The 72089-nt window shown below is 37.2% G+C and overlaps 2 protein-coding genes across 4 annotated transcripts; one reads left to right on the plus strand and one right to left on the minus strand.

Moving 5' to 3' along the window:
• Positions 1–370: 370 nt before the first annotated feature.
• LOC112000515 (cysteine-rich receptor-like protein kinase 4) lies at positions 371–17544 on the minus strand. 3 transcript variants are annotated; one of them, XM_065765262.1, is made up of 9 exons: positions 17337–17543; positions 17040–17204; positions 15898–16935; positions 2320–2451; positions 2009–2172; positions 1486–1696; positions 1120–1357; positions 883–1033; positions 371–773 (listed from the first exon to the last, which is right to left on the minus strand). In XM_065765262.1, the coding sequence occupies exons 3-9, from the start codon at positions 16928–16930 to the stop codon at positions 456–458; spliced, it is 2247 nt and encodes a 748-aa protein (XP_065621334.1). In that variant the 5' UTR covers positions 16931–16935; positions 17040–17204; positions 17337–17543; the 3' UTR covers positions 371–455. The 3 variants fall into 3 exon arrangements, with proteins under 3 accessions (XP_065621334.1, XP_065621332.1, XP_065621333.1); XM_065765260.1 differs by having other exon boundaries at positions 15898–17204; positions 17337–17544; XM_065765261.1 differs by having other exon boundaries at positions 15898–17204; positions 17324–17544.
• Positions 17545–48175: 30631 nt separating this feature from the next.
• On the plus strand, positions 48176–48847 carry LOC112035870 (uncharacterized). Its single transcript, XM_024068702.1, has 2 exons — positions 48176–48350; positions 48438–48847. Exons 1-2 carry the CDS (start codon positions 48176–48178, stop codon positions 48845–48847), a joined length of 585 nt encoding a protein of 194 aa, XP_023924470.1.
• Positions 48848–72089: the final 23242 nt, after the last annotated feature.

Here is a 72089-nt window from a genome sequence, read left to right on the forward strand (position 1 = left end):
GACAACAACTTAGTAGTTTTTTTTTTTTTTTTTTGGAATTTAATAGAGTGGCAACTGAAAAGTTTTCATAACACTTGATTGGGGAGAGAGAGAATCATAGAGTTGAAGGAATTTGATTATTATCAGATTGGGTTTGATGGAATAATAAATGGAAAGTTGAAAAGTTAGGAAAATTAATTAAGAAATGGAGTTGTTGTTGTTGTTGTTGTTGGTTTTTTTTTTTTTTTATTTTTTTTTTATTTATAAATTTTTAGGGTGATAGAGTAATAATTGTGAAAATATTAATTTGCAAAAGGAAGGAAAAGAAAAAGAAAAAAAAGAAAGTTAGCAGGACCAATGATGTGGCCGTTAATGTGGTTCAACAAGAGTATAACAACAATAAATGCTATGCTTCAGCTTTTAGATATATATAGAATATAGATATGTGTGTGTTTGTTCCACAAAGACCTTCACATTCAACGGGCAACCACTTCAGTGATTGTTAAATCATCAACCAAACAAATTTCTAGCTGTAAAGCCTTTAATCTGGAGTCTTTTTCGTCGCCTTCATCTCTTTTCATTGAAAAAGCAGGCTTTTTGGGATTTGTCACAACTATAGTTTCATTTTTTAGCATTGAGGAAACTTCCAACATTGATGGCCTATCAATTGCGCTTTCCTGAACGCATAAAAGAGCTATTTGCATGCATCGAATTAGTTTACATGATGAAGTTGTATCATCTAGAGCTGGATCCATAAATTCCATGCCTTTACCGTCTTTCCATAGCTCATATGCCTGAAATATAGAATATTGACCATCATTTTGAAATGCGGAAATATATAATACACAAAAAAAGAAAACAAATTCAAGATTGGTTCTAGCAATGTTTGTTAAAGTAACTTACATACTCTAGGAGGTTTAGATTCTCATCCAAGCCATGATAACAAGTAGTCCTCTTACCGCTTATGATTTGTAGAAGTAGAACTCCAAAACTATAAACATCAGATTTAGTGGAGTATACACCTTTTTGGGCGTATTCAGGAGGAATATAACCACTACATTGTTGAAGTATCAAATAGCATTGTTAATTACTTAACAATAATTCATGGGCTATAAAACTTTACCAGGTAGAGGTACTTACTATGTTCCAACAATCCGATCTGTGTTTGCTTCGTGTTCATCTTTCTTGAAAATTCTAGCCATGCCAAAGTCTGAGATCTTCGGCTTCATCTCTTCATCTAGTAAAATGTTACTAGATTTTAAGTCTCGGTGAATTATTATCATTCTTGAGTATTCTTGGAGATATAGAAGCCCTTGAGTTACTCCTTCAATAATGTCAATACGTTTTTTCCAATCCAATAGGCCCCGTCTGATAGGGTCTATGACAAATTCCATATTATAACAATCAGTTATATAATCATATTGGGGCTAATAGAGCATTAAGATGTGAAAAATTTCATTTAACATATCTCAAATATTGTAATTGGAAGCAAAAAAGATATCAGACCAAAGAGGTAGAAGTCCAAGCTTTTATTTGGCATGTACTCGTAGATTAGCATTTGTTCATCACTTTCAATGCAAAATCCCAAAACTTGCACAAGATTTACATGTTGTAGTTTCGCAGTAAGCATAACCTCAGTCTTGAACTCCTCAAATCCTTGCGTAGATGTTTTTGAAAGTTTTTTCACTGCAATTTCTTTTCCATTTGGTAACACACCCTGATAAAATATACACACACTTATGATTGGTATTATTTAGCCAAAAAGACACTTTAAGACATTTTCTACCCATGCTGATAAGAGTATTGCTAGGACACAACATTTTTCATAACTCCAAACGTGACTTATAAAGTCTATAAATGGCACTACTTTTATTATATACAAATCACAACAAATTATATTAACAATTGTGAAAAATGTTGTGTCCCTAATCCTATTTGGCAATAAAATATGATATTGGAATTGTTTTATAGATAGATTCATGTTTTTGCTAATTGCTTGAGTGTAAAAGATGTAGTAGCAACAGTTTACCTTGTAAACGGGGCCATAACCTCCCTCTCCAAGTTTATTTTCAAATGAAAATTTATTTGTAGCTGCCTCAATGTCAGTTAAACTAAATACTTGCAGATTAGGAACACTGCTATTTGAATCTCCAGCAGCTGCTATGTTATTAGCTTTGGACTCTAATTTTTTTGCTATAACCACAATTCCAATATTGAAAAAATAAGATTAAAAAGAAGAGCAAAGCCTAAAAATATTAATTCTTAAATCATGGAAATAATAAGTAATCCTTCTAACCATAGATGGGAATTGTAACACATTTAGTCGAAAAAGAAAGTTACCCTTGGATCTAAGCTTTCTCATCCGTAAGTAACACACTAAAAGGCATAGTAGGAGACCAATGGTAGCAGTTGTAGTCAAAATGATCACTAATAAAGGCCACTTGGGTCGTCCATTATTTTCTTCCTCTTGAGCTGACAATGCAATTCATTAATATAACAAGAGATGAATATGTCATAGAAGATCTTGAAACAATTTAATTTAGATTTTGTCATTTTTTGACAACTTTAAAATGTGTTTGGAAATGTTGGAGAAGAGAGGAAGAGAAGAGAAATGAGAAGAAATGTGGTCAATTCGCTTTGGTCCACATATTTGCAATCCACCCAAATTGGGCAGATTTGAAGGGAGAGAATGGTTTTTAAAAAATGGGGCTCACAACGTAACATAATATAATATGAAGTTACATATTTGTCTATAAGTGCACTTGCACCAGTAGGTGTAAAATAGAAAAAGTGCATAATTTTACATATTTTTGCTCAAAATTTACTCACATCAGTCTATATATATTACTTTACATATCCAATATTGCTACAATAACTATGCAAATATACACGGTTAAGCTTTCTAAATGATTATATTATTTTATTTTCTCTCTCTTTCCCTACCCCTTTTTCCTTTACTTTCTCTTCAATCTAGCAACACCCTACCCTTTTCCTCATCTATCTTCTCTTGAATCCAACAACATGCTATGCAAATCTATATAAATCATCAAACTCATTCTAAATCTAGATCCAAATTCATCAAACCCATACACAAATTCATATAAATAATCAAACCCAAATTGCAAAAGAAGGAGGAAAAGAAGTAGCAACAACAAATCAACCCAAAATCACCACTTTTTCCGCCTAAAATCTTTGCTTTCTCTACCCAAAATCATTGCCCATAATCAAATCCAAATTGCAGAAGAAGAAAGAAGAAGGAGACTGAGAATGAGAAGAAAGAGAGGCCCATTTAGGGAAAATAGAGATAAGGAAAAGAAGAAGAAAGAGTCTATGTGTTCAGAGAAAAAAAGAGAGTGTTAGGTGGGGGTAGGTGTGAAATAATAAAAAAAGTGAGGAAAAATATTATTTAAATAAAAGAGTGTGTATAATAGATAAATTGATGTGGGTGTTTTTGTAAAGTACTTGTGCAAAATAGAAAAAAGTTGGTTCTAATGCTAAAATAGACGAAAAACTTTAGATGGATTGATGTGAATGCTCTAAATTTTATGCATTTTTTACATTTATATGAGCATAAAGTAAAAAACCATATATTTTCTTTTCATTTTCTTTCTTATTGCAAACCAAACAAAGGAAAAAGAAATATATTCTTCTCTTTTCTTTTCCCCTTCTCTCTCTATTTCCAAACATACACATGAGAATTGATTTCTTTTCTTTTCCTTCTCATTTCCTTGCTATTAGTAATTTCTTTTCTCTTCTCTTCCCTCATTTATAACCAAACAAAGCCTAATTGTTAAAGGAATGGTATCTCACATAGTTTAGTTATGAGTTTAAAACTTTAAATTTGGTACAATTGTGACCTTAAAAGAGGGGGTTTTACACCCTCCAATCCTAGCTTGCCACTTCAGTATTTTATAAATTAAAGAATAAGTAATGCCACACACAATCAATCCCCAACAACCCAAATCACAAATGTGCTCCTTTCATAGATTCATCTAACCCCTAAGCTCCACCCATCGCTGACTGTAGCCTCTAGCGTCCTTAGTACCAAGCTCAACCCATCATTAACCCCCATTCATCCCTTAACCTGAGTTAATGAGTTCTTCTAAAACACACACACACACACACACACACACTTTCTCTCTCTCTCTCTCTCTCAGTAAAAATTAAACCTCCATGGCCGGCCGAAGCTCTCTATGAGTTTTTACCACCGCCCACCAATCATCATTGCCATAGTCTCTCTCTCTCTCTCTCTCTCTCTCTTCCCAACTTTTTCCTTTTCACTCAACCCTCTCCCTTTCTCAAATTCATCCATCTCACTCTCACTTGATTTGGGTCTCTTTATATCTTTGCTTGATTCATCTCAGAGTGAGCACCAACACTCCATGGCGGTAATTTAGAGGTTCTAGGTGCTCATGTTTGGTGGATTTACAAATTGGTGGTCATGGTTGGGTGTTTTGAGAGGTTTTTGGTATTGGAAGACTCTGGCCATAATATGAAAGGTGCACAGAGCCTCTTAGGGGATTGTGAATTGGTGGTGATGAGCGGTAGCAAACCTTAGTGCCAAGGAGGCTAGTCGCTATTGTTGATGGGTAGTGCTTGGTGGCTGCCCAAATATGAGAGAGTACGTAGTGATTTGGTGGGTTGATGAGGATTGATTATGTATGGCACTACCTATTCTTTATTTTGTAAAATGCTGACGTGGCAAGCATGGATTAGAGGATGTAAAACCCCTCATTTTTGCAACAATTGAACTAAATTTAAACTCTTAGTTTATTAAAGCAACTTGTTAATTTAATCTTATCAATGTTAAAAAGAAATCATTTGTGCCATCTTTTGTGTTCCACTTTATACTCTATCAAATATGATATTTCACGTGTTTGATTTTTTACTTTGATTATTTTATAAGGAAAATAAAATAAATATATGGTAAGTTGTGATTGTTGAAGTATAAAGTTGAATACAATTAGGGTCATATTTTGTTGTAATTGGCTAATCCTTTGACAAAATGCACTTTACTTGTAATTGGGTAGATCTAAGATGGGTTTAGTACTTCGAGAAACATGTTGTTCAAGGCAATTATTAAAGACATAGAGATTGGTCTAAGGAACAAGTGAAGAAAAACTGTTCATTAAGTCTCGACAGATAGCTTGATAGATGCTTGCTATTGAGACTTAATGTGAAGCTTAATAGATAGCTCGATCTATCGAGAATTACGATTTCAGAATTTCTAGATTTGAAACTTGGTCTAGTCTTATATATTTGTTTAGGGTTTCTTTTCTCATAACTCTAGACATATATAAAGCTTATTTTAAAGGCTGTCACACATGGATATAAATACCAAGAGATTTATTTTCTCCGTGTGAAGCTAATGTGTTTATACGCCATAGGGTTTTGTAACTGAGTGCTTTCATATCTTCATTGTTGATGAAGTGAAGAACTTTGCAACCAACGACATTTGTTCAAGTTGTTAGAATTAGTCACGTACTTGGGATCCGTGCTAAGGGTTAGTCACAAATTGGAGGTTTATGCATCAAGGGAAAGAAGGCTACAATAAGATCAAGTCCAATTGAGTATTGGAGTGAAGGTTTAACTGTAGGTTGGTTTTTTGGGATAGGCTAGGGTAGTTGGTAAGATTCCTTATATTTGTAACCGCTTGATTATTGATTAGTGGTTTATTGGGAGAGGTGACCTTAAAATCACCCGGTGGAGTTTTTGCCTTATGAGGTTTTCCCTATTTGTCAACAAATCACTATGTTCAATTTATTTTCCGTTGCATTTAACTTTTTTTTTTTTTTTTTGGTGGTGATTTGTTGGTGCCTCCATGATTTGCATGCAATTGAACCTAATTAATCAACTTGGGTAATTAAATTAATTAACTGGGGTCAAGTTATCATAACCCAACAAATACAAAAAAATGGGACAAAGAATTTGAATTCGGTCAATATCGTATTGCATATGTCATGCCAATTAGCAACTGCCATTTTGTGGAATAGTTCTAGTACCAAATAAAATGTCACATTTTATATGGCAAACTGTGATTGACTGCTCATCACTTTAACATGGACCCGCCACTCATAGTTTGTCATGTGGTTGATTGTGGCTAAGTTATAGCCCTAGAATTTTTGTTTTGTTTCATGGTAATTGATGAAATACACAAAAAAATAGGTCTTGATGGCGTACCAAGTCATTAGAAAAAAAAAATCATTTAAGAAGCCGGTTGCTTTATGACTATGGAAGAAATTTTTACACCCTCTCGCTTATTTCTGAGCCCACCACAACCATACAGAGAAGGTTTGAAAATGTTGTGAACTATATCCAGTGCTCATAGACTTATTGCTAAACAAAAGGACAATAATTAGACCTCATGGCTGGCGCCTTTAGGTGCAATTTTATAACAAGTGGCTAGGAGGAGAGAACGATTTCAACATGATTATTTAAATGATGGGGAAGCCATCGAAATTGTTAGGTTCTAAGTATTTAGTCATAAATGTTTAGGTTCTAAATATGTTGTATGTTGACAAACTGAGAACAAAAACTTGTCTAGGATTAGATCTTAGTGTCTTTGAAGTGTTTTAGACATTGCGAAGTTAATACAAGTCAAGATTCAAGAACATACAAGATGTTGAAAGAAAAATTCAAAATATGTCTAGCTTGACCGATCAAGAGAAGCCTTCGATCGATCAAACTGCGAATTTGCAAAATTTTAAATAAAGCCCAATAGCCCACGAAACATTTAGGGTTTGAGTCCAACATTGCTAGGTCTAAAAGGAAAACCCTAAAACACGTTTTTCAAGTCTTGAGAGTTACTCTTGTGAGATTTATGAGGTTTTTTACCTTCCAACTCTATCAAGCACCTACTGGAGATCAAATCCATATTGCTACTACCAGTAGAGTACAATTGTAACCAAGCCTTCAGCTATCAAGTGTACTGAAGAGCAAGGCATGAACTGGTTGTTCATGTGAGAGCAGATCCAAATTAAAGAAGTTTGAGAAGTTCATAGCTCGGTTTGCTAACTGTGTTGGATTAACTACAAATTGGTATTGTTAACTATAAATCTCAATTTGATATAGAGGATTGTTCTCTTGGGATAGTTCCCCCCTAGGTTTTTTTTACCTTTAAACGAGTTATTTCATTGGTTTTCTTAGGTTATCATGTCATTATGTTATTTACTTTTTTGCTGTGCATGATATGTTTGATTATTGTTTAAACTAGGACTACATAATTAACCTAAGCAACTACTTGGCTAATCAATTAGGTTAAATATTTTGTGTTTTCTAGGGGTCCAAAACTTTACAAGTGGTATCAGAGCGGGTTAACTCTTGATTAGGCAGTCTTACCTGGAGTTGATCCTTGATCTCTGCTGTCATGGATCGTGGTCACTCATTAGTGACCCCTCCTTACTTTGATGGGAATAACTATGCATATTGAAAGGTGAGAATGAAAGCCTTCTTGAAATCTTAGGATGAGAAAGTTTGGTTATCTGTGGAAATTGGTTGGGAAAAACCTACCACTCTAGTGGCTCAATGGACTGATGCCCAAAAGGAAGTAGCTAGTTTTAGTAGCAAGGTAATGAATGTGATATTCAATGCTATTTCCCTAGAAGAATTCAAAAAGATATCTAATGTAGAGGTAGCACACATTGCATGGAATATCTTACAAATTGTGCATGAAGGAACTAAACCTGTGAAAATAAATAAATTGCAGCAGTTAACTTCTAGGATTGAGAGTATCAAAATGGCAGAAGATGAGACCTTTGATGGGTTTTACACTAAACTAAATGACATAGTAAACTCTGCTTTTAACTTAGGTGAAGTTTATGAGGAACCTAAGATAGTTAGAAAAATCTTAAGATTCTTAACTAAAGAATTTAGGCCCTAAGTCACTACCATTATTGAGAGCAAGGATGTGGACACAATCCCTGTGGATGAATTAGTTGGATCCCTTCAAACTTATGAGTCTGATTTACCTAAGACTAGCAAGTCTAAATATATGGCCTTGAAATCAATAGATGATGTTGATGAGAATGTGTTTGACAATGAGATTTCTTCTACTAAAATTGCTTGTCTTGCCAAGCAATTTTGGAACTTTTTGAAAAATAATAATAAAAGAGCCAAAAACAAAAACTTTGCTGACCATAAGAATGTGAAGAAGAATGAACAGCCTAAAGGTAATCCATCTGAAAAACCTAACTTTAACAAAGATAAGGTTGGTCAATCTTCAAGCAACTTTTTAAGCCAACAATGTTTTGGACGTCAAGGTTATGGACATGTTAAAGCTGAATATCCTAGATACTTGAGGTCTAAGGGTAAAGTTATGGTTATGAGTCAGATAGTGATCAAGAAGGAAAGTTCATGGCCTTCATTGCTACTGCTGTAGTAGTTGAATCTATTGAGTAAAATGTTGAGAGTCTTGATGAGGAACTCTCTAAGAATCCTGATTTGCAAGAAGCTTACAATAAGCTATGCAAGATTGTAGCAAAAGATGCCACGAATGTTGACCTTTCTTTGAAAAAGATTGACACTCTAGAACTTGAAAAGAAAAAACTTTTGGTCAAATAGTTTGATGCAAATGAATTGATTAATATTGTTAAGATTGAGAACATGACTTTGATTAAAAGGTACTAGAAACTGAATTGAATGTTTTTAGAGAACAACTTGGTAGGACTTCTAGTTCTAAGCTTGATAACATGTTGAGTGTTCAAAAATCATCATCTGATAAGACTAAATTAGGATATGTTGAGAGTGGTTCTTCTTCAATGTTGACTTGAACTAAGTTTGTTCCTCTAGTGTCTGTGCCTAAACTGGAAGTGTGGGTTAAAAAGGAAGAAATTCTAGCCTCTAGGAAAATCAGGGTAAATTTAAGTGACACCAAAACCTAAGTAGCATGCTCATCCTGTAGCTAAGAAATGACACAAGGCTTAATGGTTTTGCCATTTTTGTGGTGGAGCTGGGCATACTTGCCCTAATTGCTTCAAGTTACATGCTAGCAAGCAAGCAACTAAACAAAAAGTGTATATGCCAACAACACAAGATCCAATGACACTTATTCATGAGTTGGTAAAAGCTGTTAGCCTCTATTCCAATTCTAGAGTTGATTATCAATCTCATCTGTCTAAGAACTCCAATTTCCAGCCCACATCTAAGAAGATGTGAATGTAAAAGACTCATCATAAATGAGCCTGTTTGACATGGTCCTCGTGCTTTGTTTCTTGATTCTTTGGAAAAATTGTTTTGTTTAGTATTTATTTTTTGCATTTCATTCTAGGATTAAAAATTTTTTTTTTTTAAAAAAAAGCAATTGTATTGCACACCATTTAGTGTGTGATTAAGGTTGGCCAATGAAACTTTGTATTCATGACTGTGTACCTTATTTATCTTTGACAAGCTTTGTTTTTCACTTCACTAGTTTGTGATACTATATGCTTGATTGTGTGATTTGTATTTAGTCTTTAATCAAACAATCTTGATTTTAATGTCACATATTTTGATCGTAAGTACTAAAAAATCCTAGGAAAAAGGTATAAATAACTATCTCACTACTATTACTCACCAATTGTAAACACCTATGTGCAAATCATAAAAACCGTGCTTGGTAAGTGTAGCACTTGCACAACAAGAAAAAGGTGTTTGTAAATATAAGTGGTATTTTCTTTTCTTTCTCTTATATACCCATGCATGATATGCTAAATTGTGCTTGAAAGAGGGGGAAAAAAAAATAATGTGATCAAAAGAAAACGAAAAAGCAAAAAAAATCAAAACGCTTTTAAAATATGATTGCAAGCGTGTTTCTAAGAGATGTGAGAGTTATAAGATGTAACTTTGTAGGTGATAGTTGCTTTCAAACCAATGTGATTGATGATGCAGAAAATTTGAGTAAATTCTATCTACATATCACCAATTTAGTGTTTTATACACTTACTAGTTACACATATTACATGCAAATCATTGCTAAATCATGTACATGAGATTGTGTGTGTTGTCTAATCTGGCCATCTTTAATTGCATATGAAGTGATGTATAGTACAACTTTCTTGAATTTGAGTGGAATTTGATGAAAAATGGTTTAGAAGTTTTAAATCGAGTGATTTTCACTTCTTGTTTGATTTCAAGTTTGAGAACTTAAGTGTAAAATGATTTTGAAACTTTCAAGATGTGTTTATGTGTATTTCATGTCATAAAAACTGCTTTTGAATTGGTTTTTTTGCAAAATTTCTAAATTTTTCAAAATTTAAAAATTTTCACTGTTTTGATTGATCGAAATAGACTCTTGACCAATTGAAAATGTCCAGTCTTTAAGCCAAAACTATATGCTTGGTTTGATCGATCGATGCTCCATTCCTCTTGACCAATCAAAATTCAAAATTTTCAAATTTTAAAGGCTTTTGATACATTAGTTTTTGTCTTATCTCACCATTTTTCATCGACTCCTCCCGATCCCTCTTAGAACAATTATTATTTATTTTTATTTATTTATTTTTTTTTTTGTATTGAAAATTCCTAGTTTGCCTATTCGATTAATGCTCGATTCCTCTCGACCGATTGAAATTTTAAATTTTCAAATTTTAAAGGCTTTTGACAGATTAGTTTTTGTCTTGTCTCACTATTTTTCTTCGACTCGTCTTGATCTGTCTTAGAACATAATTTTTATTTTTTATTTTTATTCTTTATTTTGTCTTTTTCCAAGTCAAAGCTTTAAGGTTTTCTTCTACATAATTGGTAAGAATCTTTTACCTTTTTAAAAAGCAAATCAAATTACAACATAACATGCATGAATCATTCAAATTTCTTAAAATTTTTGGACTTAGAAAATTTGGGGTTTTTGATGTTTTTGGGTGTTTTGATTTGAAATAGTCATTGGGTTTTTGTCTATGCATGATATATACATGATTCCTATGCTTGAATTTCAAAATTTTCATGATTGTTGAAAATTTAAGCAATTAAGGTTCATGTGTTCTTGAGTAAATTGGGGATTTTGTTCAATTGGATAAAATTGGGTAAAATTGACCTTTGTAGTTGTTTGATTGAATGTTTATAACATGTTTTAAACCTGTTGTGATGATCAATTTGTGTTTTTTTTTTTTTTTTGTTGAAAAAGTAGGGTTTATGTTCTTCATAAATGGGGGATTTTTTTATAAAACTTGATTTTTTTGATCAATTTTCAAAATTCTTTGATTTTGAACACCTCAATGCATTAGTTTCATGCATCATATGAGTATGTGCATCATGCATCATGTAGATTTTCAAGATTGCATTCCTATATCCTGTTTATCTCTCTAATGCAGTTTGCCCTTGTGTTTTCTTGTGTTTTTGTTTTTGTTTCTACTCCTTAGAATTTAGACATGGCTTCTAGATTCTATGGGTTGGTTGCCCATTTGTACAAACTTAGTGTCTCCCCCTATAGCCATAATTAGAAAGTTCTACTCTAACCTATTTTTCCACTCTGCTATAACCAATGGTCACTTCTTGACTACTTGAATTAGGGGTGATGAGTATCAAATCACTAAGAAAGTAGTGGCTGATGCTCTCACAATTCCTTTTGTACATCACCTTACATATCCATACACTGATCGTCCCTCTCTTAGTGATGTAATGTCACTTTTGTGCGGCAAACAATGACATGGGAAGATAAGCCTCATCTTGAGTCAAGTGAACACATTGAGAAAAACTATCTTTTGTTTAGAATTTCATGTCATAGTATATTTCGTATCTCTCATATACATACAATTACTATTAATCATTGTATATTCTTGTATGCCCTTGTCATTGGTGCTTCCATATGTCTTCGTTCTCTTTTCATCCAAACCATTGTAGATGTCAACAAAAACACTTCAAAGAAATAAGATCTCTTCTTCCCTGTTTCAATCCTTAGAACATCTAGGATTTGTGTGTACCTCTTCGTCTGAGCTTGACCATTAGATAGCACCTATTGGAGCAACCTTTCTGTAGCAAAGTAGAGCTCAAAAGAAGACCCTAGTGACAAGCAAGGGAAAGGGAAAGCGACAAAAAGTGTATCCTCCCTAAGGATATGTACAAATTGATCCTTTTGTGGATCCTATTGTTGAGCCTAAAGATGGGGATGAGGATACTCCTACTGCTGGTACTTCTAGAGCAGCACTATCCCTCCGCTCCATGCTAGAGAGAGTACTAGAGACTCAGTTGTACACCACACCATGATAGAGACCTTTATAATGACTCAGGAAGCCCATGGATAGCTTTTGGAATCACTGATCATAGATGTTGCTACTTTGAGAGTTGAGTTCAATGAGTATAGGAGTTCTTTTCCTCCACCTCCACTCTCGGATGATTGAGATGATTGCCTTTGGCAATATGTAACAAAAAGGGGAAGTAGAATAGGTAGGGGGAGAGTTCTTGTACTTAGGGGGAGTATTTGTTTTTAGGTGGAGTTTGTTTAGTTTTGTTTAGCCTTTTCTTTATCATTTATTGTTTTTATTATTTTGTTGTGTATTAACATGTTTCATAAACTTGATGCTTTATGAGATATTTTGGTTTTCGTTGGTTTCCTTGTTACGTATTTGTTTTGTGATTCAAAGTTAGGTTTATACTGTATTTTCCACACGTCTTTATGGTTTGTTTTTAGTATTTCAGGAATTTTTAGGTTAATTCTTTCATGATGTTGCTGCCTATTATTACAACTTATAGATAGTAGATTGTAATTGAATTGTATTGGGCAAAATTCTTATAATTGGGTTAGTTCTTGAGTTGAGCAGTACATTTTATATATAAGTTTTTTCATTGATTACCAAAGGGAGAGATTGTTAGGTTCTAAATATTTAGTCATAAATGTTTAGGTTCTAAATGTGTTGTATGTTGGCAAACCGAGAACAAAAACTTGTCTAGGATTAGATCTTAGTGTCTTTGTAGTGTTTTAGACATTGCTCAAGTTGATACAAGTCAAGATTCAAGAACGTACATGCTGCAAAAAGAAGAATTCAAAATTTGTCAAGCTCGACTGATCGAGAGAAGCCTTTGATCGATCGAATTGCGAATTTGTAGAATTTTAAATAAAGCCCAACAACCTGTGAAATGTTTAGGGTTTAAGTCCAACATTGCTAATTATAAAAGGAAAACCCTAAAACATGATTTTCAAGTCTTGAGAGTTACTCTTGTGAGATTTGTGAGGTTTTGTATCTTCTAACTCTATCAAGCACCTACCGGAGATCAAATCCATATTGCTAGTGCCAATGGAGTAAAGTTGCAACCAAGCCTTCAGCTATCAAGTGTACTGAAGAATAAGGCATGAACTGGTGGTTCATGTGAGAGTAGATCCAAATCAAAGAAGTCTGAGGAGTTTAAAGCCCAATTTGGTAACTGTGTTAGAATTATTACGAATTGGTATTCTTGACTATAAATCTCAATTTGATATAGTGGATTGTTCTTTTAGGATAGTTCTCACCAGGTTTTTTTACCTTAAAACGAGTTGTTTCATTAGTTTTCCTAGGTCATCATATTATTGTGTTATTTAATTTTCCATTGTGCATGATATATATGATTATTGTTTAACCTAGGACTGCATAATTAACCTAAATAACTACTTGGCTAATCAATTAAGTTAAACATATTGTGTTTTCCAAGTGTTTAAAACTTTACAAACATTTTTACAAGCCTTAGCCAAAATTTGGCATTATAGCCCTATCAATGCACTAGATATAGAATCAGGCCTAGTGAATCTTTTTTCCTCAATTAAACACGTTGGGACATCCAAAATATTGGTTTCTTAATTATTTTGGCTAATACGATCAAATTTGAAGTCATAATGATATTATTTGATAGACATGGCAAAATGGGCCAAAATTTGTTGACTCGACCCAAACCCGCCTGTTTTGAACCCGCCCAAACTCAAATTTTTTGGCCCGAATAAAAAATGGACCAACCCATGGCTCACCCCCTTTTTTTTTTGCTGGCTAATCCGGTCCAACTCAACTAACTAGTGACCCGACTCGATTTTTTTTTTCCTAAAAAATATTTAGACTACATGCCAAGGTGCTAGTTGCATAGACATAAATCACTACACTAACATTATTTAGACATTTAGTAGCCACCAGTGGCAGTGGCTATACTGCCATTTATTAAAAAAAAGTTAGTTAAAAGGAAAAAAAAATATGAAAGGAAAAAGTATCTACAACTACACGTCTACACTATAAATGTCTAGCACTAAGTCAAGTACTAAGTAGTAGAGGAAAAAAAAAAAAAAAATACAAAAGGCAAAACATTTACAGCTACACGTCTATACTACTAAACGTCTAACACAAAATAAATACTAAGTAGTAGAGGAAAAAAAAATGCAAAAAGAAAAATTTCTTACAACTACACGTCTACACTACTAAACATATAACACTAAGTTAAATACTAAGTAGTAGAGTTAAATACTAGGACTAAGTTACTAACTATAAGTCTAAATAGCACAAAACAAAACTAAAGTAAAAGAAAAAGTCCAAAAGCCCGTATTATTAGTGAATTTTGAATTTGAAGTGTATAAACTTAAAACATATACTTTTTGTGCTCCTTAAAATCTCTCTCTCTCAAGTTGTAAATTTGTAATTATAAGCATTATGCCTGTGAGTTATTAACATGGAAGATTTTGTTATTATGAGTGTAAAGAATTTTAGCCATATATGCACAAAACTATTAGAATTGGAAGGATATGAGAAATTTTATGTTTTTTGGTTTTTTTTTCCCCCTTCACATGTATAATAGTAACGCAAATAGTCTAATAACAGTAGGTGCCCACTTAACGAAAAAAACAAAGGGTATCATGTACCATTTGTTTCCTCGATTGATTTGATTCATTCTTTCTAAAAATTTGGCATTTATTTGTTTTTTTTTTTTCTTTTTTTCCATGTGTAAATACAGGTTGGCCTGAACACACCCGACCCACCCGCAACCCGATTGGCCAGACTTGTTTTCAACTTGTTTAAAACAGTCCATTTTTGAACTTGACCCGTTTAACCCACAACCTAATTAACCCGACCCAATTTGACCAATTGCCATGTCTACTATTTGATTCTTTAAAAATGTGGGCAAATTTTTTTTGTTTTGTTTTGTTTTTTTTTTGTTTTTGAGGAAACAAAAATGTGGGCAATTAGATTAACTTTCTGGCAAGAGAAAAATTGATTTAAAAAAAGAGATTAAATTTAATAAGGACGTGGTGTAAAACCCTACTTTTACCCATCCAATAATATCATGCCACATCATATATTTGTAAGTAAAAAATTAGGTGTTACCTATACAATCACACTCTCACTGTTATCTAATTAAAAAACGAAAATCTCAATCTAACCTTCTTCCTCCACAAGCTGTTGGAGTTGCTGCCAGACGAAAAGCCTTGGACATGATGGTCTAACTAGATTTGGTATTTTATTGATTTTTAAAGAAAAAATCAATGTCAATCAACCCAAGCTTAGGAAGATCAAAACTTAAACGTCATTCTATTTCTTTTCATGGAGAAGAAATTTTTCTCCTATTGTTTGTTGCAATCCTTTTTGTTTTGAGGAAAGGATGTAAGATTAATGCCAAAGCTTCAAGATTCAACAAGTCTATGGCAGCTCCGACCATCTATTTCAGACTTCGACTTTGTTGACGACACTTTTCAGTTCAGCTGCATTTTCGGCAGCATGTAGGAGAAAGAAGTTTGGTTGGGGTTTTCACTTTCAGATGGTGGTGTCAGTTTTTTATTTTATTTTTATTTTAAATATTTGAGTGAGCGACTTTTTTAGTGGAAGTGTCACAAGTGTGATTGGGTGTATCAGTACTTGTTCATGCTTATTCTTTTATTTGAAAAAATTCTGGTGTGCCAATATATTATTAGAGGGTGTAAAATTAGGCTTTTATAACTAATTCTTATCAAATTTAGACTCTTAAAAGAAATAGAATACCAAGAGTGCAGCATCTCTTCCGTACCTGCTAAAGAAAGTGCCCAATTATCATCATATGGGATTTGCCACACAACGTAACCAAGTAGCTTCTTCTCTCTGGCATAAGAAACCTTCATTCTGACAGCCTCAACATCATCAAAGCCAATCCAAGTCGATCCGACCGTGCAGTAATTTACTACATATGTAGCATTATACATTATTGCAGCCCCGTAGCTCTCAACATAACTCTTGATTCGGTAATACCTGATGGCTCCACCACCTTTAATTGCAATGGCAGCAGGACCTGTTGCTGGAGCACCTATTCCGTTGTCATTGGGGTTCTTTAGCGTCCACGCATAGCCATAGAAAGGCAATCCCAAAACCAACTTGCTAGCAGGCAAGCCTCTACCAATCCATGCACCAATACCATAATCCGTGCTAGCGTTACTCGATGGGTCATATAAGGCTGCAGAAGCACCGGTATAGTTTGACCATCTGGGCGCATGGTAGTCATAAGCATTAACATGGACCCAGTTCAAGTTACTCCGAATTGAGTCCACAGGGAAAGAAACTGAATTTAAATCTGGCGAGAAATGAACTGCAGCAGTCAAAATCAAGTCTTTCTGGCTAGAATTCTTTGCCTCAGAATTCACAGCCGCACGCCAATCTTGAAATAGCATTCCCATATTGGTCATGTCGGAGCTAGTGTTCGCTGAATCCCAACCAAAGTCTAGGCCTTGAAAGCCATAAAGCCTTGCTATCTTTATTGAAGAGTCTATGAAAGATTTTCTGTAAGAAGCCTTGCTGACCATATTTGAAAGGGTGGTGTGGTTTGCCCCTGCACCACCAATGGAAAGAAGAGTGGTGACGGACGGGTTCTTTTGTCTAACAGTGTCTGTGAAGGTGAAGAAGTATTGCTTATCACTGGATGATACAGAGAGCTCGTAGGAGGAAGAGTTTACATCAGCAAAAGCGCAAATAAGGTGAGTAAAGAGGGCTGAGTTTATGTCTGAAATGGGAGAGCCGGTGCCAGAGTACCAGTAACCTGATTTGACCCAAGTTTGGGCTTCTGAAGGCATCAATTCTGAATAGAGAAGGATATGGAAAAGCAGAATGACAATTTTGGACATCATGTATGACGGTACTTGATTCTCAGGAGCAAATATAAGGTGCGTATAGAAAACTCACCAAATTAATTGACAGTATTTGTGCAAGGAGAGGATTTTGTGAACTGCGAGTACCTTTAACAGGTGAGATTTAAGAGGGAGTAGGAGGAGAGGCCAGAGGAGGAAGACGGTGACAAATTAGTAGGCCATTGAAGAATGGCGTGGCAACTAATGCTTCCACTGCATTCTGCATATGACAAAAGGCCAAAGGTGTAAGTATGAACATGACTTTTTTCTTCTTGTGATTATTCAATTATCAATAAAAGAAAATGAGTTTGATAAGAAAGAAAGTAATGTTATAGTTACACGTGGGATCTACCATAATGCCTACTCCCTATGAGAGTCCGGAGCAGTGCTCCGAAACTAAATAAGAATTGCCCACTGTTTGAGAGCACCAAGCAGACATACTTATTGCTGGTACCTTGCAATCACCTTCGAAGGCCTTCCTTACACTCCGTTTGCTTCGAGTGAAATTAGGAGGGGTGAAAAATGAAGTGAGGAAAATAGGGGAGGAAATGATGTTTTTTCCTGTTTGGTACAGGGAAGAAAACACAGAGGACAGAAAATGCTGATGAAAAAAATTCACTGGGCCCACAGATTTTTTTCCTCCCGATTTGGGAGGAAAATTGGGAAGAAAAGAGAGAGAGAGGGAGGGGCTTAACACTTAAATTACATATTTATCCCATTCTCTTGTGAGTCAGGTCCTTGACTCCTTTTTCTTTTCTTTTTTTTTCGTACAACACCCTTTCTTTTTTCAATTGTTTTGGTTTTTTTTTTTTATATAAAAATTTTTTTTTGGTTTTTTATTTTTTGAAAAAAAGTTTTGGGTTCTTGAACTTCTTTTCCTCTTTTTATTTTAGTTTTTTAATGAAGAAATCATTCATACATATTTTTTTAATAAAACATAATGCATTATTTTTGTTTTACCTAAATTGGATATAATGGTAACTTTATACAAACTTTATTTTTTATACTCTCACGTTTTTTCTCCAATCAAACAAAAGAGTTTTTTACCCTCTTACTTTTTCATTCCTTCAACCAAACACATAAGAGGAAAAACTAAATACTTTCCATCCTTCCACTTTTTCACCCTCTCATAATTTTTTATCCTCTCACTTTTTTACCCCTCCATCTAAACAGACCCAAAGTAGAGATATAAAGCTATCTTTTTCTACTGCCTCACACCCCTTGTAACTTTTTGTCTTTATAACGGATAGTCTTCATCTATTTTCCTGTCTTTTTGAGAAACATAGTACGTGGTGTCTTGTTTTAAGCTTTCTTTTCAAAGTCAAGAAACATGATGTGAAAAGGCTGGAGAATATTGATCAGCTGGAACCTAACTTTGGGTGGGGAATATTTACCAAGAAAATGCGTTGGGTGGGTTGGTAAAAAAAGTTATTAGACCTGAAAATAGAGGGGGAGGTGTAAGGTTGACAATATTTTCAAAATATTTTTACAATTTGTAATAAATTGTTATTAATTTTAATTTTAATTTATTATTTAATTATCTTTTTCGCGCCCCACACCACATGTAACTTTTTGTCTCTATCACGGATAGTCTTCATCTTTTTTCCTGTCTTTTTGAGAAACATAGTACGTGGTGTCTTGTTTTGAGTTTTCTTTTCAAAGTCAAGAAACATGGTGTGAAAAGGCTGGAGATTATTGATAAACTGGAACCTAACTTTCGGTGGGGAATATCTACCAAGAAAATGCATTGGGTGGGTTGGTAAAAAAAGTTATTTGACATGTAACACCTATAATATTTTTAAAATATTTTTACAATAAATTTTAAGTACTAAATTATTATTAGTTCTAATTTAAACTCATCATTAAAATTACTTTTTTTTTTTCTATTGGTAATAGCAAGTAATGACCTGCTGCTTAAGATTTGTTGTGAAAATGTTGTGGACATAAAATTTTATAAAAAATGGAAGGGTTTGTGGTTGCAAACAACTATGGGAAGAAATTTCTCTGTTCTAGCAAAACTTAATTGGAGATTTCAAGTAGGAAAAAAAAAAAGTCTTTGTCCTTAGGAAGAAATATTGCACTCAACAAAGATTAAATTCTACAAATAACAACCAACTTCCTTACTCTAAGGGTTTGTTTGAGATCCGCTTATTTTGCTGAAATTGAAATTTTTTTTATTGAAAATACTATAAACAAAAGTAAAAATTAGCTGAAATAATATAGTGGGACTCATAAGTATTAAGTAGTACCAAAAAGTGCAGTGAGACTTATGAATAACAAAAAAAAAAGCTAAATAGTAAAATAAATTGACAAAATTAATCCTGTCAAACGGACGCAAATGTGGAAAGCTATGAAGAAGGGGTAGATACTTTCGAGAAGGGAGTAAAATGGGTTTTGGGGTGTGATAGCAACCTTCAGTTTTGGGTTGATTGCTAGGCAAATTATGGGTCGTTGCATAATCTAAGGTGAAGGTTAACTTTGGTTGAGTTTGCGAGGGGCCAAGGCCTTGGTAGGCATTTCATAGGCCCTTGCATATTACAAGAACTAGACCCTCCCTAAAATAGGTTCCTCGTCTATTTCTTTTAAACAACAACAATATAAAATTGTATGATTATTAATTGGCAAGTGAGTTTACACAAAAGGTAAAAAATAAATTACTTTTTTAATAGGAAATTATAATTTTCCAAAAAATTTCAACCAAATTAGGGTTGTAACTTGTAAGTGAATCGAACTATTTATAAATAATTCAGGTTTGGTTCAGTGTTTAAGTATCTCCAACATTATCGGCAAACACAAAATCCTCTATATTTTAGAGAGTTAAACCATAAAATAGTGCTTCAATAGCCTCTCTAAAACTCAAAAAGTTTTTTGCTAATGAATAGTCACTCTCTTTGCCTGAAGTGCTACTAAACATTAGCAAAAGAATAAAATGGAATAAAAAATTAACAAAACCGATTAAAATATTCAACTGTTATTTCAACGGATACAAAGCAAACTCACCTCCTTTCTCTCTCAATCTTCTCAAACTCAAGAGAAGGGGGGGGGGGTGGTTGTCCCCTGATTTCCCCTAAAAGTCCTTTAGGTACTTTAGTAGTTATGTTCTTTGCCCCTTACAGGTCTTGAGTCTCTTGACAGTAAGAAAAAAAGAAAACCAAATAAGTAAATTATCACCAAAAACAAATCGAACCCTTGAGGCCTTGACAGGAGAAAGAGAAGAAGAAGTGTGCATTTGGCATGACTTAATTTTACCGGCTTATTTTACTATTAAGCTTATTTTCGTTACTATTCATAAGACCCACTATACTTTTTGGTATTATTCATAGGTCCCACTGTACTATTTTAACTAACTTGTACCCTTATTTATGGTACTTTCAGCAAAAAGTTATCAGTTTCAGCAAAATAAGCTAATCCTAAACATACCCAAAAAATACATCTCCTACTTTAAACAAAAAACCTACACCGAAATAAATGCCACCTTTATTTTTGGCAAAACTTGCCACTCTTTTACCATAATTACTCCATTCCCCCCCCCCCTTTTTTATTTCACGTATCCTAAGTAAGTTATTTATTTTCTCACAATAAATTAGGAACTCAAATTTTACAAATAAAAAAAAATCCCTTTTAATCCCTTAAGCAATATAGCCTCCATTATTTTATTTCTCTCGACCATCTCCTATGTTTCAGTGTTTCAAACTTTTAGCTTTTGCTATCAACCTAAATTTTAAATACTTAGAGCATTAGCACCAAGTCTTCCATATGCTATATGTTGGCCCATTACCTGATCTTCCAATTCTTAAAAAAATTACAATTGTGCTTTATAATGGTATTGTAGCACCATTCTAAACGTAAAAATTATATTTTATTTCCAAATATCCTCTTTTTTTCTCTCTCTTCAATCTCTCATATCCTCTCTCTTTCATTCCATCTCTCTCCCTTCTCTCTCTTGTTTTGCTCTCTCATCTCTTCAAAGCCACCATGGCTAGACCCACCATCACTAAGCCAGGCTAGAGCCACTCACCATTCCCTGACCCAAGTCCTTAAAAATTTCAACAAAATCCGCTTCCTTCCAATCAAGCTTCCCAGCAGTGAATCAAGTATCAAGGACGGGATTTTGCTCAACTGGCGTGCCGATTTTGGCTCCACCCTCGACAATTATGTCATTCTTGGCTCCAGAACGGTTCTTCACTCCCCTACTAGAGCCGTTGATTTTGGGTATTTGTTGTGTTTGTTGGTGAAGATTGTGTGGATCAGTGGTGGAGATTACGGTCCTCTCTCTTTAGTTGAAGGCGACGGTTGCATGAGTTTTACTGCTGTAGGTAGGTTGCTCTCTTCTCTCTTAACCCTTCTCTCTCAGACTCTCACTCTTCGTGGATTGATATGGATGGGTTATGATTTGCCATCGTATGTCGATTTTTGAAGGTTGTGATTTGTGTCGGAGTGGGTTTTGGGTTGCTGGGTGGCGACAACGCGATGTGGTAGTTGCTACGGTGGGGTTTGGATTTTGTTTGGGTTTGTTTGGGTTTTGTTATGATTTTTTGGGTTGATTTGGGTAGTGCAACAATGGTGGGGTGGTGGTTGTGTTGTTGATGATGGTGGTGGTAGGTGGTGCAGCAATGGTGTTGTTGATGATGGTGGTGGTAGGTTTTGTTGTTGCTGTTGTTGATGGTGGTGGGGGCAAGTTGTGTTGTTGGTGTTGTTGATGATGGTGGTGGCAAGTTGTGTTGTTGATGATGATTGGCAGGTGGTGGGATGGTTGGGTTTGGATGGTGGTTGTGTTGGGTTTTGAATTTGTTCATGGTGGGGAGAGAGAGGTTGAGACAGAGGGGGAGGAGGAGAGACAAAAATTAGAGAGAGGAGAGCGATGGTATTGGATTATATATTTTATTGTGTAAATATATTATTTATTGTATTGTATAGGAAAATAAAAGTTGGAATGTTGAGTGCGTTGTAAAATAGTATGGTATAATAGATAAAGTAGCTTTTGAGATGGTAAAATGGGAGAATATGAAGATACTGGATGCTAATGCTCTTAGTCGTGAAACTATATAAGGCCAAACCACGTCCGCATCTTCTACAATTCTCCATTGTTTTGTCTAATTTTTACATGGTATTAGAGCCACTTCTCTGTGACCATTGATTGCTTTTTGTTTATTCAAAAATTTTGTCCTTTTGTTCCTCCAAAAGCACAAATAAAAAATCTCTCACTGCCTCCAAATCATGGTAATAACTAGTCCACCGAAGATGCATGCAATAAACTGATTTTTTTTCTAAAGGTCCGCAAATTGACCCTTTTTTTTTTCTCATGGTAAGCCACCTCGTGGTGAACATGCTTTGCTTTGTGTTAAGGCTTGCAATATTTGCACTAGCTATGGTATTTAATCCTGGATTAAGGCTATGCCTGTGCTTGTGCCTATCATGGTTTTTAAATCTGAACCAGATTGTACAGTAGGACGCGGTTAACCAAAAATCTCTCACCATTACGGTTCTTTTAATCTTAAAAACCGTTCTACGTAAGAAAAGTAGGGAACCATTCAAACTGTGGTTGAACCGCCTAAGTTTGAAAACCATGGATGGTTTTCACAGTTCAAGTTAGAGCTATTTTTATTAAAAATAAAAATATCACAAACTCATAACACCAAATCACTATTGTTGAAGATTCAACCATTAGATTCAGTCAAACGTTGAACATGCATCAATTTTTCGGTCAGTTTCAGGTGAAATGAGTGCTTCTATGAGATTTTTTTGACAAAAGAAGAAGAAGAAGAAGAAGAAGGAGAAGAAGAAGAAGAAAGTAGCAGCCACTGCACGGGGATGATGCAATGCTCCGCAATTGTTTTTGACAAACAAAAAACAACCATGATTGTTTCCATGAGTGAAATTGAGAAGGAGGCAGAGAAAGAGTTTTGTGAGGAGATTTGTGAAGAATAAAGAGAGAAGAGGGAATACATGAAGAATCTAGTAGGCATTGGAAAAGTAAAAGAGGCATTGGGAAGGTAAAATTTTTAAATGGGTGGATGAGAAAAATTTAAGATACCAGTAAAAAAAGAAAGAAAAAAAGAAAGAGATAAAGATGTAGAATTAAAAACGGTGGAGGAGATAAATCAATCAATCAAACGGTGGAGAAGAAGGGAAGAAGAAAAAAAAAAAACAGAAAAACAAGAAAAGGAAAAACTGATTGGACTAAGGCAATTTGAAAAGTATAAGAAATTAAAAAGACTCCTTCTCACATCACTTCCTCTTTACTCTTAAGTAGTTATCATTGACTAATTTTTTTTTTATTAATTATAAAATGGGCTAAGTCTTATTGGATCATGTATAACTTATAATTGAGGATTAAAAATATATGGAATTTTTGATAATTTATAGGAATTTTTACCAAATAATTAAATTTATATACATAAAAATAATATATATTCTCAATGTTTTACTAATTTAATTATTTATTTATATTTAAATAATTATTCATTTAATTATGACATCATTATATTTCAATCTCAGTTCGACCTTGGTCTCACCTTAAAAACCTTAAACTTCTACTTTGTTCGGTTCGAACGGTCTAGATTTCAAATGAAATCTAGTGCTTGTGCCTGTGCCTGTGGTTCCAAATGAAATCTAGTGCTTGTGCCTGTGCCTGTGGTTCAAACACATATCCTAGTCATCATGGGCCTACCACTTTATGGAAGAACATGGCAATTGAAAAGTCCAAGTGATAATAGGATTGGAATTCCTGCAATTGTAATTGGGCTTGGCCACAATGGTGTATCAATGTATGATAAGCAGACTGTATCGTTGCATTCATATACCGGAACCAATTAGATTGGGTACGAAAGGTTGAGTTTGCGAGGGAACAAGGCATTCGAATGTATTTCTTATGGGCCCTTTGATATGACAAGAACTGGACCCTCCCAGAGAAATAGGTACGTTTCTTTGGATTGGAGTTCCTCGTCTATTTTTTTTTTTTTTTTTTGAAAGGGAGTTCCTCGTCTATTTGTTTTAAACGACAACAATATAAAATTGTGTGATTATTAATTGGCAAGTGAGTTTAGGCAAAAGGAAAAAAGAAAAATAAACTACTCCTTTCATAGGAATTATAATTTTCGAAAATTTATCAAACAAACAACTTTTAAAAATTCTCAAAAATTAATAATTAAGCTCTCAAATTCTTAAAAATAACTTGCATTTAACTTTTTTCTGTGTTATATGAAACAAGTTTGGTTGTTATGTTCAACAATGGGATATTTGCTAATTTAATAAGTTGTGAAAAAACAATTAATTTTTTTTAATTATAGGATTTTGACAGCTTCCATTCCATGACAATTACTTTTATCATTAGACTAAGACATCAATTAGTTTTTAGTGTGGGTAGAATTTAAACTCCAAATCTTTTAATTGATGACAATAGATTTTACCAGTTGAGCTAGTTGAAACCTACGAAAAAAAACATTGTATTAGTAACATTATTCTTGTTAATTAAATGTTTCAATTAAATCAATGGGATAAAATACTACTGCTTATAATAGTCTTGCAATGAGTTGCATGTGATTGTGACTGTAGGGGCAAGCTTTGGTCCTTTGATCCAAAAGATGAATGGATTAAGGTCCAAAGAGCCCATTACAATAAATTTGTGGAGAGTGGGCTAAAAAGCTAGGCTTCAATGAAGTGACGATGCCCTTAATGGGCCAAAGATGGTAAGAAAGCAAGGAAAAATAATAAATAGACAAATGTGATGCACATAAATTCTTCCTTGGCAATGTATGAGGAGAGTAGTTCTTGAATATATTTCTCTTGGATTTGATTACAATTCCTTTTCTTAATACTACAATGTTTTCTCTACAGATTTTCCTCCCCTCTCCTTTAGAGGGTTTCTCACATTATATAGCTCCTTTTAGGCAATCTTAGTCCTCCATTTGTTGATTACCCAGCCCATCACTTGAGTGCTTGTCCCATCAAACACCTTCCCAAACCTCTTGTGAGTTGCAGCAGCCAAGGTAACACTGTTGAAGGGTCTTCTCTACATAAATGCAGCCATGGGGTTTAGTGAGATGCATTGAATATGGAGGCAGTCACCATCCTTCCAGTCATGTCAGGGCTAATCCCCTCTTCAAAAACTTTTCTCAACAGTAGGACCTCCTTTGGCAATGTGCCACTAACGTGGCCTTATTGTTTGAGCGTTTGGCCTTCTTGGCACGATGATGGGCTCCTCAACCATGGACACGACACGTGGCACAGGTACTTTACCTAAATTCTTGTGCCCCATAATAGCACTTCAAAACTCCAGTTTTTCTCTTATCCGAGGAGAAAATGAGGTTTTGACTTTGGCCTACTAACCTCGCAAGTTCCTTTGACTTCCACACTTGAAAGCGCTACTTTGCGTGTCCCATAACTGTTCTGGTGCTTCGGAGTCTGCAACGTCTCATTAAATGCTCTAGGCGGCGCTTTGTCTCCCTTATCCTACGGTGAGATGGTGATCCTACGGCTGGTGTTTCTCCTCAAATTTTGGGCGAGATAACTCCCACCCAGTTTCGCCCCCTATATAAGGCGCCTAGGGGAGCCATTTTCCCCACTTTGCAAATCTTCGAGCTCTCTAGACTTCCAAACTATCAAACCTTCAAGGCTTTCCAAACTTCCAAGTCCTCCAAATCTAAAAAAAAGTTTCCAAACCCTTTTAGAAGTTTAGGAAGCCACCCTCGTGCTTATTCTTGTAAGTTCTTTATCTTTTAGGTTCTTTTCTTTTCAACCAGTCCCCTCGGCTCTTTATTTCATTTCCTTGAAAATTTCTTTCACTTCACCTTAGCCTGCTTAGATAGGTAGATTTGTTCACCTGGTAGATTCTCCCACAGGTATGGAGGGATTTAGGGCCAAGTACCACATTCCCTCGGGAGTAGCCCTGCGGTATTGTACTTTGGATTAGGTGCTTACCCATAAGAATGAGGGGGAGGTGGTCATTCCCATGATCGCCTTCATAGAAGGGGGGATGACACTTCCCATGGGTAGGGTAACCTGAGATTATTTAATCGCTCATAGGTTATGCCCCCACTAGTGTGTGCCCAACCTCTTTAGGATTTTGGGTAATGTAGATGCTCTCAACAAGCAAATGGGGCTAAACCTCACTTAGCACGACATCGTTCGGACGTATGAGTGCCACTTGCTCGGAGATGCGGGGTATTATCTTAAGTCTAGATCCTTAGTTGTCAAGCTCGCCTCATGCCTCCCTAAATCCAATAAGGGTATGAAGGATGACTTCCTGATAGCCTCGGGGGCATGGCACGACGGTCTTCACTGCCTAGTCCGAGAGGGAGAGCCAGGTGGGGTGCCTTAGGCTTAGGGTTCCTCCATTTTTTTTTTATTAATTTTTTTACATGGGCATTAGTTTTGTGATTTCACTGCTATCTTCTTTCTTTTGGTATTCTGTTTACTTTTGATGGATGACTTTGTTATCCTAATTGTGTTTTTTCTTCTCGGATGTTTTTGCAGATAAAAGACACATAGCTCCCAACTGCAACCTCCTCAACTTCATGGGCCTTAACAAGGTGCTAAGGTCTGAAGTGTTTTTAAGTAAAGATAGGCAATTGAGAGCTGTCCACCTCATCCTTGACTTCGAGCCCCTATCGGATAAGTTCCAGGTCGTAGGCCATTCGATAAAAGCAGGCAATCCTGTGAGGTAGCGGCTCCAAAGGAAGAAACAACCTCCTCATGCTTGTCACTTGAGCTTGAGATTGACCAATTTTGCCTCGAGGAAGAAGGAGAGACGTAAGAAGAGCCTGTAGAGATCTCGGACTCTAAGGGTGAGCTTGACGAGTCCTCCATAGTTCGCTCTCTCAGACTCATAGTTGCTTGGGTGGATAGCAGTTTCGAGGAGGAAAAAGAGATGGCCTTGAACTCGAGGAAAGGCCTGAAGGAGCTCCTCACGGGAAGGAATAAGGGGTTGTCATCTAAGGATGCCCCAAGGTCTCAGCCCCTTCCTACTCTTCCCCTTTCTCCTTCTACAGTCGGCTTACTCCTCACCCTTAACTTGAAGAAAAAAAGGAAGGAGAAGGAGATTGCTGAGGAGGGGGAGGTGGTCCCTAAAAAGGAGCCCAAGCAGGAAAAAATAGCTAAAGACAGAGGGCGGGCCTCCTCGGTGGAGAGTAGGGTGGCCAAGCACTTGGCTGACGTGTACCATCCAACTTGGAATCCCCGGTTGGAGTTGGATGGCACAGCGGTACCCTGGGGCTCCTTTATCAAGGAGTTCTAGAAAGGCCACGCCCATCACGTGGTCGAGGCTCTGGAGCGTCCTCTCCTTTTGCCCAAGGACATAGATGCCTTGAAGCACATGAGGCAACCAAAACTTTTCCTGTCCCTGAAGAGGGACCTAGCCCTAGTAAGCTCCTTGGCATACTTTACTAAGAGTGGTTTCCTTTCTTCTCCCTTTTTGTTTTACTCCTCTATTGTTTATATATAGGTTATCCAGGAGGTTTTTGTGGTCGAGGAATGGATTAAGGATGCTCGGAATGAAGCTAGAGTTGAGGCCAACCTCCATGCCGAGGCCAACAGGGCCTTGGGAGTTACCAAGCAAAAGAACCAAGAGCTCACTGCCAAGCTCACCGCAAAGGAGAGGGTGCGGAAGAGTGTTGAGGTCGGTCAGTAAAATGCCTAGGACCAGGCTGAGGTTTAACACAAAAAGCTCTATTATATTGAGATAGAGTTGGCTACACAGAAATAGCTGGTCCAGGAGGTGAAGGCAAAGTTGCAAAGGGCCAAGGAAATAACTTAGACAACCAAGGAAGCTATTGAGGCTTTAGAGCAGGCATCCTATGACCGTGGGGTGCAAGAAACTGAGATTTGGCTGGCAAAGGAGCTGGCAGAGGTGTGCAGGGACTATTGTAAGGAGGTATGGGCAGAGGCACTCAACTGAGTAGGAGTCCTTGCTGCCTCAAAGTGGAGGAACAATGAGAACATTTTCTACCCAGAGGACATCCGAGAAGTTCCAGCGGTGCTCCCTCCTCCCGTTGCTCTTGCCCTTTCCCCCTCTGGGCAACCTTCCACCACTTAGGCCTTTCTTCCTCCTCCTAAAGTATCTAAAGGGCCTAGCAAGGCTGGTGACTAAGGCTAGGAGGCTGAGGTGGCCAAGGGTAAGGAGGCTGGCCAAGATGGTCCTCGGCCCGAGGACAAGGGCAAAGGTAAGGAGGTCAAGCCCCTGCTTAAGGGCAAGGGTACTGAGGCTACTTTCGCGATCAAGGATGTTGTTTCCAAGGACAAGGATGCTGAGCCCAAGTCCAAGGCAGTGGATCCCAAGTCCAAGGCAGCTGATCCTAAAGATGACCCTTCTCGAGCCAATGCGTAGTTTTAGGATCTTTTTCCTTTACTATTCTCTTATTATTTTTTTCTTGTACTTTTCTCTTTTTTTCTTTGTTGTGGCAGTTTGTCACTGTTTATAATTAACCTTTTTTCTTTTGTTTAATGAAAAGATATCAATTTTTGCTTCATGAATCTTTATTTTCTTTGCAATATTTATGTTAGGACATATCTGTTTCACTTGTTGAAAACATATGTCATTCATTTATGTAAATTGGCTAATCATTTGAAAAAACGCACTCTACTTGTAATTGGGTAGTTCTAAGTGTTTTTAATACTTCAAGAAACAAGGTTTCAAGATCAAGTGTTGAAGTCATCAAGTTTGTCCAAGAAAAACAAGCTGATTGTGCAAATTCATTAAAGCTTGACACTTGCTTGATAGCTCCTCAACACCTGCTATCTGTCGAGATTTATAAAATCAGATTTTTTGATTTTATTTCTTGGGATTCGTGAATATGGTTTTGGGCTTTCCTTTCTCCTAACCCTAAACATATAAAAATGATTCTTTTTAGGGCCGTCAAAGGGTTCACAAGTTGCATAAGTATTGAGCAAACTTTATTCAAGTAAATTGTGATCGGAGACAAAGTTTTTGCCCTAGTTCATCTCTTTTGAAGAAGTTGCTGTGTATTTGTACCAAAGAGTTTTGTGACCAAACATCTTCTTGATCTTTATCATGTAGGATGAACTGAAGAACTTTGCATCCAACCTCTCCTTTAAGTTGGTGTTTAAAGTTGTGTACTGGGATCCGCGCAATTGGTTAGTCACGTACTTGGGATCCGTGCATCAAAGGTGGGAACTGTTATTACAGAATAAGTCCAATTGGGTATTGGGGTAAGGGTTCAACTGTAGGTTGGTAAGGTACTTAGGATTCCTTTACTTGTAACCACTTGTTGTGATAATAGTAGAGTTTCAGGAGTGGTGACTTGAAAATCACCCGGTGGAGTTTTTTCCGTGAGGTTTTTTTCCATTCGTAAACAAATCACAATGTCCTTTAATTTTCGCTGTATATTTAGTTATTTGGTGATTTGTTTGTGCTACCACGCGTTTGTATGATAAATTGATTAATTAATAACTTGGTTAATTAATTAATTAATTTATATCACAAGGGGTTAATTCAGTTTATGACCTATCAAGTGGTATCAGAGCAGGCACACTCTGATTAGGTTTTAATCTTTGCTTTGTTGATCCATTGTTCCTTGTTTGTCATGGGTAGAGAATAGTCATTAATCATACCTCCTCTATTTGATGGCACTAACTATGCATACTGGAAAGTACGTATGAGAGCTTTCTTGTAGTCTCTAGATGAGAAGGTGTGGCAAGCTGTAGAGATTGGCTGGACCAAGCCAAAAGAAGCGCCGCCCGATTGGGATGAAGCGAAGATCAAGGCAGCGAACTTCAACAGCAGAGCGTTGAATGCCCTATTTAATGCAGTCACCAATGAGGAGTTCAAGAAGATATCCTCTAATGAAACTGCAAAGGAAGCATGGACCATCCTCCAGACAACCTATGAAGGAACAAAGGCTGTCAAGGATTCAAAGCTTCAAAGGCTCACAACAAGTTTTGAAGAAATAAAGATGGAGGAGGATGAGTCGTTCGATGAGTTCTATACCAAGCTCAAAGACATAGTGAACTCAGCCTTTAATCTTGGAGAAACCATCCCTGAACCTAAGATTGTGAGGAAGGTGCTCAGATCTCTACCTGAGAGATTCCATGCCAAGAGTACGGCGATAGAAGAATCAAAGGATATTGACAAGATTCCTTTAACTGAACTGGTTGGAAACTTGCAGACCTATTAGCTAGGCAAGACGGGTAAAGGCAAAAGCATGGCCTTGAAGGTAAAGAACAGTGATACAGATAGGTCTTTAGATGATAAAGATTCCAAGATGAAGTTCTACATTACAAGGCAGTTTAAGAAGTTTATGAAGAATGTCAATGGAAGGAGCTTCGATAAGGACCGCAGACAATCCAGTTCTTTTCAGTCTAAGGGGCAAGAAAAAGGAAAAAAGGATGCTAAGGATGGTGGTCAGTACACTATTCCTGCAGGACCGAAGTGTTTTGGATGTCATGGATTCGGTCACATGAAGCATGAATGCCCTACATATCTCAAGAGCATTGGGAAGAGTAAGGCACTTGCTGCAACCTTGAGTGACACTAAGCCTGAAGATGATTCCGATAAATGAGGATAACAGGATCTTAAATGCCTTTACTGCCACAGTCAATCCTACTGAAGGGATTGTTGAAGAAGTGGACAAAGAAGAAGAATTGGTGGTGTTAGGTTCTAAGGTCTTAGGATTTTATGTATTTAGAACTCTAATTTGTAATGTTGGCAAACCTTGATCAAAACATTGTATGGTGTCTTCTTTAGACTTGCTCAAAGTTGGTTTAATATTGTAAAGTTGGAATCGAGTGGCTGCAGAAGTATTTGGGACTCTCGGCCTGGCTCGATCGATCGAAGAATAGACTCGATCGATCGAAAATCGCACAGGTTGAATTTTCTGCAGAATTTCCAACTCAGCCCTACTTCATTAAACGTTTAGGGTTTTATGTTTTTACCCTAGGTATATAAATAAAACCCTAGCCACGTTTTTGGAGGTTGCCCATATTGTATTGTTGCTCATACATTGCTGTTTTGTGTGAATCTCGTGTGAGATCTTTGAGGAGCTTTCCTTTACACAAAACTTAGGATTTTCATGGTGGAGATTATTTCAACATCTTGAAGATCATTATTGTTGCAACCATTGGAGATTAAAAGAAAAGCAAGCGGGGAGCTTGTAGCTGATTGAAGAATTCAAGAAAGAAGTAGTCCGTGGATTCGGAGCCTGTGCGTGGTCGTGTCAGGAAGTTCTACTGGTGGGTAGCATTAGGAAGTCGAGCGGGGAGCTTGTAGTCCTTTTGTACGAACTTCAATTCTTTCATAGTGAATTCAGGTTAGCCTTGAGGATCGGTGGGTCAAATCCTCCCCAGGTTTTTACCGTGTGGTTTCCTGGGTGATCATATCTTGTGTTATTTATTTTCCGCTGCATTATATCTTGATATGATTGTTTGGATTGTTTTAACCTAGAATTGCTTAATTTGACTAAGTAACAACTTGGCTAATTAATCTAGGCTACGCAATCTGTGTGTTTTAAGGGGTCTAAAACCGTTCAGGTGGAGTCCAAATTTGAAAAGATGGATGATCAAGATGATATCGATTCAGTTTATGAGAAACTTTACAAGATCTTTGAGAAGCATGAGAAATTGTATAGGCTGGCCACCAAGAAGCTCAGTGATATGGAACTTGATCGTGAAGAGTTGTCCACAAAGTTTGATGAGGCGAATCAAACTATTAGAGCGCTGAGGTTTGAGAACAATTTCTTGGCTGAGAAGACCAAGAAGCTTGAAGCGGAGCTGTTTCAAGTCAGAGTTCAACTGGAGAGGACTTTAAGTGCAAAGCTTGATGAGATGCTCAGCATTCAAAAATCTGCTTCGGATCGAACAGGTTTAGGGTATGGTCTTTCTTCCTCTCATATTGCTTCTACTAGTGCTACTGTTTTTGTTTCTCCTGCTTATAACACTAATATTGAGAACACTGATGATAAAGCTGAACTAGTTAGTGAGAACTTAGACAAGGGTAAATCTATCTTAGGAGCACCCCCTAAGTAAGATAAGAGAGATGTTAAAAACCCTAGAGTTAAGAAAGCTAACTCTCAAAAGCCTAAATAGAAGAAGCAGCATCTTTATCATCATTGTGGAGCTGCCAGTCATACTCGACCAAATTGCTATAAGTGGCTAGCCACTCAATAGAGCAACGACATGATCGCGTCTGGAAGCTAGAATCAGCTTCAATCCTCTCTTGCTCATCTTGGTGATCTTTTTAAAACCATCATGTTCCTTTTGAACTTGAACGATTTCAATTCTTCCCCCTCACTGCCGGTTCAAGGGTTTAATTAAAGGAAAGGTTCTTCCAAGGTGTGGAAGAAAAAGGACTCTAAGTGATTTCATCACTATTTTTCATACACAATACGCAATATTCTTTGCTACTCTTAATACATGTGCAGGTACAATGTGATTTGGCCATCACAAAGGTTTTACATGTGCTAATGTATGCTCACTATACTGTCTTGACTTATTTTTGAAAAATAAAATTGGTTAGACCTGTTTAGTGTGTGTGTGTGTGTTTTTGAGGATCCATGTGCTTAAAATTTTTGTTAAAAGATGATTTTGAGAGCTTAATATGTTAATTGGATCATTGGTTGAGGTACATGTTGGATTGCATTCATATCTGTGTTTTTCTCTTCTCAAAAAACTGTTTTTAAAAGCTGGCTCGACACCTCCTCGATACCTTGTTATCTGTCGAGCTTCTCAAGCCTTTTTCTTATCGCAATCTCAATACCTCTTCGACACCTAGTGGATCGATCGAGAAAGTTTCTGTCTTCTTGATACCTTCTCGACACTTTGTCGATCGATCGAGTTTCTGTTCTTTGAAGGTGACTCTTGATCCTCGATACCTTTCGACACCTTCATCTGTCGAAGTTCATTTTCTCAACACCTACCTCGATAGTTGTCTCAACACCTCTCGATACCTCATCTGTCGAGATTTACTGATGTTCTTATATAAGCTTTTGTTGCGATTTGCTTTTCATTTTCTCGATCTCTCTCGATCTGTCCGCGGATGTTCATCTCCCAAACACCATTTTCTCACTCAAAACCTTCAACCCACATGATTTTTGGCCTTTCCTTGCTTCAAATCAAGTGGTATGATCTATTGTTCCTTCATTCTTCATACATTTCATGTTTTGAATCCTAGGCTTTAGGTTTTTTGAAAATTTTTGGGATTTTTCAAAATTGATGAGTTTTTCTTGAAATTTTGGGATGGGTTTTCTTCTAAATGTGTTAAAAAACTCATGTATTGCATCACATTTTCATTAGAATGGTATTTCCATGCATTTAGACGTGTGAACTATGCTTGTGTGCTGGTAGGTTTGGATTGGGCTGAGCCCATAATGTATTTTCTGTTGCATGTCACATGTTCATGCATTCTCCATGCATACGTACTCTCTGTTCAATATATTTGATATATTTGAATTGTTTTGGGACTTTTCTAATTGTCTCATTCTCTCTCTTTCTCTTTCTGTTTACGTTAGTAGTGTCTATGGCACTTAAGCGTAAATCCACTCCTGCTCGGACCCCTCTTCGTTCTGGAGCTTCCTCCTCTTCTAATTCTGTTCCTCTTAACATTCGGTTCCGTGATGATGATGCCCACAAGGCATTCTCGGAGAACCGTTCTAGACGAGGTGTTTATTTGGAACGCCAAGTCATTTTGGCGGACTTCGCCGATACTGACCTTCCCTTTGTCATTCACAGTAGGGGATGGGAGTCACTGTGTGACGTCCCGGTCACTTGTCCTCTCGTGCTTATTCAGGAGTTTTACTCCAACATGCACGGGATTAATCGTTCAGTACCTCTCTTTGTCACACCGCAGCTTGTTATGGATATGCTTAGGGTTCCTAGGATAGAGTTTCCTGACTATCCTTCTTGTCAGCGTCTGCAGACTATGTCCAAAGATGAGCTCATTTCTGCTTTTTGTGAGTGCCTTGCTGATTGGGGTGAGCATTAGTATACACCATGTCGGCCTTTTGCTAAAGGTCCTAGATTCATTAACATGGTGATGACCTTTGTACTCCATCCTCTATCTCATTACAACTCCATCACAGAGCCTCGTGCTCGATTTTTGTTATCTCTTCTTGAGTATCTTACCTTATATTTTCCTTCTCATTTTATTCTTTCTTTCATAGATGTTCATTTAGATTCGGCGCCCCGTGATAAGCTCATCTTTTCTTCTGCTATCACTAGGATCTTATGCCATTTTTTTGTCCCTTTTCCTGTGTTCGACCACTTCGCTCACATTTGTGCCATAGACGCCGCTACCGTAAAATGTAGTGCAGTGCAGTTTAGGTCGTGACAGCCGGATTCCACTCCTTCATCCCATTCCGCTCCATCTCGTACTACTCCATCTACATCTGATCCTTCTTCCTTTATGGACGATGTATCTCTTAGAGACATCATGGCGTAACTGTAGCACATGGATGCTTGCCTTGATACGCTTTCTACTGAGTTGTATCAGGTGAATGTTCATGTTGGTCGTATTACATGACGGCAGGCGACCATGAGTGGGTTTGCTTCTAAGGCTACTCTTTCACCACCTCCTCCAGTGGCTTCTGACTCTGAGGATGATGATGATGATGGTGATGACGATGACACTTTAGATGATGATGGAGATATTAGCTTTACTGATGAGATGTCTACTTGACACTCTTACCCTTTGTCACTCGTGACAAAAAGGAGGAGTAGTTTTGGATATGAGAGTAGTCATCTTAGGAGGAGAGTTAGTATATGATATTTTTGTTAGGGGGAGTGTTGATTTTTGAGGGATGTAGTGAGGCTTTGATGTATCTTTTTCTTTTCTACTTTTTAGATACATTGTTCTTGTATATGAGGTCTTGTGACCAGTTTTTACATATATTGTATGTATATTCTTTATATATTGGGTGTATGTTTCTTTCACCTGTCTCTACATGTGTTGTTTCTTTTTTATCTTTATACACATGTTTCTTATATTTGTATGCAATCTATTATTTCTGCATTACACAAAGATGCCTTGATGAGTTTTATTTAAAGTGTTTCAGAAATACAGGTTGTCAAAGTCTACTTGCCATAAACTCTTTTCTTGCAAAGTTTTTCAAGGGTTTGTGTCAGGATAGATTTTATTGTATTCAACAAGTGAAAATGAGTTGAGTGATTTATGACTTCTCTCATATGTTCATTTGTTTGTTGTGGTTTTGTCACGGATTGGCAAAGGGAGAGATTGTTAGGACATATGTGTTTCACTTGTTAAAAACATATGTCATTCATTTATGTAAATTGGCTAATCCTTTGACAAAACGCACTCTACTTGTAATTAGGTAGTTCTAGATGTTTTTAATACTTCAAGAAACAAGGTTTCAAGATCAAGTGTTGAAATCATCAAGTCTGTCCAAGAAAAACAAGCTGATTGTGCAAATTCATTAAAGCTCGACACCTGCTCGATAGCTCCTCGACACCTGCTATCTATCGAAATTTATAAAATCAGATTTTCTAATTTAATTTCTTGGGATCCGTGAATATAGTTTTGGGCTTTCTTTTCTCCTAACCCTAAACATATAAAAATGATTCTTTTTAGGGCCGTCAAAGGGTTCACAAGTTGTACAAGCATTAAGCAAACTCTGTTCAAACAAATTGTGACCGAAGACAAAGTTTTTGCCCTAGTTCATCTCTTCTGAAGAAGTTGCTGTGTATTTGCACCAAAGAGTTTTGTGACCAAGCATCTTCTTGATCTTCATCATGTAGGATGAACTGAAGAACTTTGCAGCCAGCCTCTCCTTCAAGTTGGTATTTAAAGTCGCGTATTGGGATCCGCACAATTGGTTAGTCACGTACTTGGAAGCCGTGCATCAAAGGTGGGAACTGTCACTACAGAACAAGTCTAATTGGGTATTGGGGTAAGGGTTCAACTGTAGGTTGGTAAGGTACTTGGGATTCCTTTACTTGTAACCGCTTGTTGTGATAATAGTGGAGTTTTGGGAGTGGTGACCTGAAAATCACCCAGTGGGGTTTTTTCTGTGAGATTTTTCCCCATTCGTAAACAAATCACCGTGTCATTTAATTTTCACTGCATATTTAGTTATTTGGTAATTTGTTTGTGCTACCATGCGTTTGCATGATAAATTGATTAATTAATAACTTGGCTAATTAATTAATTAATTTCTATCACAAGGGGTCAATTCAGTTTGTGACCTATCAATTTATCTGTGGTTGGTGTAGTTATTGCTTTACCCTCTGATGAGACTTGAGATTGATGATGCCTTTAAGGGTGAATACCCAGATTTTAACAAAAGCTAACAATAAAGAATTGTTGCTAATTTAAATGAATTAAACGCGTATAAACAGTGAGAAGAATGGCTATGTGCTGGTATTGAAAACTGTGCAATCAACAGGGGGGTCTAAGTTTTTAAAGAGAAACATAACACTTAGATAAATAATGAGAAGTATCACCTTACCCAGGGCATGTGGGCTGAGGAGTCAACCACAACCAAGGTTCTTGTTTAATACTTAGAGAAATAAAGTGAAAGTATTAATTTACTCAAGGCATGTGGTCCAAGGAGCCAAGCACAACCATGGTTCTTGTTTAATACTTAGGGAAACATTGGAGAGTGTTAATTCACCCAAGGCATGTGGTCTAAGGAGCTAGGCATGGTCAATGTTTTGTTTAGCACTTGAAAAAATACTAGAGAGTGTTAATTTACCCAAGGCATGTGGTTTGAGGAGCCAGGCATGGCTAAGGTTCTGTTTAACATTTAGAAAAACAGTGAAGAATGTTAATTTACCCAAGGCATGTGGTTTAAAGAGCCAGGCATGGCCAATGTTCTATTTAACACTTAGAAAAATACTAGAGAGTGTTAATTTACCCAATGCATGTGGTTTGAGGAGTCAGGCATAGTCAATGTTCTATTTAACACTTAGAAAAATACTATAAAGTATTAATTTACTCAAGGCATGTAGTCTGAGGAGTTAGGCATGATCAAGGTTCTGTTTAACACTTAGAAATAATGTGAAGTATTAATTTACCCAAGGCATGTGGTCCGACGAGTCAAGCATGACCAAGGTTCTGTTTAACACTTAGAAATAATGTGAAGTATTAATTTACACAAGACATGTGGTCCAAGGAGCTAGGAATGACCAATGTTCTGTTTAATACTTAGAGGAATAACTAAGAATATTAATTTATCCAAAGCATGTGGTCCGAAGAGCCAGAAATAACCGAGGTTTTGTTTTATATTTAGAGAAATACTAGAGAGTGTTAATTTACCCAAGGGATATGGTCTGAGGAGCCAGGCATGGCCAAGGTTTTGTTTAACACTTAGAAATATAATCAACAATATTAATTTACCCAATATATGTGATCCGAGGAGCTAGGCATAACCGAGGTTCTATTTAATATTCAAACAAGCAATAGACGCAACACATAATATCATAAATGAAAACATGGCAGAGCTGCCTTTCATTAATAATAGTACCTTCATAGGTTATTTACATCACAAGGTCGCGGCACAACTTTTTCATCTAGATCTTCTAGTAAGTATGCTCTTACGCCTACTACCGAGGTGATATAGTACGACCCTTCCCAATTGGACCTTAACTTCCCCCATGTTGGCGTTTTCTCTTCATTCCTTAACTAGGTCCAGGCTCCATTTTAGTAGGTTTTCATTGCTATCTGGAGTGAATAAGCTAGTCATCAGCATTGGGAATCTAGTCTCTAAAGGAATCACAGTCTCGGCCCCATAGGTCATTGAAAAGGGGGTCTCCCCTGTTGACCTGCGAGGAGTGGTCTGATATGTCTAGAGGACATGTGGAAGCTCGTCCACCCATTTGCCCTTTTGTATCGTCCAACCTCTTTTTGAATCTACTCATTATAACCTTATTAATAGCCTCGACTTGCCTATTCCCTTAGGGGTAAGCTGGAGTGGAGTACCTATTCATAATGCCCAATTTACCATAGTACCTTCTGAAGGCCTTGCTATCAAACTGAAGTCCGTTATCTGAGATGAGGGTATAAGGAATCCCAAACCAAATGACAATGTTCTTCCACACAAACCTCTTGGCGTCCACATCCCTAATGTTTGTTAGTGGCTCAGCTTCAACTCACTTGGTGAAGTAATCAGTACTGACCAGAAGCCATCTCCTGTTTTCTGATGCCATGGGGAAGGGTCCCACAAAGTCCAAACCCCACTGAGCAAAAGGCCAGGGACTAGACAGAGGATTAAGAATGCCCCCTGGCTAATGAATGTTGAGAGTGAATCTCTGACATTGGTCGCACTTCTTCACGTATTCTTGCTCTTTTCTTTGCATATTGAGCCACCAATATCCCTGCGTAAGGGCCTTGTGAGACAAGGATCTGCTTCTTCTATGGCTTCCACAAATTCCCTCATGCAACTCTTCTAAGAGTGGTTCTACTGCTTCAGGATGGATGTATAGCAGATATGGTCCAGCAAAAGAGCGTTTGTACAACTTTTGGTCCTTGGATAGCCAAAATTGCAGAGCCTTCCTTCGCACCTTATCAGCCTCGCCCTTCTCCTCGGTAAAATGTCATCTTTAAGAAATAGGATAATAGAATCCATCCAACTAGGTCCCACCCTTAGTTGATGAACCTGGACCTTCTTTCTCTCTATCTCGGTAGGGTTGCGTAGATCCTTAACTAGGATGACCCGAGGTAGACTCTGCACCGAAGAGGTTGCAAGAATGGCAAGGGAATCAGCGTGCGTATTTTTGCTTCTAGGGATTTGGTGAAAGGAAAACGAGTCAAATCTTGATTGCAAGCGTCTAACCCGGTTTAGGTATTCTTGCATTCTCACATCCTTAGCCTCAAGTTCCTCCTTTACTTGGCCTACAACCAACATCAAGTCTAAAAACATTTTCACTGTTTTTCCTCCCATTTTTTGAACCATAGCCATCCTTTCCAGCAAAGCCTCGTGCTCGACTTCATTGTTCGTGGCCGAAAAGCCCAGTCTTAGGGATTTCTTAATGATGATCCTTTCAGGAGATACCACAACTAGCCCCACTCCTAATCCCCTCTGGTTTTCCGCGCCATCAACATGCACCTTCCAAGGTAGAGGTTCCTATTAGGATATCATCCCAACTGACTTTCCATCCATGCTTGGCCTCTCACTGCCTTCTTCAAACGAAAGCTTAGCGAACTCAGCTACTAAGTCGGCGAGGACCTACCCTTTTATGGAGGTGGGAGGCATGTATTTGATATCAAAGGCTCCTAGGATCATTGCCCATTTCACAACCCTTCCTATGTAATCAGTTTTCTGAAGTAGTGATTGAAGAGGGAGTCGGGTTAGAACCATGACAGTATGAACTTGGAAGTAGTGTGGGATCTTCCGCATAACGTGCACTACTGCCAAGATAGTATTCTCTAGTGGTAAGTAGCAAACCTCTGCTTCATGTAATGACTTGCTCACATAATAAACTAGTCTCTACACTGCATTCTCATCCCACACCAATACTAGGCTCACCGTATGTAAGGCTACAGTTGTGTAAGCAAACAAAACCACATCCTCCTCGGCTTGGACATAATAGGTGGCCGAGAAAGATATTCCTTCAATTTTTGGAAGGACAAGGAACACTGCTCTGTCCATTCGAATCTTTTTCACTTATGCAATAGCTGAAAGAAAGGCCTACACCTATCCGCTAATCGAGAAATGAATCGATTCAAAGTGGTAGTCATCCTTGTCAACTTTTGGACCTCTTTGGGATTCCAAGGAGGCTGCAGGTCGTGGATTGCTCTAATTTGATCTGGGTCGACTTCAATTCCACAGTGGGTAACTATATAGCCCAAAAACTTGCCAGAGCCCACTCCAAAAGAACACTTAGCAGCATTGAGGCAAGGATATCTAGTGGTATCCCTAGAAAGCATCCAAGAAGCTCATCCAAGGATGGCCTGTGGTTGCATCCACAAGCTGATCTATCCGAGGTAGGGGGAAAGGATCCTTTGGGCAAGCCTTATTTAAGTCTGTAAAGTCTACACACACTCGCCATTTCCTACTTTTCTTCTTCACCACCACCACATTGGCCAACTACTCAAGGTAAAATACTTCTTTTATGATCCCAGTCCGCTTAAGTTTGAGCATTTTTCCCTTAACAACATCAGAATGTTCTTTGGACGAGTGCCGAGGTGGTTTCTTTTTGGGGAGGACAGATAGATTGACGTTTAGATGGTGACAAATAAAGTCCGGATCCACCCTAAGGGCCTTGTAAGCGCTCCATGCAAATACTTCAATATTTTTTCTGAGAAAATTTATCAGCTCTTCCTTCTCCCGTGGAGGCAGCTGAACTCCGACCTGGAAGAATCTCCCATTGTCGTTGCCAATAACAATTTTTTCTAGTTGCTCACACTTAGCCCCTTCTACTACTGCCCCCTAGAGACAACTCCGGCACCTTTGATTGCTATAAGACCCTCGCCGCAGAGGCCAAGGACTCGCCCCCGATCTGATGTTTGATTGCTGCGACCATGCATTGCTTGGCTATGGATTGGCTTCCTACCAGTTCCTCAACTCATCCCCTAGACAGATATTTCACCTTTAGGTGCAGGGTGGAGGATACAACCTCCATGGCGTGAAGCCAAGGCCTTGCCAGAATGGCAGTGTTGGGGGAATAGGCATTTACCACGATGAAGTTCACTTCCACGACCTCTGTCCCTATCTGAACGGGTAGTCGAATTTGACCTTTTGGAAAGATGACCTTGCCTGAACCCTATTAGAGGGGAATCATAGCAGGTCAGGTCCTCGGACCTCAGTTTTAGTCCCTTAAACCGGTCAAGGTACATGATCTCTGCACCGTTGCCTTGATTTACCAACACTCTTTTCATATCACACCCACCTATCCTGAGAGCAACTACTAAGGCATCATCATGTGGCTACAAGGTTCCCATTTTGTCTTCTTTGGAAAAACTTAAAGCTGGTCGAACCTCCACTCTACTCCTTTTCAGATCAAGGGATGAGTCATCTGTAGGTGGCCGAGTCACAGACATCACCTTGGATGGCTGAGAACCAGTTCTTCCCAGGGCAACCAAGATGATGCTGATTGTACACAAAGGCAGCCTTGCGAAAGCGTCCCTCTGTGCCCCTAACCCTGCTTAACTGCCCTGTCTGTCGGGTTGATGCAGGAATTGCTTCAACTTTCCCACCTAAACTAATTGCTCCAAGTAGCTCCACAAACTCCTACAATCCTCGGTAATATGCCCTCGTTCTTGGTGGTACTAGCAATGAAGACTTTGGTTGCACTTCGTGGGGTGTCCCCCCATCCTGTTTGGCCACTAAAAGTATGGTTTGTTCTTGATTTTTTCCAAGATTTGGTGTACTGGCTCTCGAAACATAGTACTAACTACTTGAGTAGTAGTTGATCCAAAGTGCCTCGCAAAATCTCTCATAGGTCGACTGTTATTGTACTTGTCCAACCTGAGATCCCTTTTGTCTTGCGGGACCATTTTAGCCTTCCCATTTCCCTGTTGCTGGTCATCCTCGACCCACTTATACTCATCAATGCAACCCATGAGCCTACACACACTCTTGACCGGTTTCCTGGTCAAATACTTTCTTAGATCATGCTCGGCTGGCAGGCTGACCTTGAAGGTTCTTATGGCCATGTCATTGAAGTCCCCATCTACCTTGTTGAACATTTCCCAGTACCTGTCGAAGTACGTTTTCAAGGTCTCCGCCTCTCGCATTGCCATGGATAGTAAAGAGTCCATGGGCTGAGGAACCCTGCTGCAAGTCACAAAACGCACCCCAAATGCCCGAGTAAGCTCTTTAAAGGAGTTGATAGAGCCTTCCCTCAAGCTGTCAAACCACCTCATCGCCACAGATCCCAAGTTGGATTGGAATACCTAGCACATTAGGGCCTCGCTCTTGGAGTGCACTGCCATTCTTTGGTTGAAGTGGCTCACATGCTCCACGGGATCCGTTTTTTCATTGTACATGGTGAAAGTTGGCTAGGTAAAATGCCGAGGAAGCTTTCCTCCTTTGATTCTATGCGTAAACGGTGATTTGGAGATCTTGTTAAGAGCCCTGCTCATAGCATCATTGCCCAGACCTTTGTATGGCGGACTCTTGCTCCTTCGCTCATAGTTATGGTTGTCATCATACGAAAAAGACTAGCTGGGAGGAGTCCTGGACCTGGCCTATAGCTACCATCTTCCTTGTCCTTAGAAAAAGGGTCAGAGTCTAAGGGAGTCCTTCTTTGTCGCTAATGGCATAGCCTCCTGCGAAGATGGTCAATCTCCAACTGCAGGCTCTTGGTGTTCTCATCATGGGAGATGTGACTCCCTCATTGAGACTGGCTTTTGCTAGTATGCGTGGTGTGCACACTAACCTTATGATCCCTCCTTCGCTCAAGGTTGAGGAACTGATCCTGACGCTGGGAACCAATAGACTCCTCCTGGTCCTGCCCTAATCCCGCCATGGTGGGACGTTGAACTCACTAAAGCTCAAGCCTTTCCCACAGATGGTGTCAATTATAGGCATGGGCTTTGGTCCTTTGGTCTAAAAGATGAATGGATTAAGGCCCAAAGAGCCCAATATAATAAATTTGTAGAAAGTGGGTTGAAAAGCTAGGCTTCAATGAAGTGACAACGCCCTTAATGGGCCAAATATGGTAAGAGAGCAAGGAAAAATAATGAATAGACAAATGTGATGCACAAAAATTCTTCCTCGGCAATGTTCGAAGAGAGCAATTCTTGAATATATTTCTCTTGGATTTGATTACAATTCATTTTCTTAATACTACAATATTTTCTCTATAGATTTCCCTCCCCTCCCCTTTGGAGGGTCTCTCACATTATATAGCTCTTTTTAGGCTATTTTAGCCCTCCATGTGTTGATTGCCCAGTCCATCACTTGAGTGCTTGTCTTATCAGACACTTTTCCAAACCTTTTGTGAGTTGCAGCAGCCAAGGCAGCACTGTGCAGGGGTCTTCTCCACATAAATGCAGCCAGGAGGTTTGGTGGGATGCATTGAATGTGGAGGCAGCCACCATCCCTCCAGTCATGTCAGGGCTAACTTCCTTTTTGAAGCTTTTTCTCAACAGTAGGACATCCTCTAGCAATGTGTTACTGACGTGGCCTTACTGTTCGAGCATGTGGCCTCCTCGACATGATAATGGGCTCCTTAGCCTTGGACACGACACATGACACAAGTACCTTCGCTAAATTCTTGTGCCCCACAGTGACTATACATGCAATGGGACTGCAATGAGCTAGCTGTTACTATGACTAGGCAATGGGGGCATATATATATATATATGAGAAATGATACGTCTACAACATTTTTACAATATTTCTACAACAAATCCTAAGTGGCAGGTTGTTACTGGTTATTATTGTTAGGGCAAAAAAGTAATCTCAGTGTTAGTTTCAAATTTGAACCAATAACAACTAACCACCTGTGATTTGTTGTAAAATTGTTGTAAAATTGTTGTAGACGTAGCATCTCTCTCTCTATATATATAGTTCATGGTTGGACTTGGATCCAAGTAGAGACAAATTTTGCACCGGAAGACACGTTGTGGTAGTTTGGTTTTCTTAAGGACTGAATTAGAGACAACTGAAGGCAGCTGGCCATGGTTTCTGGAGAGAACAAATACTTATATTATGACCGGCAGGGTTATTTGGTAAAATATAATCGAACTCGTTGAAATTAGTTTCTTTTTGTTCCTTATATTTTGACCTCTTTCTGCATGTTGTTATAAACTTTGAACATGAATTGAGGATGTTGTATAAAAATTAAGAGTATTACATTTGCGTATGAGGGTACTCAGCAAAGAAAATATTTCTTATGAGGGTGAGACGAACCATTAACCTAACTTGATTGGTTCTTAGAAAGAGGTTAGTCGTTTTCAACTTTTTATTTATAATAATACTGTAAATTTCATTAAAAAGAAGAGAAATTCAATACTACATGAACCAAAGCAGACTCAATCATATTACGATTTTTCATTATTCATATTATATAGCTAGCAACACCCTTAGCATTTTGAGCCAATTGTAAATATGCTGGTCGATTCTCTTGCCGCTTCACATGGCATGCTTGTACCATTTTGAACTCTCGCATCTTTTGCTGGATTCCCAAAATAATATTAGTAATAGTAATCAGAGGCTCACCTATGTTATTTACGGTGTCAGAGACTTTTTGAATCACATTCAAACACTGCCTCTTGAATGCTCACATCCCATGCAAAAAAGATACTCTCTTCCAAAGCCTTCGCTTCTGCCTAAAGAGGTACCAAAGGTTGGTGGAAATCTTACTCATCGCTGCTTCCACTTGTCCTTCACTTGACAGCAGTTGTTTTTCCGAACAAGAAAAAAACAAAACAGAAGTCATCTGGGCTATGATCCATACCCTACTTGGAGAATGTATGATCAGAATGATACATAATTAAGATTTTTTTTTTTTGTTTTTTTTTTTTTGAATCACACATAAGTTAAGAAATAAACTAAAAAAAAATTATTTGTTTACCTAAAAAAATTGTGTATAACAATTTTTTAAAATTGAAAATATCTAAAAACATTTTAAAATGAAACATTGAAAAAAATAGATATAACTGGAAGTGTTAGTTGGCTAGGGTTGGCCTTGAATGAAGAGAGATAATTTAGCATTGAACTACTTTATTGCCTAAAATAAGCCTAAAATGAGCAAAAAAATGAAAGCTTTCTCTACTGTATTAAGTGTCTTAAGATATTAAATTTTATGGTCTTCAATTAGGATTTCCCAAATAAGATTTTCCTAATTGCTTTGCATCCCATGGAGGTTGAGGAAACCTCACAATATGATTATCAATGGCATGGTACCACAGAATAATCAAGTCCCAGATTCCTTGCCTGTCCTGAGTGTCCTCTGTACCTTCAAATTGAAACTAGAAACAAAACACAAATAATATATTTGTAAAGTCATTGGAAAAAATAGGAATATATGTAAAATGTTTTAAATAATAAATAAGTAGAGAGAAACAAAATTGCTATTAATTAAGTGAATGAGGTGTAAGTCAATTAGCATTTAATACTATTTTTTTAATCATTAGATCAATTACAAATCTACGGTCTATAAATGGTGTAACTCTTGTCAAGTTACACCTGGTGTAACTCTTTAGAGTTGCATCTTTCTTAAACCATTAGATTTAAGTAGATCTAACGGTAAAAAAAAAAAAAAAACTCATTAATACTGATATTCTGATTAGCATTTCATTTATTATCATTTATTTATGACATTCCATACCAGTCTCTCGTTACCAAAAACGAGTTATATGTTCTCTCTCCCTCTAGATTATAGATGATTCTGAGGAGCCACCATGTATTATGTTGATTGTTGAGCACCATCAAGTCAGATTGGTTACCTGTCTTGCTGCAAAGACTCTTTGTGGCCAATTTATTTTTTCATCATTAGCCTCTTTCATAAATAGCTTCATTAAATTGAAGAATTTTCGATGTAGATCTGGTTTCTCATATTGCAAAACCAATCTTGGCCAACTCCATTCCTAGTTCCTATTGCTTTTTTGACCTTGTAGTCCTTGCTTTTAGAAATAATAATTTCAAAATAATAATTATGATAAGCTAAGTGAAAGAGATGATTACATTATCACGTAGAGTGTTTTAGAAAGACTTAGCCATGAGTGATTTTCAATTATTTTCACCCTTAGACCTATTATTTTGGCAGATCTCAAACGAAATTGGTCATGAATATTTTAGAAAAACTTAGCCACAACAATTGTTCTCTAAAATAATTGTGATTTTGGCCATGAGTGATTCTTAAAAAAATGTTGTTATAGCACTAATTCCAGTACCTTGAAACAATGGTGTTAGAAATCAATGGTTGAGGGCCTTGAGGCTTAAAGTGCATAGAACCAAAAAGACGTGTGACAGAGGAAGGAGAAAACAATGATGGTGGAGATGGGAGAGTTCAATGCTGGTTTTTTTTTTTTTTTTTTTTTTTTTTTTTTTTTTTTTTTTTTTTTTTTTTTTTTTTTCATTTTTTAGGAAGAGTTAATGCCCACCACGAATTTCTAGGAAATAATTATGACATAGCAAGTATGTTTTCTAACCATTAGATCTAAGAAAAATCTATAGTTTTAAAAGGTGTAACTCTTGTGAAGTTACATCAAGTGTAATTTGAACTCATCCATATATATATATATATTGAAGAGGAAAAATATATGCTGACGGATCCCAGTGAAGTGGGCCGGACTGTTCCTCGTCCATGGGCTGAAGAAGGACGGGTCTATTGTGTGCAAGATCTGTTGAGGACGGATCCATCATGAATGGATGCAACATAGACTGATCGATTGGCCATGTGTCAGATAGAAACCCTAGATGGGAATACTTGCGGCGCACACCATAGTGTCCTAAGGAAAATAGAATTCTAGCGCAAAGAAGATTCCAGAAGTTGCGCACATTAATGAAGATTTTCTCTATAAGAAAAAGACTTGTCCATCACATTTAGGACTTCTCAAGAAGATTCCTATAAGGAAAGGACTTCGACTCTAAGGAAAAGAGGTCAACCTTCGACTACTATAATAGCCCCAATACCCTCGCAAATCGAGGTAGGCATAATTAACCATTCTCTAGCACTTTAGAGTTGTGAGCAATTCTAACTTGACATTCGGAGGGTACTTGGCCGGCACCACATCGGTGTCCTCTGTTAGGTCTTCTCTTGTGTTGTGCAAGTTACATTTAGAGCGTGCGAGTATCATGCGACTCACTGGTGACTTTTTTGGCTTCATCAGTTGGCGTCGTCTGTGGAAAATTTCATTCTTTGCGATTTATAGGCCGTGTTATCGCTTCTCGGATAAAAGAGTTGCATGGTGCTCACTCATTCGATGGCAACCACCAACGACATCCAAGGAGAGGATCCACCCACAACTGCCCTTAAAAGACAGGTCCAAACTCTTACTGTGACTGTGGAGCATCTCACCAAACAAAACCACGACCTAGAAGAGCAGCTGCCCTAGAAGAACGCAGCACCAAAAAATCAGAGGAAGGACCAAGAAGGTACCAGCGCTGTGCGAAGAGATCGAGAGGGGCCTAAAGGTAGCAATGCCCCAAGCAGGCCAGAATGGCAACATATGAGCCTCCCATCCTTCATGGATACGGCTTCGCCTCCTATTGTCGCGGAGATGCAGGCGATGAAGGAACAGATGGAGATCATGATGAATGCCCTCAAAGGACGAGTGTCTAGCGATCTTGACGGCCTAATGACTCCCCGTTCACTGCCTTCGTCAATTCCTTTCCCCTACCACATAAGTTCTGCATGCCCTAGATAGAAAGCTACGACAGAGTCAAGGATCCTCTAGATCACCTAGAGACCTTCAAAACCCTAATGCACCTTCAAGGGGTAGCAGACGAAATCATGTGTAGGGCCTTCCCTACAACGTTGAAGGGCCCCGCCAGGATATGGTTCAGTCGGCTGACGCTGAACTCCATCAGCACTTTCAAGGAACTAAGTGCTCAGTTTACTTCACACTTTATCAGGGGACACAGGTATAAGAAGTCCACGGCGTGCTTGATGAGCATCAAGCAGCGAGAGGACGAGATGCTAAGATCCTACATAAACCGTTTCAACAAGGAAGCATTTTCGATCGATGAAGCCGATGACAAGATATTGGAAGCAGCCTTCACGAATGGGTTGTGAAAGGGTAAATTTTTGTTCTCTCTATACAAAAACGACCTAAAGACCATGTCAGAAGTACTTTACAAGGCCACCAAGTATATGAATGCAGAAGACACACTGCTGGCTTGGGAAGAAAAGCCCAAGAAGAGAGAGAGACAGAAAGATACACGGTAGGACCAAGGGCAGAAGAAACCAAGAATAGGAGACAGAAGGGATGAAAGGCGCCCAAAGCCCCAAGGTGGAAGGTTTACAAGCTTCACACCACTGAATGCCCTAATAGACCAAGTCCTAATGCAGATCAAGGACGAAGGGGGTCTAACGTTTCCAGGAAAGCTGAAGAGTGATCCAAACAAGTGATCTAGAGACAAGTATTGCCGCTTCCACCGTGATCACGGCCATGACACAGCCGATTGCTACGACTTAAAGCAACAGATTGAAACCCTTATCAGACAAGAAAAGTTGCAGAAATTCGTTAGTAAGGAGAGAGCTGATCCAAATCCTCAAGAGTAGGCCCCCCGACGGGACAATGAGCGTTTAAGACCCCTCATTAGAGACATAAGGATGATTGTAGAAGGAATCGCGACTACTGGCTCATCCAAAAAGGCTTAAAAGACCTACCTTAGGATGGTCCAGAACATCCAACTACCAAGCTCTGTACTGAAGATTGCGTGGAGGGAAAGCCCCATCATTGGGTTCTCAAAAGAAGATGTAAGACGTCTTTACCACCCGCATTACGATGCACTTGTTGTTAGCATACATCTGGGGAACTACAATGTGCACCGGGTGTTAGTCGACAACGGTAGCTCTGCTGACATCCTATATTACCTAGCGTTCTAGCAAATGGGGATTGACAGAACATGATTGATACCAACAAATGCTCTGCTAGTTAGTTTTGGAGGAACAAGGGTATTCCCATTAGGCACAGTCACGCTTTCGGTGACGGCGGGAGATTATCTTCAGCAGATAACGAAGGACGTAACATTCCTTGTGGTAGATTTCTTGTCCGCTTATAATGGTATCTTTGGACGACCCACGCTTAACTCGTGGAAAGTAGCAACATCAATGTACCACCTAATGATCAAATTCTCTACAAATTATGGGGTCGGCGAGTTAGAAGGAGATCAGGTGGCCGTACATGAATGCTACATTACCATGCTGGAGATGGAGGATCACCAGCAAACTCTGTGTATAGAAGAGCAACAGATAACAGCAGAGCCAGTTGAAGAGCTAGAAGAGATAACCCTCGATGAATCAAGGCCTGAACGGACGACCAGGATGGGGACGTTGGCCAGCTAGCCAATACGTCAAGCCCTCGCAGCGTTCCTTAGGATAAATCAAGACGAGTTTGCGATGGAGCCATAAAGACATGCCCGGGATTGATCCCTCAGTCATACTTCACAAGCTAAACGTGAACTTCGCATCCTCACCTATCCGATAGAAAAAGCAAGTGTTCGCTCAGGAGTGAGATAAAGTGATAGCAGAAGAGGTCAGGAAGCTACTAGAAGTAGATTTTATTCGGGAAGTTTACTACCTCGACTGGTTAGCGAACATAGTCATGGTCAAGAAGGCCAATGGGAAGTGGTGAATGTGTGTCGATTTCATTGACCTTACTAATGAACAAAATGTTCACGCACCAGATTGGGAGGAACGTACAAGTCTATGTTGATGACATGTTGGTAAAGAGCTTGCGCGAAAATGACCACCTGGACGACCTTCAAGATACGTTTAACACCCTACGGTTATATAACATGAAGCTAAATCCAAGCAAATGCGTATTCAGAGTAACGACAGGGAAATTCTTGGGCTTCATGGTATCCCAAAGAGGTATAGAGGTCAACCCAGAGAAGTGACGGGCCATTATGGAGTTAGAGCTGCCGAGAACGGTGAAAGAGGTGCAAAGCTTGAATGGCAAAATTGCAACCTTAAACAGGTTCGTCTCTAAAGTGACGGACAAATGTCTGCCATTCTTTCGCACCCTGAGAAAATCGTTCAAATGGACAAACGAGTGCCAGAAGGCATTTGAAGACTTGAAGAAGTATCTTTCATTTCCACCATTGCTCAGTCCGTCCAAACCAGGAGAAGAGCTCTACCTCTACTTAGCAGTTTCACAAGCAGCGGTCAACGCAGCCTTAGTAAGAGATGAAGAGGGATCTCAACGACCTGTCTACTTTATAAGTAGGGCATTCCGAAGGGCAGAAGAGAGGTAGCCCCAGATGGAGAAATTAGCCTTCGCACTGGTAACTATAGCACGAAAGCTCAAGCCTTACTTCTAGGCCCATACCATCATAGTGTTGATAGATCAGCCCTTGAAAAGAGCCACGAACAGCCCTGAGGCTGTTGGACTAATGAGTCTATGGGCAATAGAGCTGAGCAAATTTGATATACAGTACCACCCACGAACTGCGATGAAAGGGCAAGTTATGGCAGACTTCATCGCTGAATATACTTAGTCAGAAGGCAAGGGGGTAGAAGTCCTCGGACAATGGAGCATCCACACAGACGACTCTTTGAAAAAACAAGCTGGGAGGTGTCGGTGTGGTGATCCAAACCCTGGAGGGAGATAAAATTGAATGCATGATCCGACTGGATTTCCCCACAACTAACAACGAGGCTGAGTATGAAGCCTTGGTGGCAGGGTTAGAACTTGCAAAGGTAGTAGGTGCTGAAAATATGGTCGTACATTACAATTCATAGGTAATAACAAGTTAGATTAATGGCATCTACGAGTGCAAAAATGAAAGGATGAAAAAGAACCTGGAAGAAATGAAGAATCGGATTGGCAGCCTGAAGTCAGATTCGTTTAAATCTTAAGGGAGGAGAACGATTGTGCCCACCGTCTTGTAAAAGCAGCCTCTATAGAATTTATGCTTGTCCCCGAATAGGTATTGTCATTTGTCCAAATCTCCTCGCTTATTAATGATGGAACAAATGCGCAGGAAGTGAATTCTGAGAACAATTGGACTACTCCATTAATAGCATACCTAACATTTGACACTCTGCCAGACGAGAAAGACGTTGCTAGGAAGTTAAAAGTCCAAACCTCACGATTTGTGTTGATCAGAGATGTCTTACACAAAAGAGGATTCTCTCGATTGTACCTGAGGTGTTTGAACCATAAGAAAGCAAATTACGTGATGAGAGATGTCTAGGAAGGTATCGGTGGAAACCACTTAGGGGCATAGTCATTAGTGTACAAGTTGATCCGAGCAGGATACTATTGGCCTATTATGTTGAAGGACACCCAAGCTTACGTCAAGACCTGCGACAAATGTCAGAGGTTCAGTAATCTGATCAGGCAACCATCCGAGGAGCTGACACCCATGATGGCCTCTTGGCCATTCGCCTAATGGGGACTAGACATCATGGGCCCCTTCCCAACGGCAGTAAGGCAGCTAAAGTTTCTAGTAGTTGGTATCGACTACTTCACTAAGTGGGTGGAAGCAGAAGCTTTAGCCACTATCATGGAGAAGAACATCCGAAGCTTTGTATGGAGAAGAATCTTATGCAGGTACGGGATACCCAGAGTGCTTATCTCTGACAACGGAAAGCAATCCGATAACAGCACATTTAGGGATTTCTATTTGGAGCTAGGAATTAAGAATCACTACTTGTTGCCTGCACACCCACAGGCCAATAGACAAGTCGAGGTCACGAATTGGTCCTTGCTCAAGATCATCAAGACTCGACTCGAGGGGGCAAAGGGCATTTGGCCTGACGAACTACCAAGCATCCTATGGGCATATCGTACTACAGCAAGAACACCCACTGGAGAAACGTCGTTTCGGCTAGCATACAGAAGTGATGCTATCATCCCAGTGGAGGTAGGGCTTATAAGCTATCAGGTGGAGAACTACAATGAGGATAAGAACGAAGAGGCCTTGCGCCTTTAGCTAGACTTGGTGGACGAAGTCCGAGCAATAGCAGAGCAGAGGTTGGCGCGGTACCAAAATCTCATGGCAAAATACTACAACTCCAATGTCAGGTATAGAGACTTTCAGGTTGGAGATCTTGTACTATGGAAGGTAATGGGCACTACTAGAGATCCTTCGCAAGGAAAGCTCGACCCCAACTGGGAAGGACCCTACAAAATCTCGTCATGGCAGAGGAAGGGGACCTACCACCTCGAAACTCTAGACGAACGGAAGCTGTAGCACCCATGGAACACGGAGCATCTACGAAAATACTACCAGTAGAAACGGTGTGAAGGTATGAAGAGCATCGACATTTCCCAATTTCCAAGTTTATTATTTAGTTTTACTATTACTAGTTTTTACTTTAAACAATTCTTTTTACAAGTGCCTTTTTAAGCCCAAAGGGGCAGGTACTTTTCTACAAACGCATGGTTTTCTTTTTAATTAATAAAAGGAATATTCAGACACAACTATATTTTTTCTACTTAAATTCTAAATCCAAAAGTGGAAGGATATAATCTACGTCCGTAAAATGGACAGATCACCCAAAGATGATGAAAACCTTAAGTCCAAAAGTGAACTGATATAATCTACGTCCGCTAAACGGATGGATCATCCCAAGAGGATGAGAATTTCTAAGTCCAAAAGTAGAAGGATAGAATTTACATCCACGAAATGGATGGATCATCCAAAGAGGATGAAAACCTTAAGCCAAAAGTGGATGAATATAATCTACGTTCGCAAAACGGACAGATCATCCTAAGAGATTTCTAAGTCCAAAAGTGGATGGATAGGATTTACGTCCACGAAATGGACGGATCATCCAAAGAGGATGAAAACCTTAAGTCCAAAAGTGGACGGATATAATCTACGTCCGCAAAATGGACGGATCATCCCAAGAGGATGAAAATTCTAAGTCCAAAAGAGGACGAGAATAATCTAAGTCCACAAGATGGACGGATCATCGGAAGAGGATGAAAAATTAAAGTCCAAAAATGGACGAATATCAGCTAGACGCCCACAAACTGGACGGATTAACTAAATAAGACAACTTTTATGAAAAGTTACAGCATGGACGGAGTCTATTAAAGTATTGATAAAATCCAAAGTCCGTGAAAAATAAACATGTTTAAATAAAGTAGACGGATGCATTCCACAACAAAATATCAAAAACGTCGACGAACCAGGCAAAGTTTAGCAAATAAATAAAAGCCCTCAAAGGGAAATGTCTGCATAGCCCCCAAAACATGACGGGGAGACCATAAATTGTTCTCCTAAAATTTTTACATAAAAAAGAAAGAAACAATGATAAAAATAAATAACTTCCGTCTGCAGCCGGGGCTACGGTCTCCTCAACATGATGGTCTTGACCACCTTTTGGTTCACTATTAACAGCCGTCGGGTCCATAGGGATATTACCGACAAGGGCATCATCTCCAAAAAGCTCATTTGTATCCTCTGATTAGGCAGGCTGGATGGATGTTTGTTTTGGGATATTGATGGTGACGGTTGACAGGTCAAGCTCTGGGTATAAGTTCTTCACTTGACGGAGCACGTCATCGAAACTATCATTGTATGAAATCGCTAGCTCTGACAGAAAGGTGTCAGAGTCACGGTACTCTTGTATTGCCATCTCCTTAGCCTGACAGAGTTCTTTTTCCTTATCCTCTAGAACTTTCTTCAGACCCTCTGTCATCTGGTAGTACTCATCCCGGTCCTTTTCTGTCAGTTTGAGTTTTTGCTCCATCGTCACCTTCCAGTTCTTCAACTCAATAAGCTCGTCCTCTAACAACTTGGCCTTATCACGAACACGGCCTAAGGTCGTCTCATGGCCTGAAAAAGGATAGAAATTAATTTCAAACCAAAATAAGGACAAACAAGAAGACGACGGATAAGTTACCTGAGCAATGCTAAAGAGGCCCGTCTCCTCCATAGCCTCCGTCGAGTGGTTACCCAAGTCCTTATAATCCTCAGTAGTTATGAGGGACGAAAGCCTCTCCAGGCCATATTTGGAGTCCTCGCGGAGCAGGATGGATGGTTTCTTCTGGCTTATCGATGGACTGATCATTAGGCCTTTGTCGGCCCCATGCTTTGCTGGGGTGACCGTCTTAACACCCTCAGCCATTAACCCAACAACGGGCTCCAAAGGAACCTTGGGTTTCTTGGGTGCATGGCCTCCTTTGGACGGTTGCTTCCTTTTAACCGACGGTTTGCTTAAGCCCATCCCCATAGGATCCGCACCAGCTTCTTTATGTTTGGCCGCTTATAATATGATCGTTGCTTTCCTTTTAGCGTCATCCATCTCTGAAGAGGTAGACGGGTAAGGTGGAGATAAAACACAAACTATTTAAATAAGGGGGAACAACAGACTTACGTTGGCGAACTTGCTCTTCGTATTTAATTGCTGACAGAGTTAGCTCGGGCTCGTCACAATACCAGTGGATGATGCTAAGGCTGACAAGTTTTGCCCAAGTTTGTTCCTCTGGCTTGGACTTGGCAAAAATTCTCTCAAGGAAGTTAAACTCCTCGAGATCAACCTGTGGGCGCCGTCGAACTGTAAAATAGAAGACGGACGTCAAAAGCACTGAAGAATTTTGAAAAAACTGAAAAATCGTTAAAAACCTTCATATATTATATGATGGGTGTATACAGGACGGATTTAATATGCCCCAAGTCTTGTCGATGGGCATGTGCTCCGTCTCCCCTGGATGACACATCCAACCGTTGCCCTCTAGGAAGAAATAACGGCTCTTCTAGTCCCTATTAGAGTCTGGGGTTTCATAAATCACCTTCAAGACGGGACTTCTAGAAACAAAACTATACATCCCCCTTGACTTGTCTATCTCATCTAGATGGTAGCAATGGAGGAATTCCTACACCGTCAACCTTCGACTACCTATTGACATGGCTCCGTACAGGATCTCCATTGCTATAAAGACCTTCTAGGCATTTGGGGATATTTGGCTGACGGATAAGCCCAGATACTTGAGGAGTTCATGGTGTAAGGAGCTTAGAGGAAACCTAAGGCTTGCCTTGAGCATCTGCTCATACACTCCAACACCGTCTACCCCTTCATAGTAACACTTTTTTTACTTATAGGGTAGACAGATGGGGATGTAGTTTGAGATTTGGTAATGGGCCCTAAGAGTGTTGAAGTGTGGCTCCTTGATGGTAGACGTAAAAGCATTCACCGTCCACTCTGGTAGCATGATGAACTCCTTAAGTCTATCAGCATCCACGATGGACTTAACTTTTTGGTCTTTACCATCATCGGAACACTCCTCTGGCTCGACCATCTCCATATCCTCATTTGTTAAGGACGGGGAAGATGTAGACGGACTCCTCTCCTCGCTCAGGTTGCCTTGGTCGTTGTTACCTAAGGGGTATACCTCTTCGTAGTCTGTCCCGTCACGGACGACTGACTGGTTACTTGACGCACTAGACATTGCCTACATGTAACGACAAAACCTAAGACTCTAACGAGTTTTGTAAAGAGTGACGAGGGCATAAAGTCTAAGGAAAAATAAAGTGTACCAGAAGGTAAATGAGAATTAAAAATAAGACGGGAAAAAATTACTTACCGAGTTAAAGAATGAACAGATGAAGGTGTTGACGACGAGTGCAAGTGCTGTACAGGTTGGTCTTTGATAGTTATGACGGACGTGCTCTGACAATATGTTTCTGTAGAAAGTAGAGAAATAAGAGGGGAAGGGATTGATATTTATAGGAGAAGTGCATGGAAGACGAAGCGATGCCTCAATCTAAGAGAACAACCAGTAGAAGAGTGACACGCGTCGTAGGTCATAAATGAGTTCCGAACAACCTGTCAGGATACGAGCATAGTTCACAGAGTTGTGTATTAAAGCCTTCGGCCCATGGAACTCTAAACAGTAATCCCAGTCTCTAACCGTCACCCCACAGGTCTGTTTGCTCAAAGATGACAAACCCATGGGGTGAGGGGGCAATTGAAGAGGAAAAATATATGCTAACGGATCCCAATGAAGTGGGCTGGACTTCTCCTCATCCATGGGCTGAAGAAGGACGGGTCTATTGTGTGCAAGACCTGTTGAGGACGGATCCATCATGAACGAATACAACATAGACGGATCGATTGGCCACATGTCAGACAGAAACCCTAGATGGGACTACTTGCGGTACACACCATAGAGTCCTAAGGAAAATAGAATTCTAGCGCAAAGAGGATTCCAGAAACTACGCACATTAATGAAGATCTTCTCTATAAGGAAAAGACTTGGCCATCACATTTAGGACTTTTCAAGAGGATTCTTATAAGGAAAGAATTTCGACTCCAAGAAAAAGAGGTCAACCTTCGACTACTATAAAAACCCCAATACCCTCACAAATCGAGGTACGCATAATTAACCATTCTCTAGCACTCTAGAGTTGTGAGCAATTCTAACTTGACCTTCGGAGGGTACTTGGCCGGCACCACACCGGTGTTCTCTGTTAGGTCTTCTCTTGTGTTGTGCAGGTTACATTCCGAGTGTACGAGTATCATGCGGCTCACTGGTAACTTTTTCGGCTTCATCATATATATATATATATATGCCACTTATGACGCGTAACATCCAATTTTGCATATGATGTAGTTTTTATATAATGAAGAGTTTGAGTCAGCATGCAAGGCAATGATCTTGACTTTATTAGGTAGAAAACGCCGAGTCCTTTGTCCTTTTTCGGTTGTTGAGGGGTACTAGTTACTAGCTAGTTGAACTTGTTGTCTTTTTAATAATAATAATAATAATATTTGCTAGTTGAACTCCCTTCAAAACCTGGACATTTTTCCGTCAACAGGGTTATGAACCTGGCGTGCAAGACATGAAATCATCAAAGGACTGTCAATTTGAGAATCCAATATTGCAGACACATTATATTGAAAAAATATATATTAGTTTGATTTTGTACACTTATCTATACATTTTTTTTAATTAAGCAGAAAACATATCCTAAATAAGCTAGTTAATAAGATTGGTCATGAAACATTTTAATTCAAAACAGGAGTATGTCTAAGAATGTGTACTAATCAAACATTGAACAGATTTTTTTTATTTTTTTATCTTCCATGCAGTTCGTAACAAATAGGAATTAAAAACTGTCACTCTCCGCCGGCCTTACCATCAGATTTAACCTAGATGTTGTATAATTGTATTATATATCCCTGTTAAAACCTACTGTGAAAAGAAATAAGATATAAAAATCTAGAAAATGATAAAGTTATTGTTTAATGTGACATTAGTTATCAATGCATGTGACAAAATTATTATCATGTATAATCCTATTTTACACAACTTGGCAAAGTTAATTTGTGTTAAGGACCCATGAGTAAAATTTACTTTTGAAAACCGACTTATAAAGGGAGGGCATTCAAAAGTTTATAAACACATAATTAAATTGACATTTAATCCATGGAAGAGACAGTAGAATTATAACAGTTTGACTCACAATATAATATGAAAAAAAAGGGTTAAGATACATCATACATTCAAATTTTACAATTTATTTCCTCAACTATCACAACAATATCAACTTTATGTCCAAACAACTCGTATTTTGGGTGAGTCAGCGAATAATCAATAGTGTAAGTACAAGTTTTAAAAGTTATTACGTTAGTATCAAGTTTTAAAAGTGTAGAGACTGATTTAGAAGTGAACCAGGCTTAGAGGATAAAAAGTGTATTTTAGCCAAATAACAAATATATATATATATATATTTATATAGAAAGCCATCAAATTACTAAGTGTAACGAGTTACCAAAACATATATAATAAAGTTTTTTTTGGTTATAACATATAATAAAGTTACTCATATATTATACCATGCACAAAATTAAATGTTGTAGAGGTACTATAAAATTGATTAATATAATAAATTTTGACTTTGACTTCCGTCCAAAACGTGTAGTATACATGCATGAACATCAAAATCTATCAAATAGGATTGATGAGCACGATGGTATAGAGCACTGAATCTTTTATTAGTTAAACCAGTTGGAGCTTTCAGGGAGAGACAAATGGAGGCTTAGTACGATAAAGACTGAAGTTCGTAGGTAATAATTACTAAATTTAACAATATAATAAAATATCATCAGCATAAGGTTCAGTCTGAAATGGGTGACGATTTTTGGGTTTTTATTATTTAGTTCTTCTTTAAATTACATAGCACGTAATTTAGAATTTTGTTTTTCCCCAGAACATATGGCCGGGTGAGACTATTTTCGTAGTCTTTTTTTTTTTTTTTTCTTCTTTAAAAAGTAATTATTAATTCTTGTCCACTAAAATATAGGATTTGAAAAAAAATGAAAACAAGAAAGAGTTCAAATGAGTGAAGAGAATACCCTTAAAAAAAGAGTTCTCCTAATAGAAGAGAAAAACCTTTAAGTGTAGTTTGATAATTCTTTTGGGTTGAAAGGATATCCGCAAGTAAAAGCATGTAAGAAAGCTTTAACGTCATAATCCTTATCAAGTATGGTAGATTTATATCTCTAATTGTAGATGTACGTAGTAGTTGTCTAACCACATAAATTCATGAATTCTTTGTGTGTACTTATTGATTTATTTATTTTATTTAATTAATATCTTTACTGTTATTCGTTCAAATCATGAGTTTTACACAACAAGTAGTTTTAGGGTTTTCGCTATCCTAATAATTGACATTAAACATCTGACTGTCGCAAATAAGCTTATTTCATGTAGTGAAGTGTCACCAACTTTTTCACCAAATTATTGACTTTTTTGTGTTGTATTGGATCCCAGTCAGGGGAGTTTGCGAAAGAGTATAATAATAATAATAATAATAATAATTTGTAACTTAACTCTTTAAAATATGCTTGGTAAAGGATGATCGTGTACTAAGTATGATGTTTGATTTGATTTTGTAAGTATACATTTGATAGTGATCGTATTGTGTCTTTCAGAAATTTCTTTAAATTTATAGAAAAATAATCCTTTATTTATTTATTTGTTTGGGCGTAGACATGACATGAGTTTAAGGAGTGGAGGTGGGAATCCTAATTTTATGATGCCAAAAATGACTTCATTTTCAATTATTTCTGAGAATTGTTTCTAAAACTTTCACTAGAGCAAAATGATCACTCAAGTAAAATTATGAACAAAAGCAAAAGCAAAATTTCTGTTGGAAGGTTTTTAGTTTTACTAAATGGTTTGCTTGAGCAAAAAGCAACTCACAAGAATGAGATCGCAAAGGGATTGATAGAATTCTACTGAATTATGCAGAAAAATTGAGCCAAAATGGGGGATTGACTATTCTTAACGGTTGCATGGTAACTATCTTTATAAAGTTTGAAACATCATTTGTCATCATATATATATATATATATGATCATAGTCAGTTTTTGACAACAATTACGTATACACAATAGTGTTCACCAAGCCGCAAAAATTGTACCAAAACCGCCCGAAAAATGGCATAACTGCACTACCCCGCAAGTAATAATGTACCACACCACACCGCACCGCACTGCATGGTGTAGTGCAGTTTGCAGTTTTATAATTAGAAAACCGCACCACACCACACCCTTTTTATATATTAATATATTTTATTTTTTTAATATTATATATATTATTAATAGTTTAATAACCCTAGCTAGTTCCCCCCACTCTCTCTCTCTCTCTCTCTCTCTCTCTCTCTCTCTCTCTCTCTTCCCAACTATTTCCTTCCTACTCAACCCTCTCCCTTTCTCAGATTCATCCATCTTGCTCTCACTTGATTTGGGTCTCTCTGTATCTTTGTTTGACTCATCTCATAGTGAGTGCCACCATTCCGTGGCAGTAATTTAGAGGTTCTAGGTGGTCATGTTTGGTGGATTTACAAATTGGTGGTCATGGTTGGGTGTTTTGAGAGGTGTTCGGTATTGGAAGACTCTAGCCATGATCTGAAAGGCATGATAGAGCTTAGGGGATTGCGAATTGGTGCTGGTGAGTGGCAGCAGACCTTAGTGCCAAGGAAGCCAATCGCTATTGGTGATGGGCAATGCTTGGTGGCTGGCCAAATCTGAAAGAGTATATTGTGATTTGGTGGGTTGATGAAGATTGATTATGTATGGCACTACCTATTCTTTATTTTGTAAAATGCTGATGTGGCAAGTTGGGATTTAAGGATGTAAACCCCTCATTTATGCCACAATTGAATTGAATTTAAACTCTTAGTTTATTAAAGCAATGCTTGATAATTTAATCTTATCAATGTCAAAAAGAAATCATTTGTGCCACCTTTTGTGTTCCACTTTATATTCTATCAAATATGATATTTCATGTGTTTGATTTTTTACTTTGATTATTTTATAAGGAAAATAAAATAAATATATGGTAAGTTGTGATTATTGAAGTATAAAGTTGAATACTGTTAGGGTCATATTTTGTTGTAATTGGCTAATGCTTTGACAAAATGCACTTTACTTGTAATTGGGTAGATCTAAGATGGGTTTAGTACTTCAAGAAACATGTTGTTTAAGTCAAGTATTAAAGACATGGAACTCAATAGATAGCTTGACAGATGCCTACTATCGAGACTTAATGTGAAACTCAATAGATAGCTCGATCTATCGAGAATTACAATTTCAGAATTTCCAAATTTGAAATTCGGCCCAATCTTGTATATTTGTTTGGGGTTTCTTTTCTCACAACCCTAAACATATATAAATCTTATTTTAAAGACCGTCACACACTGATACAGAGACCAAGAGACTTATTTTCTTTGTGTGAAACTAATGCATTTATACGCCATAGGGTTTTGTAAGTAAGTGCTTTCAGGTCTTCATTGTTGATGAATTGAAGAACTTTGCAACCAACAATATCTATTCAAGTTACTGGAGTTAGTCATGTACTTGGGATCCGTGCAAAGAATCAGTCACAAATTGGAGGTTTATGCATCAAGGGAAGGAAGGCTACAACAAGATCAAGTCCAATTGGGTATTGGATTAAAGGTTCAACTATAGGTTGGTATTTTGGGATAGGCCAGGGTAGTTGGTAAGATTCCTTATACTTGTAAAGGCTTGATTATTGATTAATGGATTCTTGGGAGTTGTGACCTTAAAATCACCTTGTATGGCTTTTGTCTTATGAGGTTTTTTCCATTTGTCAACAAATCACTGTGTTCAATTTATTTTTCGCTGCATTTAGATTTTTTTTTTTTTTTGGGTGATTTGTTAGTGCCTCCATGATTTGCATACAATTGAACCTAATTAATTAACTTTAGTAATTGAATTAATTAACCAGGGTCAAGCTATCTTAACCCAACAAATACAAAAAATGGGACAGAGAATTTAAATTCGGTTAATGTCGTATTGCATATGTCATACCAATTAGCAACTGACATTTTGTGGAATAATTCTAGTACCATATAAAATGTCACAAATTTTAACACAATTATCTTATATGACAAATTTCCCATCACCTTAACATGGACCTGCCACTCACAGTTTGTCATGTGGTTGATTGTGGCAAAGTTGTAGTCCTATTTTTGTTTTGTTTTATGGTATACTACATAGCATCATTCTATTGCAGTCCCTCTCTTGGGGATAACTAGCAATGAAGTCTCTATCTATTTCTAAGCTAACTGATGAAATACACGAAAAACCAGGTCTTGATGGTCTACCAAGTCATTAGAAAAAAAAAAATCATTTAAGAAGCCGGTTGCTTTACGGCTATAGAAAATTTTTTTACACCCTCTCACTTATATCTAAGCCCACCACAACAATACAGAGAATGTTTAAAAATGTTGTGAACTATATCCGGTGCTCATAGACTTATTGCTAAACAAAAGGACAATAATCAAAGCTCTTGTGTGGCACCTTTGGGTGCAATTTCATAACGAGTGGCTAGGAGGAGAGAAAGATTTCAACATGATTATTTGAATGATGGGGAATCCATCGAAATTGTAAGGTTCTAAGTATTTATTCATAAATGTTTAGGTTCTAAATATGTTGTATGTTGACAAACCGAGAACAAAAACTTGTCTAGGATTAGATCTTTGTGTCTTTGAAGTGTTTTAGACATTGCTCAAGTTAATACAAGTCAAGATTCAAGAACATACAAGTTACTGAAAGAACAATAGAAACTTTGTCAAGCTTGACCGATTGAGAGAAGCCTTCAATCGATCAAACTGCGTATTTGCATAATTTTAAATAAAGCCCAACAGCCTGCGAAACGTTTAGGATTTGAGTCCAACACTACTAGGTATAAAAGGAAAAACCTAAAACATGTTTTTCAAGTCTTGAGAGTTACTCTTGTAAGACCTTCCAACTCTATCAAGCACCTACTGGAGATCAAATTCATATTGCTAGTACTGATGAAGTAAAGTTGCAACCAAGCCTCCAGCTATCAAGTGTACTGAAGAACAAGGCATGAACTGGTGATTCATGTGAGAGCAGATCCAGATTAAAGAAGTCTAAGAGGTTCAAAGCCCAATTTGATAACTGTGTTAGATTTACTACGAACTGATATTGTTAATTGTAAATCTCAATTTAATATAGTAGATTGTTCTCTTGGGATAGTTCCCCCCAGATTTTTTTTACCTTGAAACGAGTTGTTTCATTGGTTTTCGTAAGTTATTATATCATTGTGTTATTTACTTTTTCGTTGTGTATGATATGTTTGATTATTATTTAAACTAGGACTGCATAATTAACCTAAGTAACTACTTGGCTAATCAATTAGGTTAAATATATTGTGTTTTCTAAGGGTCTAAAACTTTACAAGTGGTATCAGAACGGGTTAGCTCTTGATTAGGTAGTCTTACCTAGAGTTGATCCTTGACCTCTACTGTCATGGATCGTGGTCACTCACTTGTGATCCCTCCCTACTTTGATGGGAATAACTATGCATATTGGAAGGTGAGGATGAAAGCCTTCTTGAAGTCTTAGGATGAGAAAGTTTGGTTATCTGTGGAAACTAGTTGGGAAAAACCTACCACTCCTATAACTCAATGGACTGATCCCCAAAAGGTTGTGCTTGCTTTAATAGCAAGACAATGAATGTGATATTCAATGCTATTTCCCCAGAAGAATTCAAAAAGATATCTAATGTAGATGTAGCACACACTGCAGGAATATCTTACAACTGTGCATGTAAGAACTAAACCTATGAAAATAAATAAATTGCACCAGTTAACTTCTAGGATTGAGATTATCAAAATGGTAGAAGATGAGACCTTTGATGAGTTTTACGCTAAACTTAATGACATAGTAAACTCTGCTTTTAACTTAGTTGAAATTTATGAGGAACCTAAAATAGTTAGAAAAATCTTAAGATTCTTAACTGAAGAATTTAGGCCCTAAGTAACTGCCATTATTGAGAGTATGGATGTGGATGCAATCCCTATGGATGAACTAGTTGGATCCCTTCAAACTTATGAGTCTGATTTACCTAAGACCAGTAAGTCCAAATCTATGGCCTTGAAATCAATAGATGATGTTGATGAGAATGTGTTTGACAATGAGATTTTTTCTATTGAAATTGCTTATGTTGCCAAAAAATTTAGGAACTTTTTGAAAAAAAATAATAAAATGGTCAGAAACAAAAACTTTGCTAACCATAAGAATGTGAAGAAGAATGAACAACCTAAAGGTAATCCATCTGAAAAACCTAACTTTAACAAAGATAAGGTTGGTCAATCTTCTAGCAACTCTTTAGGCCGACAATGTTATGGATATCAAGGTTATGGACATGTTAAAGCTGAATGTCCTATATACTTAAGGTTTAAGGGTAAAGCTATGACTGTCACTCTTAATGACGATCAGGGATTTGATTATGAGTCAGATAGTGATCAAGAAGGTAAGTTCATGGCCTTCACTACTACTACTGCAGTAGATGAATCTATTGAGTAAAATGTTGAGAATCCTGATGAGGAACTCTCTAAGAATGCTGACTTGCAAGAAGCTTACAATAAGCTATGCAAGATTGCAACTAAGATGCCACGAATCCTAACCTTTCTTTGAAAAAGATTGACACTCTAGAACTTGAAAAGAAAAACTTTTTGGTCAAATTGTTTGATGCAAATGAATTGATTAATGCTGTTAAAATTGAGAACATGACTTTGATTAAAAAGGGACTAGAAACTAAGTTGAATGTTGCTAGAGAACAACTGGTAGGACTTCTAGTTCTTAGCTTGATAACATGTTGAGTGTTCAAAAATCATCATCTGATAAGACAAGATTAGGATATGTTGAGAGTGGTTCTTCTTCTATGTTGACTTAAACTAAGTTTGTTCCTCCAATGTCTGTGCCTAAAACGGAAGTAAGGGTTAAAAAGGAAGAAATTCTAGCCACTAGGAAAATCAGGGTAGATTTAAGTGACACCAAACCTAAGCAGCCTTCTCATCCTGTAGCTAAGAAACAATACAAGCCTCAATGGTTTTGCCATTTTTGTGGTGGAGTTGGGCATACTCGCCTTAACTACTTCAAGTTGCATGCTAGCAAGCAAGCAACTAAACGAAAGTGTATGTGCCAAAAGCACAAGATCCAATGACAATTATTCATGAGTTGGTAAACGCTCTTAGCCTCTATTCCAATTCTAGAGTTGATTATCAATCTCATTTGTCTAAGAACTCCAATTTCAAGCCTGCATCTAAGAAGACATGGATGCAAAAGACTCATCATAAATGAGCTTGTTTGACATGGTCCTCATGCTTCATTTCTTGATACTTTGGACAAATTGTTTTGTATAGGATTTTATTTTTTGCATGTCATTCTAGGATTGATTAAGATGTTTTTAAGTGTATTTAAAAAAATAAATAAATAATTGTATTGCACACCATTTAGTGTGTGATTAAGGTTGGTCAATGAAACTTTGCATTCATGGCTGTGTGCCTTATTTAGCTTTGATAAGCTTTGTTTTTCACGTCACTAGTTTGTGATACTTTATGCTTGATTGTGTGATTTGTATTTAGTATTTAATCAAACGACCTTCATTTTGATATCACATATTCTAATAGTAAGTACTAAAAAATTCTAGAAAAAAGGCATAAATAACTATCTCACCACTATTACTTGCCAATCATAAACAACTGTGTGCAAATCATAAAAACTGTGCTTGGTAAAGTGAAGCACTTACACAACAAGAAAAAGGTGTTTGTAAATATAAAGGGTATTTTCTATTCTTTCTCTTATATACCTATACATGATATGCAAAATTGTGCTTGAAGGAGAAAAAAAAAAGTGATCAAAAGAAAAATAAAATACAAAAAGAATCAAAATGCTTTCAAAATTTGATTGCATGTGTGTTTCTAGGAGATGTGAGAGTTATAGGATGTAACTCTTTAGGCAATAGTTGCATTTAAACCAATGTGATTGATGATGTAGAAAATTTGAGTAAATTCTATCTACATATCACCTATTTAGTGTTTTGTGCACTTACTAGTTACACATACTACACGCAAATCATTGCTAAATAATGTACATGAGATTGTGTGTGTTGTCTAATCTGGCCATCTTTAATTGCATATAAAGTGATGTATAATACACCTTTCTTGAATTTGGGTGGAATTTGGTGAAAAATGTTTTAGAAGTTTTAAATCGAGTGATTTTTACTTCTTATTTGATTTTAAGTGTAAAATGATTTTGAAAATTTCTAGATGTGTTTATGTGCATTTCATGTCATAAAAACTGCTTTTTTTTACAAAATTTCTAAAATTTTTAAAATTCAAAAATTTTCACTACTTCGATTGATCGAAATAAACTCTTGACCAATTGAAAATGTCTAGTTTTTAAGCCAAAACTCTATGCCTGGTTTGATCGATCGAAAATTTATAGTTTTCCTATTCAATCGATGCTCGATTCCTCTTGACCAATCGAAATTTGAATTTTTCAAATTTAAAAGGCTTTTGTCAGATTTGTTTTTGTCCTATCTCGCTTTTTTTCTTCGACTCCTCTCGTTCCCTCTTAGAACAATTTTTTTTTTTTTTTTAAATTCCTAGTTTGCCTATTTGATTGATGCTTGATTCCTCTCGACCGATCAAAATTTGAATTTTTCAAATTTCAAAGGCTTTTGACAGATCAATTTTTGTCCTATCTCATCATTTTTCTTCAACTCCACTCGATCCCTCTTAGAACATATTCCAAGTCAAAGCTTTAAGCTTTTCTTCTACATCATTGGTAAGACTCTTTTACCCTTTTTTTATTTATCAAATTACAACATAACTTGCATGAATCATTCAAATTTCTTAAAATTTTTGGACTTAGAAAATTTTGGATTTTTGATGTTTTTGGGTGTTTTGATTTGAAATGGTCAATGGGCTTTTGTCTATGCATGATATATACATGATTCCTTTGCTTGAATTTCAAAATTTTCATGATTCTTGAAAATTTTCGAAATTGGGGTTCATGTGTTCTTGAGTAAATTGGGGATTTTGTTCAATTGGATAAAATTGGTAACATTGATCTTTGTAGTTGATTGATTGAATGTTTATAACATGTTTTAAACCTGTTGTGATGATAAATTTGTATTTTTTTTTTGAAAAAGTAGGCTTTATGTTCTTCATAAATTGGGGATTACTCATAAAACTTGATTTTTGTGATCAATTTTCAAAACTCTTTGATTTTGAACACCTCAATGCATGAAATCATGCATCATATGACTATGTGCATCATGCATCATGTAGATTTTCAAGATTGCATTCCTATATTTTGTTTATCTCTCTAATGCAGTTTTACCCTTGTGTTTTCTTGTGTTTCTATTTTTGTTTCTACTCCTTAGAACTTAGACATGGCTCCTAGATTCTATGGGTTGGTTGCCCATTTGTACAAACTTAGTGTCTCCCCATGTGGTCATAATTAGAAAGTTCTATTCTAACCTGTCTGTCCACTTTGCTACAACTAGTGGTCACTTCTTAACTACTTGGATTAGGGGTGATGAGTATCAAATCACTAAGTAGTGGCTGATGCTCTCACAGTTCCTTTTGTATGTCGCCCTACTTATCCATACATTGACCCTCCCACTCTTCGTGATGTTATGTCACTTTTGTGTGGCAAACCAATGACATGGGAAGAGGGAAGATGAGCCTTGGCTTGAGTCTAGTGAACACATTAAGGAAAACTATCTTTTGTTTAGGATTTCATGTCAAACTATCTTTCGTATCTCTCATATACATACGATTACTATTAATTGTTGTATATTCCTCTATGCCCTTGTCACTAGAGCTTCCATGTGTGTCCGTTCTCTTTTCATCCAAACCTTTGTAGATGTCAACAGAAACACTTCCAAGAAACAGGATCTCTTCTTCCTTGTTTCAATCCTTAAGATCTTAGAACATCTAGGATTTGTGTGTACCTCCTCTTCTGAGCTTGACCATCAAATAGCACCTATTGGAGCAACCTTTCTAAAGCAAAGTAGAGCTCAAAAGAAGACCCCAGCAACAAGCAAGGGAAAGGGAAAGCGACAAAGAGTGGATCCTCCCCAAGGAGATGTACAAATTGATCCTTTTGTGGATCTTATTGTTGAGGCTGAAGATAGGGATAAGGATACTCCTACTGCTGGTACTTCTAGAGTTGCACCACCCCTCTGCTCCATGCTAGAGACTCAATCATACACCACAACGTGATGGAGACCTTTATGACGACTCAAGAAGCCTATGGATAGCTTTTGGAATCATTGATTACAGATGTTGCTACTTTGAGAGTTGAGTTCAATGAGTATAGGAGTTCTTTTCGTCCACCTCCACCCTCGGATGTTGAGATGATTGCCTTTGGCAATACGTAACAAAAAGGGGAAGTAGAATAGGTAGGGGGAGAGTTCTTGTAGTTAGGGGGAGCATTTGTTTTTAGGGGGAGTTTGTTTAGTTTTGTTTAGCCTTTTCTTTCTCATTTATTATTTTGTTGTGTATTAACTTGTTTCATAAACTTGATGCTTTATGAGATATCTTGGTTTTCGTTGGTTTCCTTGTTATATTTTTGTTTTGTGATTCAAAGTTATGTTTATACTATATTTTCCACACATGCCTTTATGGTTTGTTTTCATTATTTTAGGAATTTATAGGTTAATTTTTTCATAATGTTGCTGCCTATTATTGTAACTTATAGATAGTAGATTGCAATTGAATTGAATTGGGAAAATTTCTTATAATTGGGTTAGTTCTTGAGTTGAGCAATACATTTTGTATATAATTTTAGTCATTGATTACCAAAGGGAGAGATTGTTAGGTTCTAAATATTTAGTCATAAATGTTTAGGTTCTAAATGTGCTGTATGTTGGCAAACCGAGAAAAAAATTTGTCTAGAATTAGATCTTAGTGTCTTTGTAGTGTTTTAGATATTGCTCAAGTTGATACAAGTCAAGATTCAAGAACGTACACGTTGCAAAAAGAAGAATTCAAAATTTGTCAAGCTCGACTAATCAAGAGAAGCCTTTGATTTAGAGAACTGCGAATTTGTAGAATTTTAAATAGACCCCAACAACCCACAAAACGTTTAGGGTTTCAATCCAAAACTACTAAGTATAAAAAGAAAACCCTAAAACACATTTTTCAAGTCTTGAGAGTTACTCTTGTGAGATTTGTGAGGTTTTGTATCTTCTAACTCTATCAAGCACCTACCGGAGATCAAATCCATATTGCTAGTACCAATGGAGTAAGTTGCAAGCAAGCTTTCTGCTATCAAGTGTATTGAAGAACAAGGCATGAACTGGTGGATCATGTGAGAGCAAATCCAGATCAAATAAGTCTAAGGAGCTCAAAGCCCAGTTTGGTAACTGTGTTAGATTTACTATGAATTTGTATTCTTTACTATAAATCTCAATTTAATATAGTGGATTGTTCTCTTTGGATAGTACCCCCCAGGTTTTTTTACCTTGAAACTAGTTGTTTCATTGGTTTTCCTAGGTCATCATATCATTGTATTGCTTACTTTTCCGCTGTACATGATATGTTTGATTATTGCTTAACCTAGGACTGCATAATTAACTTAAATAATTACTTGGCTAATCAATTAAGTTAAACATATTGTGTTTTCCAAGGGTTTAAAACTTTACAAACATTTTTACAAGCCTTAGCCAAAATTCGGCATTATAGACCTAACAATGCACTGGATACAAAATCAGGCCTAGTGAATCTTTTTTCCTCAATTAAACACATTGGGACATCCAAAATATTGGTTTCTTAAACACATTGGGACATCCAAAATTTTCTGACCTGACCTAGACTTGCTTGTTTTGAACTTGCCCGAACTCAAATATTTTGGCCCAAATAAAAAATGGACCAACCCACGACCTGCCCTTTTTTTTGTGGGCTATCCCAGTCCGACTCAACTAACCCGAGACCCGACCTGACCCATTTTAGACTACATGCCAAGGTGCTAGGTGCATAGACATAAAGCACTACACTTAGACTATTTAGCCATTTAGTAGCCACCAGTAGTAGTGGCCATACTCCCATTTATTAAAAAAAAAAGTTAATTAAATGGGAAAAAAAATACAAAAGGCAAAAGCATCTAAAACTACACGTCTACACTACTAAATGTCTAACATTAAGTTAAATACTAAGTAGTTGAGGAAAAAAAATATAAAAGGCAAAAGCATTTACAACTACACGTCTATACTACTAAACGTCTAACACGAAATTAAATACTAAGTAGTAGAGAAAAAAATACAAAAGGAAAAATCATTTACAACTACATGTCTACACTACTAAACGTGTAACACTAAGTTAAATACTAAGTAGTAGAGTTAAATACTAGGACTAAGTTACTAAAATATGGCTAAATAGCACAAAACAAAACTAAAGTAAAAGAAAAAGTCCAAAAGCCCATATTATTAGTAAATTTTGAGTCTAAAGTGTGTAAACTTAAAATATATATACTTTTTGTGCTTGTTAAAATCTATCTCTCTCTCAAGTTGTAAATTTGTAATTATAAGCATTATGCCTGTGAGTTATTAACATAGAAGATTTTGTTGTTATGAATGTAAAGAATTTTAGTCATATATGCACAAAACTATCAGAATTGGAAAGATATGAAAAATTTTATGTTTTTTGGTTTGTTTGTTTGTTTTTTTTTCCCCCTTCACATGTATAATAGTAATACAAATAGTCTAATAATAGTAGGTGCCCACTTAATGAAAAAAAATAAAGGGTATTATGTACAATTTGTTTCCTTGATTGATTTGATTCATTCTCTCTAAAAATTTGGCATTTATTTACTTATTTTCATGTGTAAATACAGGTCAGCCTGAACACGTCCGACCCGCCCACAACCTGATTAGCCCGACTTGTTTTCAACCCATTTAAAACAGTCCATTTTTGAACCCGACTCGTTTAACTCGCAACCCGATTAAGCAGACCCAATTCGACCGATTGCCATGTATACTATTTGATTCTTTAAAAATGTAGGCTTTTTTTTTTTTTTTTTTTTTTTTTTTTTTTTTTTTTTTTTTGCATTATGGTAATCTCAAGAACCCCTATAACCATTATCACCCAACATATATACATGAGTAAAACTCCTCGAATTGTGTCGAGGACAAACTCTCTCTGATAAACTTAGCTCATTTCTGTTTGATCAACATAAAAACCCATTCTAACGGTGATCTATGCACTAAAGCCTAGCTTTTTGACCCACTTTCTACAAATTCATTGTAGCCAATTACAACTGAAAATAAATGTTTTAAAAAATATTACAACACTTATTGTTATCACAATATTTTCACAATTGTTGAGATCTCAGTTTCTTATAAAAAAAAATGCTAAGTCCACAACATTTAACATTAATTTCTACAGTGCCTAAAGTTTTTTTTTTTCCCCAGCAATTGGTTTGTGTTTTTTTTTCTTTTAAATATTTATATAAACTGGCATATATATTGTTATACTGACACAACAAATTTCACAATATTTTCACAATTATTGAGGAATCAATTTTTTACAAATCGAAAAAAAAAAAAAAAAGAGATTGTGACTAACCACAATTGAAAATAAATATTTTAAGAAAATGTTATAAAACTTATTGTTATCACAATATTTTCACAATTGTTGAGATCTCAGTTTCTTATTTATCAAATAAAAAAAATGCTAAATCCACAGCGTTTTAACATTAACAACAAATCATAGATATGCTATTATTGATGGATAGCACTGGAGCTACAGTGCTTTTGGTTTATTCAACTGACACTGTAGCTACAGTGCCTAATATTTTTTGTTTTGTTTTTGTTTTGTTTTGTTTTGTTTTGTTTGTTTTTTTTTTTTTTTTTTTTTTTTTTTTTTTCAGTAATCAGTTTGTATTTTTTTTTCTTTGAAATATTTATGTAAGTTGGCATATATATTGTTATACTGACACAAAAAATTTCATAATATTTTCACAATTATTGATGTGTCAAGTTCTTACAAGTCAAAATAAAATAATAAAATATGAGACTATGATTAACCACAACTAAAAATAAATGTTTTGAGAAAATGTTGCAACACTTATTATTATCACAATATCTTCACAATTGTTGTGATCTCAATTTCTTATAGATCAAATAAAAAAAATGCTAAGTTCATAACATTTTAACATTAATTTCTACCGTGCCTAAATGTTTTTTTTTTTCCCCGCTGTAATCGGTTTCTGTTTTTTTTTTTTTTTTTTTTTAATATTTATGTAAGCTGGCGTATATATTGTTATACCAATACAGCAAATTTCACAATATTTTTACAAATATTGAAATGTTAATTTCTTACAAGTCAAAATAAAATAATAAAATATGAGACTGTGACCAGTCACAACTGAAAATAAATGTTTTGAGAATAACAATAACAATGTTATCAGTTTAAAACCAATAATAACTTGTCATTTAGAATTTGTTCTAAAAATGTTATGAATGTAGCATGTTAGGTTTAAGAACTAATATATTAGAACTTCATTTTGTAATGTTGTTAAACCATGATCGAAATGTTTTAGTTTTGTCTAGACTTGCTCAAAGTGTATGCTTTTTATGTAAAGTTGGAATCGAGTTACTGTAGAATTTATTGTGCAATTTTATCTGACTTGATCAATCGAGAATTAGACTCAACCAATCGAAAGTTGTGCAGATTGTTTTTTCTACGGAATTTCCAACTCAACCCAAGCCCGTTTGACATGTAAGGTTTTATGTCTTACTCTTAGTATAAAAGGGAAAACCCTAGCCACATTTTAGGTTGCTCTTTATTTTGTGTATGTGAATCTTTTGTGAGATCAAGAGGTGTTTGTCTTCACACATACTTAGGGTTTCTAAGACTCAAGATTATGTCAAGAACTTGATGATCATTCAGTTGCAGATTCAAGAACTTAAAGATATACAAGTAAGAGTGCTATACTCGCTAGGAATCCAAAAAAAGAAAAGTAGTTCGTGGATTTAAAGCTATCATGGGGTTGTGGACGGTGGATTCTAAGGAATTACTTAAGCAAAGAGATATAGCGCTATCTTTTTCTACAACTTTTCGTCTGCCCCACACTGCGTAACTTTTTTTCTTAATCATAGATAGTCTTATCTTTTTTCCGTTGTTTCTTGTTTTGAATTTTCTTTTCAAAGTCAACAAAAATGGCTTGAAAAGGTTGGAGAATATTGATCAGCAGTATGGGGAATCTACCAAGAAATTGCAATCGGTGGCTTGGTAAAAAAATTACTAGACTTGAAAATCAAGAGAGATATCCTGTT

The sequence above is a fragment of the Quercus suber genome, unplaced genomic scaffold, assembly GCF_002906115.3.
Source record: "Quercus suber isolate HL8 unplaced genomic scaffold, Cork oak 2.0 scaffold_619, whole genome shotgun sequence".
NCBI lineage: Eukaryota > Viridiplantae > Streptophyta > Magnoliopsida > Fagales > Fagaceae > Quercus > Quercus suber.

Excerpts from the sequence above, each read along its gene's own strand:
- LOC112000515 (XM_065765260.1), bottom strand. The coding sequence starts at position 16,984 with ATGATGTCCAAAATTGTCATTCTGCTTTTCCATATCCTTCTCTATTCA. Across the intron at positions 2,173-2,319 it reads GAGAAAGCTTAGATCCAAGG|CAAAAAAATTAGAGTCCAAA; the intron begins GTAACTTTCTTT and ends TTGTGGTTATAG. Across the intron at positions 774-882 it reads ATCTAAACCTCCTAGAGTAT|GCATATGAGCTATGGAAAGA; the intron begins GTAAGTTACTTT and ends TCTATATTTCAG.
- LOC112035870 (XM_024068702.1), top strand. The coding sequence starts at position 48,176 with ATGGTCCAGAACATCCAACTACCAAGCTCTGTACTGAAGATTGCGTGG. Across the intron at positions 48,351-48,437 it reads CCGGGTGTTAGTCGACAACG|TTAGTTTTGGAGGAACAAGG; the intron begins GTAGCTCTGCTG and ends ATGCTCTGCTAG.